Source organism: Callospermophilus lateralis, chromosome 8 (genome assembly GCF_048772815.1).
Source record: "Callospermophilus lateralis isolate mCalLat2 chromosome 8, mCalLat2.hap1, whole genome shotgun sequence".
In the NCBI taxonomy this organism is placed as follows: Eukaryota; Metazoa; Chordata; class Mammalia; order Rodentia; family Sciuridae; genus Callospermophilus; species Callospermophilus lateralis.
In genome coordinates this window covers 52340929-52410546 of record NC_135312.1, presented here as the reverse complement: position 1 = coordinate 52410546, position 69618 = coordinate 52340929, and the positions used below count along the sequence as shown (strand labels likewise).

The following is a 69618-nucleotide window of genomic DNA, read 5'->3' as shown; positions in this document are numbered from 1 at the left end:
TATCTTATTTATGGTATATGGTAAAATAGCTAGATGTAAGGTTTTGGAAAGTTCCCAATATGAAAAATCATAAATGCCTGAGGTGATACAGGCATTGTCATTACATATTATATATATGTATTGTATTATCACACCAATATATATATATATATATATATATATATATATAGTATATATTGTACTATTACACCAATCTCCTCAAATTACATAAGTGTTATGAGAAAATCAAAATTTTACAAATTGTAGTAAAGGAGAAAAAATAAAAATGCATTTTGCCATTTATTTTACAATAAAGTTGATAAATTATATAGAGACAAATAACTAAGGTGTACATAATATTTAGAGTAGTTATTGAAAAGACAAACACTGAAAGTTAATTACATACATAATATGGAAGAGTGATGTTAAAGCTTATACTTCTTTCATGTTATTACAATCATCTTATCAAAGAATACTCAACTCCATTGTCAGCCATTATGCAAATATATTTGGAAAATGAGGGCAAATGGTAAGTAAGATTATTATTTTCTAGGAGGATGAAAAACTGTATATAATAGGATTAGAGTTCTCTAAATATGTGCCTTATATATACACTTAATTGTATGAATAGGAAACAAAACAGAACAAAACACTCATATTTATATGTGTTTGTTATCTAGGACTGAACCAGGTCCTCCTACATAATAAGCAAATGTTGAGATACTGAGCTATATCTCCAGGCTTTAAAAAAATAATTAAATCAATTTAAATTTTGAACACTAAGGAGATTATTAGTAACTAATTTCTTTTTTCATAATATCTCAATATATATAATAATATGAACAATTCAAAGGATACTGAGGATCACTATAATATTGCTTGTCATAACCCATGAAGAAAGCTACTTTTTGTAGACCTTGCGTTTTACAGTGAACACCTAGAAACATAGAATTTTATAAAAGGGACAAGTGTAAGAGTCAGAGCCCGGATTTAATCTGCTTTTATTGTTTTAATCACTAATCCATCCATAAATTTCAATACATCTTCAGATCAATATGATGTCTTTATCATGTTTCAAACAGGTATCTGAAAGAAGCCATGGACTTGGTTTCTATCACTAATTGTGATTTTTCTTTGAGTACTTGTACTCATAATCCATTAATATTTGTTTACTAGATAATTCAAGCATTGCACTCTCAAATGATAGCTTTGTTGTTCTGGTTTATTTTTCCTTTGAAATTTAATAAATCCAATCTCTAGGTTGGAGTTTGAGCTCTAAACTTGATCTCTAATCTCCCATCTTTTCTCTTCATTTGTATAAATCCTATGGATTCAAGTTCTGGTCTGTGAACTAAGATCTGTGTAATGATCACTGAAGAAAATAATGTATTTCCTTTCCACATTTTGTGCTCTCATTTTCCCATATACACAAACCATTTAATCTCTATGTTTTGTAGTTAATGCAATCTATTTCTAATTGATTTTCCTTTAGCTCTAAAGAGAAGGCTATATGGTTATCAGCCATTCACAATGACCAGTCTCTGAAACACTGGGACTGATCAAGTTTTTCATGACCCACAAAAGAGTCAAATACCTGTGGCCAGCTTCTTACAACCTAACCTGGTTCCAGTACTACTCTCTGGATGTGATTGTGACTTAATGGTTTATATGGCAACTGTGAGTTTTTCTGTCATAAAATGTCTGTTATCAAAAGATTGTGAAACCTGGTGCAGTTGTGCACACCTGTAATCCCAGTGGCTTGGAAGGCTGAGACAAGAGGATTGAGAGTTTGAAGGCAGCTTTAGCAAAAAGGGAGGTACTAAGCAATCCAGTGAGAATTGTCTCTAAATAAAATACAAAACATAGGGCTTGGGATATAGTTCAGTGGTCAAGTGTCCCTGAGTTCAATCTCTGGTACCCACTTTTCCCCAAAAAAGCTTATGAACAGATAGGAAAGAAGAAAAAGAGTAGAATTCTTTGATACATATGGTGAGTATGCATGATAGGCAGACTCTCTCATTTAATGCAACCACTCTGAATCAAAGTGTAGCAAGATTAGGCTCCATGTTGTATAAGGTTTTTGTCTTCCTGAATTATTTTTTATTTCTTTTTAAGCATTAATGGGTATATGCTTCTATATAATGGTATATATACTTCTATATACTTTCAAAACTCCTCAAATAATTTTATTTTAGTACTATCTTGTATATTGTCATAACTGAAAAAAAAAGGAGAGCACTGAAACCTTATCTATTGATTTCAGAATAGCAGGAAACGTAATTATTTTTTATTGTGAATTTTCTGAAACATCCTCTGTTCATATAAATTGCAATCAAGTAAACCATTTGTGTGCTTTTCAAAGCATACCAGAGCCACATCTTTGTTAAAGGTGGATGAACCTAACTTATTCAGACCATTGACATAGGGGAAAGAGACTACAGTATAAATTCAGCTCAACTCATACTAAAACAAAGACAAGTGAGGTTTTCATAGGAATAAGAAGGAAATCTGGAGAGAGACCAGTAAAAAGTGGACACAACAAAGAGCACTATTGAGCTATGTGTAAATGAAAAATTGCGGAGGAAGAGGTAGAAAATTACTGAAAATGGCCTAGCAGGGGGATTTAGCAATGTGTACTTTGTTCCTTGAGAGAATTTGATTTTCATGAGCACAGAGGTATCATGGAGACGAGATCACCTCTTGGGAAATAATCCATGAATTACTACAGATGGAAGCCAGGCTAAGTCTCGTTAAATCTCTTCACACATTTTTAAAGAAAATCCTCTGTGCTACATGAGCGTTTACAGTATACATCCTCATGAAATACAAAACATTTCAGTTTGGAATTTTTCTTTGTTCCAAAAATTGTGGATGACCCTAAGTCGTTTCTTACCCAAAACTTAACTTGGTAAACTTTTTGGTTAGCAAGACAAAAGATCATTTCCACATGAGGTCTTGAATATTCTTGAATTGCTTTTTTTTTTTTATTTTGTTAATGATCCTATACAATTTAGTCATAAGAGAAAAAAATAAGAGGAGGGACTATTCCCTTTAGTGAGGAATGGGAGTTGGAGATTTACGAGTTTGGTTCAGTCCCACCAGATTATAATGTTATATTTCCCTCCTTCTACAATAATGTCTCCCATCTTTTGCCTTACCTCTCTAGTTATATTCTTCTAGCTACTTTAATACCTGGACTAGTTAGGATATGAAGACCAGAAATTTGTATTTTTCTTTTTATTTATTTTTCTCCCACAGTGCATAGAAAAATAAATACAAAATTAAATAGAGAACCAAGTTAAATTGAAATTTGAATAAATTAAATATTCAATAAAAACAAATAGTGTGTGCAGCAATTTTCAAATCCTGTGCTGGACTCCACAACTTGCTGTTTAATATGTGCAAATATCATTTTTAATTTCTGAGAGGAAAAAAATTAAAATAAGAACAGTTCTTTTGCCTGACAAGAGAAAAGTTTAATTAGTTGGATGGAAGATAGACATAATTTTCATTTTTGATACATACAAAAGATTTTTACAGCACTATTTTTGTTCAAAAATAAGAATAATTGTTATTGAAGCTAATTATTATAATAATGTCCAGAAAAGTAGATAAGTACTAGCTTCTTTTATTAAACTTTGAATGTACCATCATGTCAGGAGCTGCCACATTGGAATGGAGTGCCCCTTAGCCTTGAATGATGAGAATATGGAGATGTGGCAAGCCAGCCCTGGGCTGTGTGTGAATGAACTATGAGCATTGAGCGCACAGGGTGGACTGAACCAGTGTTGCCCCTCTGTTTGAGCAGGCAACGTCAGCCTCTTTTTGCTCACTCTGCCTATGATCCCCACACAGCACATGAGATGGGCGTGGCCTTTCTAGATGTCAGTGAACCTGCTGACAGCAAGACATCATGAAACTAGACTCAACCCTCTGAAACCTGACCCCTTGCCTCATTTGAATAGCTTCTCCCCAATAAAAGCATTCAGCATGTGCTCCTCACTGGCTTTCTTGCCTGCCTTGCCCCTCTTGTGGGAGCTGCAGTTGAGAAGTGGTCACTGAACCCAAAGAAAAGGTACTTTCTGTGTCTATGTCTTTATTTATTCCCCAAAGTCCCTTGGAGTGACCTGAATGGTTTAGTTGTGTGATGCAACACCATCATATCAATAAAAAGCAAAATCCAAATAAATGATAATGTACAAAAAAATCATTAAAATAAAAAAATCAACAGAATCCATAAATTGATCAACAAATATTTGAAAAAATTGTTCACCATATCTAGCAGTTAGAAGAATGCAAATCAAAACTATTCTACGATTTCATTTCACTCCAGTCAGAATGGCAATTATCCAGAATACAAGCAACAATAAGTGTATAAGTGTTGGGAGGATGTAGGAAAAAGTTTCACTCATTCATTGCTGGTGGGATTGCAAATTAAAGAACCACTCTGGAAAGCACTTGAAATGGAACCACCATTTAACCCAGCTATCCCACCCCTCAATTTATACCCACAGGACTTAAAATCAGCATACTGTAGTGATGCAGTCACATCAATGTCTATAGGAGCTCAATTCACAGTAACTATACTGTGGAACCAACCTAAATACCCCCCCAGTAGATGAATGTAGAAAAAAACTGTGGTATATATACATAGTGCAATATTACTGAGCCTTAAAGAATGAAATTCTGACATTGCTGATAAATGGATGGAGCTGGAGAATATCATGCTAAGCAAAGTAAGCCAATACCAAAAAAACAAAGGTCAAATGTCTTGTTTGATAAGTGGAATCTGATCCATATGGGGGCGGGGAGCAAGTGAAGAATGTATGAATCTTGGATTGAGTGGAGTTGAGTGAGGGGAGAAAGGAGGGTGTGGGGGTAGAAAAGATGGTGGAAAGAGAGATCTATTTGTATCCTATGTACATGTATGATTGCATGAATATTGTGACTATGCATCATGTACAACCAGAAAAATGAAAAGTTGTATTTCAGTTGTGTAAAAAAGATTAATTAATTAATTTAAAAATAAAAAGGGGAAAAGCAATGCATTATATTAATATATTATTATATTACATTAATGTATTTTTTAAAAATAAAAAATTTTGTGTATATATTATTACAAGGCAAATGAGGCTCTATAAGTTCTACATATATTAAAGTATTTTTTATTTCATAATGAAGAAATTCTGCAAAATCTCTAATGACTTTGTCAAAATCAGTCTTTTCAATTCTTAAATTGTAAAGCCAGATACATAAGTCCTTTGCTACTCACATGCAGTCATCAAAATTTTTTCACTTGTTTTAAGTTCAAAGTTTTTTCACATAGAGCAATATTTACACATTAGGGAAATATGCAAACATGAAGTCAGACTTAACAGAGTCATATAAATACCTTTTTATATTAAATGCCCCAAATTTAAATGTTATCCATGTGTTTGTTTCTTCAATATTGAATGTGGTAGATTCCAAACCTCTCCTTTAATATAAGAAAGTAAGAAAGTGAAACTCGTAAAACTGTTGAAATCCTGAATCATGATGACAAGGGTCATGTTTGTGGCTGAATTTGAGATCAATATAGATTTTACAAGCTGGGTAAAAAATTAACCAGAAATTATAAGTCAGAGAAGGTGAGATTTGGAAACATTTACTCAATTATAATGAGTACATGCATGATGCAAGAGTTAACCTAGAAAAAAATCAAAATAGAGAAGAACATATTTAATAAGTTCATAAGTACTTCAATGATGTATAAGATAGATAGGGCAAAGAAATCCAGGAATGCAATGGGCACTAATATAGGTGTTTAAAAAAAAGAAAAAAAAAACCCACACTTTCAATCAGTTAACTGGCAATTCTTAAAGTACGCATGTGATTCCTATTGGGGGCTCTAATATATAAGTTTAATGCCAAAACCCAGAAAACTCACTAATGCTCTCCACAGCTGATCTTACTCATTCTTTTGTTCATTCATTCTGTTCCATTTTATTTCATATGTTCAATTTTGTTTCAAGTATATGAATGTGTGTTCTATTTTAGAGAACAACCCTTCAGAACAGTTGATTGCTTTTGCTGTAGCCTACAGAGATCTTCAGTTCCAAAATTTGTGCTTATTTTTTAAGCAGAAAGTCACTGCACTCTATAGAATAAAAATTTTTTCCCTACAGTTAAGGCCTATGTTTCATTTGGATTCCAAGAACACACTAATCATTGGTGAATATCTTTCTCAGACACATATCTGGATGGGATTGCTGTTGTGCACAGCTCCTTCTTTAGGATGTGTTTATATTGGGAGTAAAAATAGTGGGAAAGTGTTGAGTCATATATGAACACTTCAGTCTGATGCAATAAATGGAACTCCAAATGTACGTATTTGACTGTAGATGGGGTACATTCCCTTTTTCTCCCAGTGATTTTTTAGTTTTATTTCACTATAGTCAGATTTATCTCATTTTAAAAACTTAAATTTGCTGAGATTTCATCTATGACCATGCCTGAGATCTCCTTTATGGTTCATTTGCACTTGAAAAATAATATATGTATTCTCACAATGTTCTCTTCAACTTTGGAAGACAAATTATGTTGCTTGACTTTAATATGCATCCAAGTGCTCTTCTACATTTTTCTTCTAAAGGACATGGCAAAGTTACCATCTCACTTAATTTCTCAGTGGCAATGCACATGGAATTAGAAATACTATCACCTCAGTCAACTTCCTATACCTTTGAGCTGTCTGGAAAAGTCTTGGTTCCACTAAGTAGTTTTTTTTTTTTTTTTTTTTCACTGTGGGACTTTACAAAAATTTACATGGATGATTTCATTCTCATTTTTAAAAATTGACAGTAGATATAAGGTAAGGGCTGACTTATAGGTTGTGATAACATAAAACCTGTACTCTAACAGGACATAGTCAATTTTCATTCTCTCCCAGTGACAAGTAAATATATATATTCATTTCTTTCAGAAGGAGACACAGTGCCATGTAGCTACCTTACAGATATTCTGTGATGTTAAATGTGTTTGGAGAAGAGTGTTTAAAAATTCCAGTTATTCTATATGGCCATACTCTAGTGAATATTCCTCCTCTTCTTACTCCTTCTTTTTTCTCAGGAGACTCTTGCTGCATCTTTCCATAAACCCAATACAAAAACATTAAATAATTTGCATGACTTAAAGTAAGATAATGGCCATTTCATTTTGAACCTGGACATATTCTGTCTTACCATAATCAGTAACAATGCAAAGAAGAAAAAAGAAAGAAAGAAAGAAAGACAGAAAGAAAGAAAGAAAGAAAGAAAGAAAGAAAGAAAAACTCTAAAATATTTTATGAGAACTTGGCAAATAAAATCAAAGAGATTCTCAAGGCCTTCCTGAATACTTCACACCACTTTAAAATCAAAGTGATCCAGGTTTAGTAAAACCTATTCATCTTTACAGGCAAGAAGACCAGTATCTAAGACAAAAAAAAATTTCTCCAGCCTCAGGCATGATTTGTTTTTAAAATAAAACATCAATGTTAGGGAAAGTATAGGAATAGTTGGTGGTTTCAGGCATTCAGTAAATCTTAGTTTTCTGAAGGCTAACAGAATACTGAACCATTAAAAATAGCTGTCAAAGAGTGTTCTGCTACCAGGTCTGCCATCACAAGATTTATGAACATGAAAAATCTACACGTGTGAGAGAAAATTCAAAGACTAACCACTGTAGTAGGAGAAAGATTTCATTAACATAGTTCATCTTAAAACAAAAATGAATTATAATCCACAGAAGGAGATCTAATATCCAGAATTTCTATATTCTATTATCAAAAAGTTTTGGGGTGGGAATTTAGTCTAATAATACAGTACTGGCCCAGCATGTGTGAGGCCTTTGTTTTGATCTGCAGCATTGCAAAAAAGTTTTTAACAGAAATTGAAAAGTCATGCCAATAATCAGGAAAGTGTGATCTTTACATCTGAAACAAACAGGCAGTGGAATCTGCTAATAGAGGGATGAGTTGTATTTAACAGGCAAAACCTTCAAGACAGCCTGCTGTGGTCCCATCTCTCAGCCATGGCTGTTAATTCAGAGGGGTAAAACAAACAAACAAACAAACAGCAACAAAAGGAGGAGGGACAAAGGGGGATTGAGAAAAGACAGACACACAAGGAGAAAAAGGTGAGGCCAAATGGAATATCACCCTCTGAAAGAGGATGAGTGGCCCAGAATTAGTACAGCACATTTATTATATAGGTTTCTTCAAAAGATTATTTTTGGTAAAGTTTCAGCAAAGCAGGTCATATGAAGAATGCAGGACTGGTGAAATATTAGGGTCATCTTGTTATGCTCAGAATACTCCATCCCTGTGAGTTAATGCCTGAACTCAAGGTCCCAATGAATACAGCTCAGTGCCTTTGTATATAGCCTCCTTGCACTAGTGTTAGCAAAACTTCTGGGCCATCTTTACCTGTAAATTTCTACATGTAGTTCCAGGTGAAAATACAGCCATAAGCAATCAGAAACCATGGTTCAAGTCACTGCTCTTCACAATAGCCACTATAAATATGTTCAGAGACCTAAAGAAAACAATGTTGAAGAATAAAAGAAGTTGTAATAAGAATCTAATATCTAATATTGAAGACACAAATAGTGATAGTAATTATATTCTTTAAAAAGAATCAAAAGAAAATATTGGAATTGAAAATTACTGTATTGAAATTACAAAGTTCATCATAGGGGACCCAAATGTAGATCTGAAACAGCAGCTGAAAAGTCAGTCAACATGGCAGGTTGGTAAACAGTGATTATATGACCCAAAGAACAGAGAGATTTAAAAATGAAGAAAAATGAGTGAGCCCTACAGAATTATGGAACACATTTAAGCACACCAACATGTGTGAACTGGGGGTACAAGAAGAAAAGAGAATGATCAGAAAAAAAAAAACCTTTAAAAATACCTGAAAACTTTTAATATATGATGAAAGACATTGATTTATAAAATCCAGAAGTTCAATGAATTCCAAGTAAGGTACACACAGAGGTCCAATCACAGATACATCAAAGTAAAAGGTAATGACTAAAGAGAGAAAATTTTGAAGGAGCAAGAGAAAAACAATTCATGACACTCGAGGCACTCCAAAAATATTAACTATTGACTTCTTATCATAAACTGTGAGACCCACATGGGGCTAATATGTCATATTCAAAACAATGATTAAATTCTGTTGAAGATAAATCCTATGTACCATTATGATGTGGTTAGTTAGTCGCTTGGCTACCTCAGTCTCGGTGGGTAGAGACATGGAATCAACACACAGACTCCGGGAGCTGGTGAGAGAACTAGCTGGAGACCCACCTCAAGTCGTCGTCCAGTAGCTCAGTTTATTTTTGGAATGCATACAATTGTTATAGGGTTCGAGTCGGGCGGGCCATCAAGATAGTATCCATAAGCCAATCATCTTACGCCTAATGTAACCACACTACAAGGATGTTCTAAATATTGCTATCATCAGGAAGGGTCTTTGTCCCTAGGGGAGGGGGTTTCTAAGTTAGGAGTTCCATGCCTAAAGCTCCTGTCTATCAGTTTCCTGGCCTGGCAGCTTGGCAATGCTAACCACAAATGCTAAGGATGTGGCTTAACTAATGGCTGGCTAGAGCAGAGCATCCCATCCTGCAGGTGTTCCTATCAGGTCTGAATGAGTGTAGATTCTTCAAGCATTCTGAGCTGCTCATAGCTGCTAGCTGCTAGCTGTAAACTGAAAGTTATCCAACACCATTAAACTATTTTTTTCCAAAATAAGAAAGAAATAAAGACATTTTCAAACAAACAAAACCATATAATTTGTTTCTAGGAAATCTGCCTAAAAAAATACTAAATAAATTCTTCAGCTTCAATGTGAGTAAACCCAGGTTTCAATTCTTTTTTATTTTACTTTTTTTTTCCTTTTTCTCTTTGGTTCTAGGGATTGGTCTCTGAGATGCTTTATTACTAAGCTACATAATCACCTGTTTATATATATATTTTTTTTTGTTTTCAGGCCATTATGTTGCTGAAAGTCTCACTAAGTTGCCCAGGCTGATGCCAAACTTGCAATCCTCTTGCTTAATCCTCTGAGTTAATAGAATTACAGGCATTCAACACTGTACCTTACCCAAACTCTAATTCTAATCCACATGACAATGAACAATAAATATAATTTTCAATTATAAGATAGAGTAAAAATGTATATTTCTTCTAATTCTCTTAACAAATCAAAAGAAAGTAATATGAAGCATATATTTTATACAGATGACATATATGAACTTAATAAAAATATGGTTAAATCTTTTTTATTTCTAATTTGCTCTTTGAAATGACACTAAAAGTAAAAATGACCAAATAAAATTGATAAGTTGGACTTCATTAAATTAAAATGTTTTATTCATAAAAAGATATCAACAAGAAAATAAAAAGACAAATAACAAGAATGCACTGTATATTTGCAAATCATATATTGAAAAATGTTGAGTTTATAAATACGTGAAGAAATATTTTTAAAAATCCCTTAAAACTCAAACATAAGAAAGCAACACAATCAAAATGTTTTGAACTATGACTCCAACTCTGGGAGTGGTATAAAAGAGCTTGTGTGGCAAGGTCATTTATAAGGAAGTACTGAATGAACTTGGCCTTACAGGCCGTAAGGTGCTTTTCTTAGACTTTCATCTTCTATTTTCTTTGCTCTCAACAAACAATCTACTATTCAAATTTTTCTATACCTCATGCTAGGGGAAAACTGAAGATATTTTTCCAAAAATGCATGAAAATGTAAATAAATTGTCCATATATATATATATATATATATATATATATATATATATATTTTAAAGTGTCTTAATAAGCATGTGTTCTAGAATAGAAGAAATAAAGTTAAGGAAGATGCTAGAAAATACGAAGAACTCAAATGTTCATGTTCACAGAAGTAGAAAAAATATCTAAAATTCATATGAAAATATAAATGATCCTCAATAGCCCAAGAAATCCTGAGCAAAAAGAGCAAGACAGGGGGCATCGTAATACCCAAGTTCAAAATGTTACTACAAAACATAGTAATAAAAGCAGCATGTTACTGACATAAAAATAGACACCTGGACCAATGGAGTAGAACAGAAACCAAGAAATAAACCCATGAGGCTATGTTATCTAATTTCTGTGAAAATTGACAAAAACATACATGGGAGAAAATATAGCATCTTTAATAAATTTTACTGGGAAAGTCATATATCCATACATAGAAGACTGAAAGTTGATCCCTCTATCTCATCTTATTAAAACATCAACTCAAAATAGAGGAATGACCCAGGCATGAGATCATTTATGAAATGAATGATTCACGATTTCATGAATCTTGAATCATGAATCTTCTACTAGAAGAAAACTAAGAAAGACACAGGCAATAGTTTTCTGAATAAGACCTGTATAGGAAAAATTGAGAACTGGAACTGCATCATATTAAAAACAATAAATGGGCAAATAGCTGAACAGACACTTCTCAAAGGAAGTAAAAATAGCCAATAAATATATGAAAAATATATTCAGCATCTTTAGCCATCAAGAAAATGCAAATCAAAACTTCACTGTCCTTTCTTTCCCCTCACTTCCTCTTGTATGTAATTTTGTATACCCCTGAGGGTCTCCTTCCATTTACATGAAGTACAGTAGAGGGGGTAGAGAGAGAAGAGGGGAGGGGAGGGGGGAGGGGGGATAGCGGAGGATGGGAAAGGCAGCAGAATACAACAGACTCCAGAATGGCAATATGTAAATCAATGTGCAACTGATGTGATTCTGCAATCTGTATATGGGGTAAAAATGGGAGTTCATATCCCACTTGAATCAAAGTGTGAATTATGATATATCAAAAACTATGTAATGTTTTGAACAACCTACAATAAAAATTAATTAAAAAAAAAAAAAAAAAAAAAAAAACAAAACTTCACTGTCCTTCCATCATCTGCCACATGAGCACAAAGCATTCCTCCTCTTTGGAGGACTGCTGTGTTCTTAGTGAAAGCACAGACCTCTGAACAAAAATTTCGCAAGTGCCTGGCTCAAGGACTTTCCAGCCTCTGAAGTCTGAGAAATAAATTTTCATTCTTTAAATATACCAAAGTAGTTAATTATAGCAACAAAAACCAACTATGAATATTCTGCTTTCAGGTGCCATTGATTGCTGTGATGAACAGCTGGCTAAAATACTTGAAACACACTTTGTGTACAATGTCAGCTTCTTTCCTGGGTGTAAACTGAAGTAGTAGAACAGAGGAATTTTATCTTTTCCTTTTGATGTAGTTGCTTTTTATCTAAGAATTAAGTGGCAAAATGGTATTTATGGAGAAGAAAAGAATATGATGCATGTACATTATTTTGTGTTTGGGTCCACACATTTAGGAAGAAGTAGAATCATTTTTCTTGTGAAATACTAAATGAATTATAATTTCAGTTGGTAGCATGAAGTCATAACTTTCCTCATTTGAAGGTGAATGTGAAGGAATATTTGAAATCAGAGAAATTTGTACAGGTAATATTATAAAAGGGAAATATAAAATCAGTGATAAATCTCACAAAGATTTAAGACTTACTTGCAGGGTTATTTAGAGCATTATTTGAGAAATGATGAAATCCAAAATGCATTTCACTCAAATCTATCACAATTTGGTAATTTCCTCAAACCCCCTCCCCCACCACCACTTTTTGATTTAATTTTAAGACTTCAATGGAAACCAGTTAAACCCTTGTCTAAGGTCAACACATTCCCGTGTTTTGTTCTATTTGATTTGAAATTTCAGTAGGGATGAATTTTCACCATTCTCTCCAGAGTTTTAACTCAGACGGAGAAATATGCAAAGTAAGATAAAGGGGTCTTTCTATTAGAAAGCCATGTGTTTCTACACTATCACAAATGACTGCATTTCATTACTATTGTAGAATAAAGAGAAATACATGAGATAATTTGAGAATAATGTCAGTTAAATTAAGTTCTTCCTTATTCAACACATAAGTATTAATTATTCAATCAAAGAATATTTATAAAGTGAAGAGTATGCAGCACAGGTCAGTTCTGGATATGCAGAGGAACAAATCAGACATTTTCTTCCCCCATATACCTTACATAATACTTGGAAAGATAGCATGTAAATAAGTAATAAAAAGAGTGTCAAAAAGGTTATAATAAAGGAGGAACACAATGCTGATATAAGATGTCTGGTACTTAGCAGTCCAGAAGTAACACTATGCATTGTCATTATTGCTACTTTTGTTATTATTAATACTACTAAGTGCCTAATTTACATGAGCCACATTAGATATAACTCCTCACTTTATAGGAAATGGTTTTCCAATAGATCAACCCTGTATTCTCTAACACAGTGCTAGAGAACAGATACTTTATACATTTGATTAAAAAGAAATGTGTTCACAGTCAAATGTACAAATAGAAATGTTAAAATACTGTAGTAAGTATTAAGGGTTTTCACCAATATCCTAGCTTATATAGAAGATGTTTTTCAGTTATTTAACTAAATATCTATTCCCCCACGATATTGCAGCCAAACTCAACATTCATTTTCTTCTCATTCATGCATTTTAACTATTTTTTTCATTTCAGATTCCAGGCTTTTACGTCTCTGAGTATTAAAGTATTATTAATCTTATCAAAATGAATTTGTTTAGTGCCTTCCACCAAGTCTCTAGCCCATTTCTGTAAAGCTTTCTTGAGGAACATGAATCTCACAAACAAAATGAATTCTCAGGAAATGTACATTGCATATAAAATAAATTTCTAATAATTCCTACCACCTGTACCTGAAAAATTACTCTTAGATTATAATTAAGAAGTAATTCTGTCAATATAAAGCAATATATTCCTTAAAAAAGAACATAGATCCTAATGTATTTTAATTCAATATCACACTTAAGACATATGTAGAAAACAAGTGTTCTGTGTGTATTATTATTTAATCTTCAGAAGATTATCTTTGTCTCCATTCTTGATAAAAAGCAACATAAATAATGAGATATTGTTTAAAGAATAAACCCAATATTATCTGGAATGGAACTAATTTAAACTATTGTCACCTTTCACTAGGTACAAGACCTGAACTAAGACTTGTGGAAGTTTTGTATAATCTAATTCTATTTTTTTTTTTTTTTTGGTGGTGAGGCAGGGGTACCAGGGATTGAAATCAGGAGCACTAAAACACTGAGCCACATCCCCAGGCCTATTTTTTGTATTTTATTTAGAGACAAGTTCTCACTAAGTTGCTTAGACTCACCAGTACCAAGGCTGGCTTTGAACTTGAGACCCTCCAGGCATGGATCAATGTGCCCAGCTTTTAATTCTATTTTTGAAGGATTTTGTTGTTCACTGTAAGAGAAAATGGCAGTGGCAGTTTGCGTATGTGGGGGGTGGGGTGGGTAGAGAGTAGGAAGAAATGAATAAGATCAAGAATAATGCAACATCAATAATTTGTATTACCAGCTATTGTCATTAATTCATAGAAACATTTGAATTGGCATCAATAGTTTGTGAATATTTCTTCTAAATTTTGTAGAAAGAAATTATTCCCCCACATATCTGTTTTTCTGTTAGATTCATAGATAGCTTCAGAATATATTAAAGAAGAGACATCTGTCAAAATTCATCAAGAACCTTAAAAATTAATATAGTCATTGTTTTAATAAGATATTCATAATAATATAGTGAAAAAATGATCAAGGTGTACAGAATACTATCTTTAGCAGTTATCTATAAAATGAACACTGGATATAATGTGATTATCTTACCTTGCTGAATTACTTAAAACCTTTATCTGCATAATGCATCATTACAAAATATTTTATTTAAGAAGGTATAGTTTGCCTAAGTCAGCCTCATTATGAGTTTAGCTGGAAACTGATGAAATGAAGAAATATAATAGATTAGTTGAAAAAGTAGAAAGTCAATCTTATTTCATTTTTTATACTTTTCCACAATTTTCTCAAATTGAGCTTGTACTATTTTCATAAGGATATCACAGAATGAGAAAAATCCATGTTTGTAATTAGTTCACCAACTGAGGTTGTATTACTCTACCTTTTTTGTATAAATCATCTACTGAATGAATAGCTTTGGACCACAAATCTGTGAGACAAAGATTGAACATATAAGTTAATGGTGCTATAGTTTACTGGAATCACACAGAGTAGCTTGATGCCCCATGCAAGTCACAGAAATAACACAATGGTCTCCCTACAAGAAAATAATTATAATTTTGAATAATGCTCTGGATAATGTACAGTCTGCATGGTCAATATTTAGAAAAGTTTTAGCTTGTTTATTTCTTCTCTAAAATTTTTTTTTAAATATAAGCTTTCCATATTAGAAAATATACATTTTATGTTCAAAAGTTGGTCATTATTACACAGTGACAAAAGAACAAATCATGCATATAAAATGCAATGAAGAAAAGAAAAGAAAGAATATCGTTTTGGTTTTGAAAACACAAGTAGTTAAACTTTTGTCTCCTCCACATTTTTCTTCCTTTTGTGGGGAGAAGGGTTTATATTTTGAATCTTGAATGTGTCCCAAAGGATTGGTCCCTGGCTCAAGGCAACACTGGGAGGTGGTAGAATTTTTAGATTGTTAGACCCAGTGGAAGAAAGTTAGGTCATTTGGTATATGCCCTTGAAAGGAATATTGGGATCAAAGCCCCTTCTCTTACTCTTTCTATGTCTCTTTTTTAATTCCTAGCCATTTTCTCTGCCATACTCTCCTACCGTGATGTACCCTCTCAAAATCAGCCCAAATCAATGGTGCCAACAGACTGTGAAATGTCCCAAACTGTGAGCCAAAATAATATTTACTTATCAGTTCATTATCTCAGGAATTTTATTAGACTAACAATGCAAATTAGACTAGCTCACAACAGAGTTTAAATTGAATGATATGGGATTGCTGTTATTTTAGATAATAATTTAGCAGTTGGTATGTATTATTGATCTGAAATAAGAATAATTTTCAAAGAATCCCAAGCAAACATGCCTTTATCAGGAGCTTTCTAAAAGGTAAGGTGATTTGATCAAAAGTTTGCGCAGATCTACACTGGAGAAATGCTGGCTGAACCTCTTTGATTGTGGTATAAGTGTTCCCTGTGGAACACAGAAAAGTGAAAAGAAAGACTACTCAAACCCAGTTACTTAATAGCACATTCTACCAAAGTATTAACTGGATATCAGGGCAAAAGTTGCCCTATGGAAACAATAACCTAAGAAATATGATAATTTAAACATGTAGTTATACATGTATACTCCTAGATTCTAAACAGGACTCTTGGAACAGTTTCATTGAAATTCTAAACCATAACACCATGATTGTAAAAATCTTAACCTTATTGAAGGAGTAATTTAAGGGGTGGTGATTGGAAAAATTCACCAAACTTTAAGATAAGCTATACAGATCTGAGAGATAATAGAGATCTGAGAGAAAGTGAAATAAAATAATTTCATCTGTAACTTCCTTTTAGTATTCTTAAATTGAAAAACATAATAACTAAACTAAAATGTTTCTTCAGATAAGTTGAGTGCAACACAATTCAAGTAAAACAATAATTATAAATATCTAAATGTGAGTTAAGTTCCTAAGTATTTTATTTTTTAAATTTTTTTAGTTGTATATGGACATGATGACTTTATTTTATTTATTTATTATTATGTGGTGCTGAAGATTGAACCCAGTGCCTCACACGTGTCAGGGAAGTGTTCTACAACTGAGCCACAATCCAGCCCCAGTTCCTATGTATTGTCTGCTTCTAAGAATATATTAAAAAAAAAACCAGTAACATTAGATTAGATTAGAATGTTTTACACTACTGTTAAAAAGCATCAACAATAACTCTTAAAAATAGTAAGGTAGACTTCATTCAAGTATCTGCAAAACTGAAATCATATTTTCAGTAGGGGAGTCTTCTGGTTTGAACATAGCTTGTCACCACCCATGTTTGTGTTGAGGTTTGGTTGTACAATATTGAGAGGTGTAATTACTTTGTCAACTTTTTATTCACTGTGACCAAAATACCTATGAAAACTTAGAGGAGAAATAGTTTATTTGGGGCTTAAGTTTTCAGAGGTCTCAGTCCACTGAGGGCTAACTCCATTGCTCTGGGCCTAAGGTGAAGTAGCACATCGTGAGGGAAGTCCCAGCAAAGAAAAACCACTCAGCTCATGTCAGCATCTGGAAGGAGAGAGGGAGAGAGAGAAAGAAAGAGAGAGGGGCACCACAGGACAGATGAACCTTTCTAGGGCATACAAACTTTTATAACCTTGAGGTACTCTACCTTGTGTTTGTCCTTCTATCATCCACATGATAAGCCTGTACAATTGTACTTTGAAGTGCAGGAGTTATACTTTAACTTTGGATTGATTTATCATGAGACATATAAGCCTGAGAAATTGAAGAAAAGAAGAGCTGCTAATGTAAAAGAAGCATTACATTGCACCAAGATGTCTGTGAAAAGGAACTTAGTCCTTCTGCTGATACAACTGATGTGTTACTTTAGCTCTGGAAGCTGTGGAAAAGTGCTGGTGTGGCCCACAGAATACAGCCATTGGATCAACATAAAGACAATCCTGGATGAACTTCTCCAGAGAGGTCATGAGGTGACTGTTCTGACATCAACAGCTTCCATTCTTATTAATCCCAACACAACATCTGCTATTAATTTTGAGATTTACCCCACATCTGTAAGTAAACAACAAATGGAAGAACATTTCTCCCAATGGATCCATGAATGGATTTATGAAACTCCAAAAGATGACTTCTGGAAATTTTATTCATTAGTGCAAAAAGATTTCAAGAAATATTCTGATACAATTGAACAACTCTGCAGAAATGTAGTTTTAAACAAGAAACTTATGGTGAAACTACATGAATCAAAATTTGATGTTGTTCTTTCAGATGCTATTGGCCCATGTGGTGAGCTGCTGGCTGAGCTACTTAAAGTACCATTTGTATACACTCTCCGCTTTACTCCTGGCTATACATATGAAAAGTACAGTGGTGGACTTACATTCCCTCCTTCCTATGTGCCCATTGTTATGTCTGAATTAAGTGATCAAATGACATTCATGGATCGGATTAAAAACATAATGTATATGCTTTATTTTGATTTTTGGTTCCAGTCATTTGATGTGAAGAAATGGAATCAGTTTTACAGTGAAGTTCTAGGTAAGCTAGTTCTTTAATTAGTACTGTGAAAGCTAAATTTCCTGTGACTTTGAAGCTGAGCTTGCATGAATATAAAATCAGAAGAACTTTCTTTTCTGTAAGTAAAAGGATGGAATGAAAATATAAGATGAACAAGTAGTCTCACCAATAAAAAAGGGCCCTTATATTATAGGGCCAGTTAGAAATCAGTGGCAATTACTTATTCAAAATGCTTCAGGAAATAATAACCTAAAAATGGAATCACTGAACATTTCTCTGAGCAATTACGTATTCATTTTAGTATTCTTTTCATCTTTAAGGACACTCATTATTAACCTCACTAAATGTTTTAATGATGATAGACATGAACATTAATGACATACACATGTATTACTAGCACAACCATATATAGGTACCATGGAGGAAATTGTTTACTTTTGAATAGAATTGTTTACTCAGTTAGAAATTAAAATAATATTTATTTGCATTGCTGTGAAGATTCCTTCACAGTTAACAGTGTCTCTATCTCAGGCACAGAAAATTATAAATTATAGTAACTTATATTTCATATTCCTTTGATAAAAACAAACAAATCATGTATTAAGGCCTAAAACCTTGGTGTAGAGTGGAACCAAACCTTATAAGTCTATATTTCTTAAACTACATTTACCATTTAAGACAATAGGAACTAAATTAAGCATCAGAACCAATCTCTATTTTAATATTTGTGTAAACTTTCTGGCTGTTACTTTCAAAAATATATATTTTACCAAGTTAATAATATTAATCTTTTAATATGAGGCAAATACAGTAGTGGTGATAAGGAATTCAGGCGTACTCACTAAATCATTACAGTTCACTTGAAGAATCAAGGTCAAGGGAATTCTTTGCTCAATGGTAAGAATTAGACTGACTACTCCTAGAAAAGATATCTGTACAGTTATGGGAGCACTGATTGTTAATGGATCTCACAAAGATTCTAAAAACTTAGGTTACTTTTGCAGTTTTAGAGAGAAAATAAAATTCGTGTTTATTTCTATGGAGGTGTAGGTTAATAATTTAATTATTTGTGATTGTAAATATACTAATGGAACACTAGAAAGTACCCACACAACTAGTTTATGTACATATTAACATATGTAACATGTATAAAATATAGTATGCAAAAGTGTGCACTAAAAAACATATTATTGTAGTATGCAAACATACAAACACACACATACACACGTGCATTTGAACACCTTGCCTACACAAATCCAACACATTTCAAGGCAAATATATGAAGCATTCAAGGTACATGTCTCTCATTTTCTTTTCTTCTCTTTTCTACAATCAGGGAGACCCACTACAATATATGAGACAATGGGGAAAGCTGATTTTTGGCTCATTCGAACCTATTGGGACTTAGAATTTCCTCGTCCACTCTTACCAAATTTTGACTTTGTTGGAGGACTCCACTGTAAACCTGCCAAACCCCTCCCTAAGGTAAATCTTTTCCTGTTTGTTTTGTTCTATTTGATTAACATTTTTGGTAGAAATGACTCTGCATACTTAATTCAGAGTGTTTAATTCAGAAATATGAAAAGCAAGATAAAGAGTTCTGCCAATTATAGACCCAGGCATTTCTATGCCATCACATTTAATGGTATTTCATTATTGTCACAGAAGTAGGATATCGGGCATCCTTGAGAATAATCAGGAAAATTGAGGCCTTCATTGTGTAATACATAATAAAGAATCAATAATTTATTCTATATAAATACAAAGAATATTTATTAAGTGACTGTCATATACCAGAGATAAGTGCTGGATACAGAGAGTTATAAAGTTGACACAGTTTCTGCATCAACCAGACCTTATATTCCATCTGGGTACAGAGACTGTAACAAGTAATACATTTGTGTGTGTTATCATAAGGAAATCATACAATACTAATGAAACCTCCAGCAAAGATCATTTAAAAAAAATCCTAAAAGCCTTGATAACTAAGGTGAATTCTAAAGAATCCACAGGATAGGAAAAGGGGTTGAGGGAGAGAGGAAGACACAAAAGGAAAAGCACATACAATTGTAAGGGAAACTCCCAAGAACTTCAAGAGTAGTTCAGCAGGAGAAGGCTCAGCAAATTGCAGGTGATGCTAGAGAGATAAGTGAAAGCCAGATAATTAGTAGTTGTTTAAAATATCTGTGAAGCACATTGGGTAGCCAATGAAAAGAGTTAAGCACAAGAGAAATGTGAATAAAGTTTCCATTTTGAAAAATTTCAAAATGCAGTCACCAAGTTGGATTTTAGAGGGAAAGACAATGCAGAGGAACCACTCAGGAAGTTGTTGCAAGACTGCAGATAACAAATGATGTAAACATGGATGAGGTTGTTCTTACATGTGACTATGCTTATTTATCTATTAATAGTCAATCTTCATATTGTGTTACCTGGAAAAAGTAGACAATACTGATACACAATGTCCGTGGTACAAACATAGGATCCATAGCAATATTCGCTGTTGTAATTATTCCTTTTTTGTTTCTATAAAACTATTTTTCCTTCTGACAAGCTGAACTTGTTATCTACTTTTAAAGACCCCAACTATACCAAAAAGGTAGGATTAACACTTAGAAATAGTAGTATTTGGGTATTTTTACATTTAATTCATTTTAGCATACCCTAAACACTGCAGTGTACATTAATTTGGATTATATTCAAATTGAGAGATAGAAACTCACAATATGGCTGAAACAAACTACCATAGATGTTCTCTTGTAAATGTAGACTGCCCGGGTACAGTATGTTAGTTCTATTACCAATAATATTAATTAGGTAATATGTGCCAGGCACAGTGGATACAATTTCATATATAACAGAAACTACATTTCTGAAAAATCAACACTGTATTTGCAGCCAAAGACCTAGAGAACAGATATTCCATCAATTTGCTTAAAAGTAAATGCATGAGTTTTGGCAATCAAATGAGAAAGTGGAATTGCTGAAATGATGTTGTAAGTGTTCAAGCTCTTCACAACCTTTTAGCTTTAAAGTAATTGCTTTTCTCAGTGATATGAATGTGTGGCCTTTACTTGTCTTCATTCCAGATTTGAACAAACTCACCTGAAAACTCAGACTACTACATCTTAGACCATGATAGGGATGTTTAGCTTGAGAGAGCTTTCTGCTATATGTCAATATTAGAGGACACCTCAGGAAAACTCCCTTGGAAAACTTACGCCTCAACTTCACAGCTTCCAGACAGAATGAACATAGGAAATATATACTGCAAACATAATGATGACCTAAGTTTTTTTTTCATTTATTTCTGAGCACAGCCCTTTAGTTTACAATTAAAATATCATTCTGTCAACAAATAGGATAATATTTCATAGGAGGAAACAGAAGAATCTAAAACATTTTAAATAAATAGCATGCTTAGAAGAAAACTTTACTTGCCATACTGTTATGTGATCTCTTAAGAGTTTCTTTTTTTCTACCTCTTTAAGGCACCAACATATTGAGATCTCATTCAAGCCTCATATTCAATGGAATTATTTTGTTGTTTTTGATAAGTTCCATACAATACAAACAGAAAATGAGTTAGTGAAAGTTCTGACTAAAAACTGAGAGTTATTTTAAGTTTTAAACCATTAACCTCTGATCTTGAGAGATTTCCCCATTCATAGTAGGAGAAAGTGACCAGGTCAATAAAAGGGAAAGACAGCAGAGAGAGGAGGAGGAGGAGGAGAAGGTAGATAGCAGTGTGATCATGATAAGGAATAATAGTAGCAGGTGTTATTTAATAGAATAAACAAGGTTAGAATACAAGCCAATATTACAAACACTGTCTTCTTGATCTTTATTATATAAAGTAATGCTCCCCCAAATTACTTGCCTTTCCATTAATAATTAGATACTCAGACAATTTCTGTATTGTTTAAATACAGAAATTTGTCAAAATTTTAAAGATCCAAATGTATTAATACTCTTAACAATGCAAATAGCCTTGGGTTTAACAGTATACCAATTGTAATTATACAAACAAAAAATCAAATGAATGTAATCTGTGTTCATGGCAGTTACTTATAGAATACATATTGGAATAATGTCTTACATTAATTAATTAATACATTAAGTGATGTCATACATTAAGTAATGATCTTAAAAGTTATTCTGGTACATACCACATCATCACAATCACTTTATTTACTTATATATTTATTTTTATCTCTCTTTTGGTACTATGGATTCAACTCATGTGCACTCAACTACTGAGACATATTCCCAGCCCTATTTTAGATTTTATTGAGAGACAGGGTCTCACTGAGTTGATTAATGCTTTGCTGTTGCTGAGGCTGGCTTTAAACTTGAGATCCTCCTTTCTTATTCTCCTGAGCTGCTGGGATTACAGGCTTGTACCACCTTGCCCAGTACAATTACTTTACAAATAAATGCTTAACTACATTAAGTCATAACACAAGTTTAGTTGGAGATAAAAAGACAAAATACTGATTATAATAATATCATTCTTTGTGAGAAGAAAAGAATTTTATATATACAAAAGAATTTTAGTCTTCCATTTACATTATATATGTGCATGTATCTATTCATGTACTTACATGAACAGAAAAAAAGACCACAATGAAAAAATTCAAATTTTGAACAGACAGTATCTCTAAATGAACCAAAGATCATTTTGGCAAATCTTCTTAAACATTACATACTTTTTTCATGCTCTTCCAAATTTTCATATAATTAAATTATTTTTCCTTTAAAAATAATGTTACAGAAAGACTGGGACCTTTCTATGTCAGGGATTAATTGGTTTTAAAAAAGGGTATATTTATAAGACAGTAGTAGTGAGAAAACCTTTGTACAATACAAGATTAAGAACATTTTGAGCAGGGATAAAATATATTTAATATATTGCTGTACACGTTGCTCTAGGTTACTGGAATCACAAAATAACTGGATGTGTCACATTTTCCCAGGATTAATGCAATGTCCACTATATGTGAATGAGCTACTCAACAAGTTGACCTGTTCTATAAAAGGGCCAGAGGAAGTCCCACTGTAGTGCAAGAGCTCCCATGGTTCATAATGAGGTGAAAAATAAGGGTTCTTTACAGCCACTGATACACAGTTCATTCTCAAAGAACTTCATTATCATTAAAAAATTTCAGGGAAAAAGATGAGACATATGAATAACCCAAAGATATGATTACTCAAGTATATGTATCATTCAAATGCACTGAAAATGCTGATTATGGATCAGTATAGTTCTGGACATGTACAGGATTGTTAGGATCCTTAGAATTATGTAAAAGAAAATCCAAACCATAATATTAATCTTCTGAATGCTAGTGTTTGTTCATCTCCAGTTTTTATGAGCTATTATAGAGGAAAACTTGGGAAACTCACAAATTATAAAGTAAGGAATGAAATACTATAGAGATAGGAAACATAAAAATGTACAAAAATCCTATGCACAGGTAACTTTACTTCTGGGCTCACAAGGACCAAAATAAGTACTATTAATTCCAAAGTAAAAAATCATCCAGATTAAAATCCTGGAATAAAATCAAGTGAAGTACTATAACAATAAGAATTATAACCAAGTGCTAGCTATAGTGTTTAACACAAAAAAATTTATATTAGTAATGAATAGATTTATAGATTAAGAGTCTACATATAATAATTTCTAACATCATCTCTTGAATTACTATTTAATGGCTCTATGTCATTTCTTACACACACACACACACACACACACACACACACTTATTTCTACAAGTAAGCCTAATGGAGCCTTCTATGTCATTACACACATCTCTTTCCAAAAAAAGTGAGTGATTGGGTCATTTTAAAAATATCCATAACTCCCAAATTCTAATAATACATGCTTTTCTCTTCTTAGTTTATATACCAATAATTTCTCTGCTTTTCCTACATTTTTATTGGTTCATTTGAGTGTACATAATGATGAGATCTGATGTTACATAATCATACATGTACACAATATAACAGAATAATTTGGCCAATAAAACTTCCCAGGAATTTCCCTTCCCTTCCCACCTCCCTCCCATTCATCCCTTTCTCCACTGATCTCCCTTTGATTTCCATGTGATCCACCCTCATTTTTTCCATTTTTCCTCGCTAGGTTGCAAATATGAGAGAAAATATACAACCCATGACTTTCTGAGTTTGACTTATTTCATGTAAAAGACTCTAATTCCATTCATATTTTTTTTGTAAAATGACATAATTTTATTTGTTATTTTGGCTGAATAAAACTCCATTGTGTATATATACCACATTTTCTTTTTTTTTTTTAATTAATTTTTATTGTAGGTTGTTCAAAACATTACATAGTTCTTGATATATCATATTTCACACTTTGATTCAAGTGGGATATGAGCTCCCATTTTTACCCCATATACAGATTGCAGAATCACATCAGTTGCAGAACCATTGATTTACATATTGCCATTCTGGTGTCTGTTGTATTCTGCTGCCTTTCCTATCCTCTACTATCCCCCCTCCCCCCTCCCCTCCCCTCTTCTTTCTCTACCCCCTCTACTGTAGTTCATTTCTCCCCCTTATATTTTTCCTCCTTTCCCCTCACTTCCTCTTGTATGTAATTTTGTATACCCCTGAGGGTCTCCTTCCATTTACATGCAATTTCCCTTCTCTCTCCCTTTCCCTCCCACCTCTCATCCCTGTTTAATGTTAATCTTCTTCTCATGCTCTTCGTCCCTACTCTGTTCTTAGTTACTCTCCTTATATCAAAGAAGACATTTGGCATTTGTTTTTAAGGGATTGGCTAGCTTCACTTAGCATAATCTGCTCTAATGCCATCCATTTCCCTCCAAATTCTATGATTTTGTCATTTCTTAATGCAGAGTAATACTCCATTGTGTATAAATGCCACATTTTTTTTTATCCATTCGTCTATTGAAGGGCATCTAGGTTGGTTCCACAGTCTTGCTATTGTGAATTGTGCTGCTATGAACATGGATGTAGCAGTGTCCCTATAGTGTGCTCTTTTTAGGTCTTTAGGGAATAAACTGAGTAGGGGAATAGCTGGATCAAATGGTGGTTCCATTCCGAGCTTTCCAAGAAATCTCCATACTGCTTTCCAAATTGGCCGCACCAATTTGCAGTCCCACCAGCAATGTACAAGAGTACCCTTTTCCCCACATCCTCTCCAGCACTTGTTGCTGTTTGACTTCCTAATGGCTGCCAATCTTACTGGAGTGAGATGGTATCTTAGGGTGGTTTTGATTTGCATTTCTCTGACTGCTAGAGATGGTGAGCATTTTTTCATATACTTGTTGATTGATTGTATGTCCTCCTCTGAGAAATTTCTGTTCAGGTCCTTGGCCCATTTGTTGATTGGGTTATTCGTTATCTCATTGTCTAATTTTTTTAGTTCTTTGTATATTCTAGATATTAGGGCTCTGTCTGAAGTGTGAGGAGTAAAGATTTGTTCCCAGGACGTAGGCTCCCTATTTACCTCTCTTATTGTTTCATTTGCTGAGAAAAAACTTTTTAGTTTGAGTAAGTCCCATTTGTTGATTCTAGTTATTAACTGTTGTGCTATGGGTGTCCTATTGAGGAATTTGGAGCCCGACCCCACAGTATGTAGATCATAGCCAACTTTTTCTTCTATCAGACGCCATGTCTCTGATTTGATATCAAGTTCCTTGATCCACTTTGAGTTAACTTTTGTGCATGGCGAGAGAAAGGGATTCAGTTTCATTTTGTTGCAAATGGATTTCCAGTTTTCCCAACACCATTTGTTGAAGATGCTATCCTTCTTCCATTGCATGCTTTTAGCCCCTTTATCGAATATAAGATAGCTGTAGTTTTGTGGATTGGTTTCTGTGTCCTCTGTTCTGTACCATTGGTACACCCGCCTGTTTTGGTAGCAGTATCATGCTGTTTTTGTTACTATTGCTCTGTAGTATAGTTTGAAGTCTGGTATAGCTATACCGCCTATTCACACTTCCTGCTTAGCATTGTTTTTGCTATTCTGGGTCTTTTATTTTTCCATATGAATTTCATGATTGCTTTCTCTATTTCTACAAGAAATGCCGTTGGGATTTTGATTGGCATTGCATTAAACCTATAGAGAACTTTTGGTAATATCGCCATTTTGATGATGTTACTTCTACCTATCCATGAACAGGGTATATTTTTCCATCTTCTAAGATCTTCTTCAATTTCTTTCTTTAGGGTTCTGTAGTTTTCATTGTATAAGTCTTTCACCTCTTTTGTTAGGTTGATTCCCAAGTATTTTTTTTTTTTGAGGATATTGTGAATGGGGTGGTTGTCCTCATTTCCATTTCAGAGGATTTGTCGCTGATATACAGGAATGCCTTTGACTTATGCGTGTTGATTTTATAGCCTGCCACTTTGCTGAATTCATTTATTAGCTCTAATAGTTTCTTTGTAGACCCTTTTGGGTCTGCTAGGTATAGAATCATGTCATCTGCAAATAGTGATAATTTGAGTTCTTCTTTTCCTATTTTTATGCCTTTAATTTCTTTTGTCTGTCTAATTGCTCTGGCCAGTGATTCGAGAACTATGTTGAACAGAAGTGGTGAGAGAGGGCATCCCTGTCTTGTTCCAGATTTTAGGGGGAATGCCTTCAGTTTTTCTCCATTCAGAATGATGCTAGCCTGAGGCTTAGCATAGATTGCTTTTACAATATTGAGGTATGTTCCTGTTATCCCTAGTTTTTCTAGAGTTTTGAACATAAAGGGATGCTGTACTTTGTCGAATGCTTTTTCCGCATCTATCGAGATGATCATATGGTTCTTATTTTTAAGCCTATTGATGTGGTGAATAACATTTATTGATTTCTGTATATTGAACCAACCTTGCATCCCAGGGATAAATCCTACCTGATCATGGTGCACAATTTTTTTGATATGTTTTTGTATCCGGTTCGCCAGAAGTTTATTGAGGATTTTTGCATCTAGGTTCATTAGAGATATTGGTCTGTAGTTTTCTTTCTTTGAAGTGTCTTTGTCTGGTTTAGGAATCAGGGTGATGTTGGCCTCATTGAATGAATTTGGAAGTTCTCCCTCTTTTCCTATTTCCTGAAATAGCTTGAAAAGTATTGGTATTAGTTCCTCTTTAAAGGTTTTGTAAAACTCTGCTGTATACCCATCCGGTCCTGGGCTTTTCTTAGTTGGTAGTCTTTTGATGGTATCTTCTATTTCCTCAATTGATATTGGTCTGTTTAGGTTGTCAATATCCTCCTGACTCAATCTGGGCAAATCATATGACTTAAGAAATTTATCCATGCCTTCACTATCTTCTATTTTGTTGGAGTATAAGGATTCAAAATAGTTTCTGATAATCTTCTGTATTTTTGAAGTGTCTGTTGTGATATTGCCTTTTTCATCCCGTATGCTGGTGATTTGAGTTCTCTCTCTTCTTCTCTTCGTTAGCGTGGCTAAGGGTCTGTCGATTTTATTTATTTTTTCAAAGAACCAACTTTTAGTTTTGTCAATTTTTTCTATTGTTTCTTTTGTTTCGATTTCATTAATTTCAGCTCTGATTTTAATTATTTCTTGTCTTCTACTTCTTTTGCTGTTGTTTTGCTCTTCTTTTTCTAGGATTTTGAGTTGAAGTATTAGATCATTTATTTGTTGGTTTTTTCTTTTTTTAAGGAATGAACTCCAAGCAATAAATTTTCCTCTTAGAACTGCTTTCAATGTGTCCCATAGATTCCGATATGTTGTGTCTGTGTTTTCATTTATCTCTAAGAATTTTTTAATTTCCTCCTTGATGTCTTCTATAACCCATTGATCATTCAGTAACCTATTGTTCATTCTCCAAGTGATGCATGATTTTTCCTTACTTCTTTTATCGTTAATTTTCAATTTCATTCCATTATGATCAGATAAGATGCATGGTATTATCTCTACTCCTTTATATTGTCTAAGAGTTGCCCTGTGACATAATATATGGTCTATTTTTGAGAAGAATCCATGTGCTGCTGAGAAAAAAGTGTAACTGCTTGATGTTGGGTGGTATATTCTATATATGTCAATTAAGTCTAGGTTATTAATTGTGTTATTGAGCTCTACTATAGTTTCCTTATTCAACTTTTGTTTGGAAGATCTGTCCAGTGGTGAGAGAGGTGTGTTGAAGTCTCCCATGATTATTGTATGGTGGTCTATTAGACTCTTGAACTTGAGAAGAGTTTGTTTGATGAACATAGCTGCACCATTGTTTGGGGCATATATATTTATGATTGTTATGTCTTGTTGGTGTATGGTTCCCTTGAGAGGTATGTAGTGTCCCTCTTCATCCCTTTTGATTAATTTTGGCTTGAAATCTATTTTATTTGATATGAGTATGGACACTCCTGCTTGTTTCCGAAGTCCATATGAGTGATATGATTTTTCCCAACCTTTCACCTTCAGTCTATGTATGTCTTTTCCTATCAAATGCGTCTCCTGAAGGCAGCATATTGTTGGGTCTTGTTTTGTGATCCATTCTACTAGCCTGTGTCTCTTAATTGGTGAGTTTAAGCCATTAACATTTAGGGTTATTATTGAGATATGGGTTGTTCTTCCAGCCATATTTGTTTATTTATGTTACTAAACATGGTTTGTTTTCCTCTTTGATTATTCCCCCCCGCCCTTTACTGTACTACCTCCCGCTGTTGGTTTTCATTGATATTTTCCATTTCCTCTTCCTGTAATATTTTGCCGAGGATGTTTTGAAGAGATGGTTTTCTAGCTGCAAATTCTTTTAACTTTTGTTTATCATGGAAGGTTTTAATTTCATCTTCCATCCTGAAGCTTAATTTCGCGGGATACACAATTCTTGGTTGGAACCCATTTTCTTTCAGTGTATGAAATATGTTATTCCAGGATCTTCTAGCTTTCAGAGTCTGTGTTGATAGATCAGCTGTTATCCTGATTGGTTTACCCCTAAATGTAATCTGCTTCCTTTCTCTTGTAGCTTTTAAAATTCTCTCCTTATTCTGTATGTTGGGCATCTTCATTATAATGTGTCTAGGTGTGGATCTCTTATGATTTTGCACATTCGGCGTCCTGTAGGCTTCTAGGATTTGAGATTCTGTCTCATTCTTCAAGTCTGGGAAGTTTTCTCGTATTATTTCGTTGAATAGATTGCTCATTCCTTTGGTTTGGACCTCAATACCTTCCTGTATCCCAATGACTCTTAAGTTTGGTCTCTTTATGTTATCCCATATTTCTTGAATGTTCTGCTCATGGTTTCTTAACAGCTTTGCTGAGCTGTCTATGTTCTTCTCCAGTTGAAATACTTTGTCTTCATTGTCTGATGTTCTATCTTCTAAGTGTTCTACTCTGCTGGTAGTATTCTCAATTGAGTTTTTAAGTTGGTTTATTGTTTCCTGCATTTCCAGGATTTCTGTTTGTTTGTTTTTTATAACCTCTATCTCCCTGTATAATTGATCTTTTGCTTCTTGGATTTGTTAATGTAATTCATTGTCGAAGTGGTCGAAGTGGTCTTTCATTGTCTGATTTTGCTGTCTAATGTCTTCCTTGAGACTCCAGATCATCTGAAGCATGTATATCCTGAATTCTTTATCTGACATTCCATCTGCTGCAGATATTACCTCTTCTAAAGTTGAATTGACCTGCATTGCTTGTGGTCCTTTCTTTCCTTGTCTTTTCATACTGATCGCGTTTCTTTCTGCTTGGTGAAACTGTTGTGTTATTGATTTTTCCCCCTATATATTTATATTGCTCTTGTATAGCTGCAATGTCTCCCTTCCAGGCTTTGGCGGTGGTTCTGACCCTCCTTCAATTGAGGCAATGTGCCTACCACGCCGGGAGGCCGCTGTGCCTGTACTTTCGATGGGCCTGTTCTTTCGGTGGTCACAGGTCCGCCTACCTTGCAGGCGTGAGCAGTGGCTTTGCCCCTCCGCTGGCCACTAGGCCTGTTCTGTTTGTTGGTTGCAGGTCTGTCTACCTAAAAGGCGCTGGTGGCGGCTCTGCCCCTCCCCCAACCGGGGTGATGTATCTGGCGGGCCACTGGGCCTGTTTTGTCAGTGGTCACAGTTCCGCCTACCTTGCACGCGCGTGGAGCAGCTGTGTTCCTCCGAGAGTTTCTGGGCCTGACCTGCCGGTGGGTGGCAAGTGCCCCTACCTTGCAGGCGCAGGGGTGGCTCTGCCACTCCGCGGGTCACTGGGCCTGATCTGCTGGTGAGTCGCAGGTCTGCCTAACTTGCAGGGGCCCGGCGGCTCTGCCCCTCCCCCAACCAGGGCGGGGCGATGTGTCTGGCCGGCCTCTGAGCCTGTTCTGTTGGTGGTCAGGGTTCAGCCTACCTAGCAGGCACGTGGGGCAGCTGTGCCCCTCCGCAGGTTTTTGGGCCTGACCTGCCGGTAGGTCGCAGGTCTGCCTACCTTGTAGGCTCGTGGGGTGGCTCTGCCGCTCTGTGGATTTCTGTGCCTGTTCTGCTGGTGGGTAGTGGGTCCGCCTACCTTGCAGGCGCCTGGCGGCTCTGCCCCTCCCCCAACCGGAGCGATGTGTCTGGCGGTCCACTGGGCCTGTTTTGTCGGTGTTCACAGTTCCGCCTACCTTGCACACGCGTGGAGCAGCTCTTTCATTAGTGCCTGGGCACACTCTCCTTGTTTGCCTCCCTCAGGCCCTAAGTTTGTAGAGCTTGGGGCTGAGAACCCCCAGCCAATTTGCTTACCTTCTGGTAGCCACGCCCCCGTATCTGGTGCAAGAGACCTCAGTTGTCAGCACTGGTTGGAGTGGTAGCCGTGAGTCCCACGCCGAGGCGAGTCGGTGCAAGAGACCTCAGTTGTCAGCACTGGTGGGAGCGGTAGCTGGGAGTCCCGAGCCGCGCGGCTCCCGCCGGCTCCTGCGCCAGCGCTGCCTCCGGGGTTTCTTGACTACCACGCCGGCAGGTCGCTGGACCTGTTCCGGGCGCGGGCGGCGGCTCTGTTCAGCCCCCGCTCTAGCCGGGGCGACGCAACACCACGCCGGCGGGTCGCTGGGCCTGTTCCGGGCTCCGGCGGCGGCTCTGCTCCGCCCCTCTGGCCTCCACAGTATTCAGCAGGACCCGGACCGAGAAACAGTTTCTGCGGGTTCTTTATTCCTGGGCCAGAGCAGTTCTGGGAGCCAGAATTCGGCCTCTCTGGACTTGCTGCATGCTCCGACAGGAGCAGGCTCCAAGAAGCAGTTTCCGCGGGTTCTATAACCCTGGGCCAGAGCAGCTCCGGGAGCCGGAACTCCGCCACTCCGGGCTCGGTGTGTGTTCTGATAAGAGCAGGCTCCAAGAAGCAGTTTTCGCGGGTTATTTAGCACTAAGTCTGAGCAATTTGTCTGCGAGATGCAGACAATTGTCAGCCTGAAATTACCTGTTCTATAGCTGAAAGAGCTGCAATCAGTCGAAAACAAGGATGGTGACGTCAGCTCTCCAAGATGGTGGCCGCTGGCTTCCTCCGTGGTCTGACCAGTGTGGAGAACTGAACTGGACCGTTTCCTTCCCCCGTCTCCAACCCAGAATTCAGCTCCGAGCTCAGCAAATGCCTAGCTGGCAGGAGCCCGCAGAATCAGCATCGCTGTATCTCTGTGCCACCAGCCTGTCGTTTCCCAGCGCGCGCCGCAGACTCCAGCCGTGGGGTGATCTGCCGAACAAGCAGCGCTCCATACGGACAGATCGCTCGCGTTTGAGACCCTGAAGCTGATCCTCGTGCGATGAAAATCCTTCCACTAGGTTTTGGAGCACCCCAATTTTGCTGGAAATTCCTAACAAGATAGCTTTTAGCCGTTCTAACTCGTCATTTTCCCTCACAGTGACGCAGTACACGGAGTTACTGCACTCCCTTTTCGGCCATCTTCCCACATTTTCTTTATTCAGTCATCCATTGGCAGACACCTAGGATGGTTCCATAGTTTGTGTATTATGAGTTGTACTGTTATAAAATGGGTATGCATGTATCACTGTTATAAGATGACTTTAATTCTTTAGGGTAAATACTGAGAAATGGTATACTGGGTGATATGATATTTACATGCTTACTCTTTGAAAACTACCCATACTGATTTCCAGAGTGGTTGTACTCACTTACAATTCCTCCAATAGTGTAAATTTTTTTTTTTCTGCATATACCCTCCAGCACTTATTTTTGTTTTTATTCTCAATGATTACTATTCTGACTGGTGAAAGATAAAATCTCAGTGTAGTTTTCATTTCCCTTGTTTCTAATGATGTTAATCATTTTTTGTTTCTATATTTTTGTTGCCTATATATATTTATTCTTCTGAGAAGCATCTTTTTAGTTCATTTTCTCTTTGATTATTTGGGTTGTTTGATTTTTTTTGGTGTAAAGTTTTGGGAATTCTTTATATATTCTAAATATTAATCATTTGTCAGAATGTGTTATGCAAAGATTTTCTTCCATTTCATAAGTTATCTCTTCACAATTCTAATTGTTTCCTTTGCTGTTCAGAAGCTTTTTAATTTGATGCCTTCCAATTTATCTACTCTTGGAATTATTTCCTGACCTTTAGGTATTCTATTTGAGAAAGCCATTGCCTGTGCCTATATGCTGGAGTGTTAACCCTACATTTTCTCCTAGGAGTTGTATAGTATTGTTTCTAATTTCTAGGTTTTTGATCCATTTTGAGTTGTTTTTTTTTTGTGCAGGGTAAGAGAAAAGAGTATAGTTTCATTTTTCTGCAATATCCCAGCATCATTTATTTAAAAGACAATCTTTTCTCCAACGTATGTTTTTGGCATGTGTGTGGTTTTCTCTGTGTTTTCTATTCTATATTACCAGTCAATATGTCTTATTCATGTCAGTACCATGTAGTTTTTGTTACTATAGCTCTGTAGTATAATTTGACATCAGACATTGTGATGCCTCCAGCATTGTTTTAGGCTTATAATTGCTTTGACTATTATGGGTCTTTTATTCTTCCAGATGAAAATTCGCATTATCTTTTCTAATTCTGTGAAGAAGTTCATTGATATTTCATGAGGATTATATATATATATATATATATATATATATATATATATATATATATATATTGCCTTGTATAGTTGGTGATTTTAATAATATTAATTCTACATATCCATGAACATGGGAGGTCTTTTCATCTTATTTTATGTCTTATATAATTTCAATCTTCAATTTTAGAGGTCTTTAAACTCTTTTTTTTAGTTTTATTCCTAGGTATTTGTTATTGTTGTTGTTGTTGTTGTTGTTTTGTTATTTTGTTTTGAGGCTATTGTGAATGAAATAATTCTCTTGATTTTTTTTTCTCTGCAGATTCATTGTTGGTATATAAGAAAGCTATTTATTTTTGTATGCTGATTTTGTACTCAGCTACTTTGCCAAGTTTGTTTATCAGCAATATCAGTCTTTTGTTGGAGTCATTTGGTTATTCTAGATATAGGATCATATCATCTACAAACTAATAATTTGACTTCTTTCTTTCCTGTTTTTTCTCTCTTATTTATTTATCTTCCCTTGTTGCTATTTTACTGGTTTTGGAATTGATTTTTTCTTCTTTTTCAAGGGCCTTGAAATGAAAAAAAATAGGTTTTATGTGGGATCTTCATGATTTTATTATACTGGAACTCATAGCTATAAACTTTTCTTTTAGAAATTCCTTCAATCTGTGCCAGAGGTTGTATTACTATTCTCAGTTGAGTCTAAGAATTTTTAAATTTCTCCCTTATTTTCTTCTATAATCCAATTTTACACAATAGAGATTGTCCAATCTCCATATGTTCATATAGTTTTTGTATGGTTCTGTCATGTTGACTTCTAATTTCATCCAATTATGATCTGGTAGAATATAATAAGTAATACCACTTGTTTTGTATTTGATGAGAGTTGCTTTGTTGCCTTTAATATTGTCTGTTTTGGATAAGGTTTTCTTGAGCTGATGAGAATAAAGTATATTCAGATGCTGTTGAATGAAATGTTCTATAGATATCCATAAGTTCATTTGACTTATAATATTTTTCAGGTCCAAAGATTTCTTACTGATTCTATGTCTGGATGACCTATCAAAAGATGAGAGAATTGTGTTGAAATTCCCAAGAATTATTTTATTCAGGTCTAACTGAGGCTTCAATTTGACTAGTGTCTCTTATGTAATTAGTTGGATCTATGTTTATGACTTAAATATTTATAATGTTATATATTCTTGTTGGATTATTTATTTTACCAGTATGAAGTGACCAGCTTTGTCTCTTCTGATTAATTTTGGCTTGAAGTCTGTTTGTCAGATAAGAGTAGATAATCCTGCTTACTTTCTGATTCCATTTGCATTATGTATCAGTTTTTATCTTGTTACTTTCTGCCTATGGCTGTCTTTACCTGTAAGGTGTGTCATTTATGAACAACATATCATTGGGTCTTGTTTTATAATCCATTCTTCCAGAGTATATATTTTAATTAAAGTATTGACATGATTTATATTCAATGTCATTACAAAGAGATGTTTATTAATTCCTGTCCTTTTGATTCATTTATGTTTAATGTGGTCCTATTTCTCATTTGCTTAGCTACTCTTCCCATCAGATTTGTTCATTTGTGAACTTCAAGGTTTTTTTTTTATTATTTCTTCTATATGGACTCTTTCATTAAATAATTATTATCATCATGGTTGCTTATTTTCTTTACTTTAGTACTGTCTGAATATTCAAAGCTGACCACTTTTTCTTTTATATCTGATGTTCTGTTTTCAGTATTGTCTACTGGAGTATAAAGATTTTCAACTGAACTTTTATTTGATTTATTTTATCTTTGACTTTCAAGATTTATGTTTGGTGGTTTTTCAATATTTCTATCTTGTTGAATTTTTCATTTATATTCTGTAATGATTTTTTTAATTCACTCAATTATTTTTCTGTGTTCTCTTGGAATTCATTGATAATTTTTATAATTCATTGATCATTTAAAAATATGATAATTTCATTGATTATAGTTTATAATAATTTACTTTTTAAACTGTATATCTGATGTTTTAAAAATTTCAATATCTTTGGCATCAATTGTTGCTAAATTAGAAACTTTTAAGTGATTTCATGTTATCTTATTTTTACATAATTCTTACAGACTTGTTTTGGGTTTTGTGCATATTTTCTTCCATACTTTTTTAAAAAAAATTAACTAATTTTTTTTAGATGGACACAATTCTTTTATTTAGTTAGTTTTTTTATCTGATACTAGGGTTCAAACCCAGTGCCTCATGTGTGCTAGGCAAGCACTCTACAACTGAGTCACAACCCCAGGCCTCTTCCAATTTTAAGGCATAACATTTACCTGCTTTAAAAAAAAATTCCAAAGTACCCTGGAGTGATCTGGATTAACATTCTTTTATAAGTATGGTGTTCACAGCCTTTGAATTAATTCTATTTTTTTCTGTGCAGTGGATTTCCATAGGTGGAAACCATGAACCCCACCCCAGCTGTTTCTATTTGAGGCCTAATAAGTTAGTTTGAGTTTTTATCTCTATTATTCTCTGTATTAAAGTATAGTGGTTGAATGCCATTAATTTTCTGTGGAGCAAGATGAAGTATATTTTGGTTGAATTTATTTCAGCAATGAACTTCTCTACCCTGTAAACCTGTAGAGTCACTGTAGATATCTAGCTACTCACAGAATAAGGGGAAATAAACAATAACAACATTGGATACAAATAATATACAGCATTAAAATAAATACCTGGATTCTATTATGACTTCTAAAATGTTAATTGCTACAAAAAATAGAAAAAGTGGGTCAACAATTGCCAACAATGAAGAAGTGCATAAATGTAAACTAAATATGACATTAAGACAAGAAACAGGTGTCAACTATGTAATCCACAGAAGTAATAATTGCAACAACATTAATGGTGGGATCAAGAGTTATATAAACCAATTAGTTTAAAGATGGCAAAATTACAGTCAGTAAGAGGAACTAATGTGAGACCGGAAGATAGGGAAAAAAGTTTGAAGTTTTAAAAAGTGAAGAGAGGGAATGAAGAAGAGAGAGCAGATGAGAATTATAAGGATGGAGGAGAAAATAAGAGAAATAAATAAATGGAGAGAAAAATAGAGAATAGATTTTTGCTATAACCAGGAGAATAAAAGAGAGATACAGAAACAAACAATTAAAAAAATACAAAACAAAAAAATATATACAGAACAAAAAACCCTAACTCTCAAAAGACAATGCAAAGAAAAATAGCTACATTTTAAAAATGCTGAATAAAAGAAAGAAATGTATATATGTCCATAAACCAATCAGTAATGGAAGAATACACAAACACACAGAAAGAATAAGAAAAAGTAAAAATATTCTTAATGATAAATGAAGGAATCATTTCCACTGAGCTGGCCAAAATTGTCAGAATGGATGGTTACTGACTATACTCAACTATGTATCATTCCATTTCTTTTTTAGCTATGTACTGAGAGTAAAAGCAAATATTGGATTTTGTTATCACCTTCCTCTTTTTGTGTTTCTCTCTGAGCTACCACTTGGAATGACCTAAGACTGAAGGTGTTTGAAATAATTCTCAGCTTCCCTTCTTACTAGTATGATGTAGGTTAGAATGGGAAGAAGTGTCAGTTGGAGCTTTGTGTGCACAGACCACATCTATGTACTCCTGAGGTGGGGTTGCTGCAGAGTTCTATGAGATGAGTTCTGATGGAGGAAACTTAGGTCTAATCAGACCTCAGGGGTTTTGTTTGGTGTATACTCTGAAGAAATTGGATGGACACACACCTAGGGCCTGGCAGTTGCTTATCTCTGTAGGGAGTCTGAATCTCAGAAGCCTCCTAAGAAGTATACTCATTTCACAGGGGAGCTGATCTTCCACACATTCTGCTGTTCACCTGCACATCTTTCCTGGGCTCAGTCCCTGGACATTTTGATAAGTTCCTTGTTCAGATTCTCACTCACTTCAGCTGGTCACGAGAGCCACCAGTTCAAAGGAAAAGCAAGTTGTGCTCCCCCTTTGCTTTTCTGACTTGAATCCCCTGGGGTAAAATCTTATCTATGCCTGTTTCACTCCCAGGTACACTCTAGGCCACACAGTAGGCATTCTAGCAGTGTTTGCTCAGATCTCCTCTTTCTGGCAACAGAGACTGGAGAAAGGCCACCTCAAGATGAATCCACCTCATCTCTCCCCAGGCAGTAAATAAACACAGTAAATCACAAGTGCTCAGTGGTGCCTCTGGATCAGCTAAGTTCATGTTGCTTCTCTGATCTCAGGTTTTTTTCATATCAAATATCCACTGTGTTTCTCCCTTAATTTTTCATTTCTCTGTGGTAGACAGCACCATTACTACTGATGTGGCTGCTTCCACAGTTTGGTTTCAACGTAATCTTCTTTGTTTAATGAACCCAAACTTCTTAGTCTCTGAGACACACTCACTGTCCAGTATTGAATTTTAGTGAAATTAAATTTAGTGGTGAAACTAAATTTACCCACCTCACTAAGAAGCAGTATTCTCACTGCTTGTATTTTGATCCTTGGAGCAACTAGAAAGGCAGCCTTCCGCTAATCTGACATCTTGTATCCCCTCGCTCTTCATCTATTTTGATGGAGCAAATGTTTTATTCACAGGAAATGGAAGAATTTGTACAGAGTTCTGGAGAAAATGGTATTGTGGTGTTTTCTCTGGGGTCGATGGTTTATCACATGCCAGAAGAGAAAGCCAATATAATTGCATTTGCTCTTGCACAGATTCCACAAAAGGTAAGAAAAAATGCCCTCTTAGTGGCCAAATATGTAAAAAGTCTGTTAAACTTTATAAAAAGTTTGCTTTTTGAAGCATCCTTTGTGAAACATAACCTATTGTGATCTCTCTAGTTCATCTCAGAAATCATGTTTTAAACAAAAAATGTGTGGTAATTCTAAACAGTAGAGAGTGTTTAATTCATGTTAATATTAACATTGTGATCATAAAAAATATATTTTACAGGTCCATTGTGAAATTTAATTGTAAGGGTATCACAGGCATTTATTTTCACAGATACCACATTCTTTCTGGGTACTTCTTCCTTTTCCTTGCAGGATCCCTGAGGGCACCATATACACTGCCAATGTTATCAGAAAGCTATAAAAAGTTAACTCATAACTTGACCACCACAATAATGCAAAGCAGGTATTGAAGAAGACTGAATTTTATCATGATTTTAGATACCCCAGGCAATCCCTTATTCCTTGCTTACCCTCATTTAAGAATAGTATTCTTGCCATGATATTCTAGTTCATCTTTGGCTCAGAACAATGGAGTCTGCCAATATGGATTGAACTTCTGAAACTGTAAGCCCAAATACATCCCCTCCCCATTAAAAAACTATAAATTTATTTAACAAACTGTTCCTGGAGTTTTGAGGAGAAAGGGTACCCAAATCATCGGGCCAAATTCCCACTCAGTCACATGTATTTGTAGAAAAAGAAAAAACAGTTTGCACTAGTGGATGGGATCCTGACAATGTCTGACAATTAGAGAAAGTGTAGAGATTATTTCTGCTTTGAAATGGACCCTGTGCATTATGAAATGTACGCCAAAGGACTTTGCTTCTAAAACATCAGACTAATACCTTTTAAGAAGAAAGAAGAGTATAAGGAAGAGTCAAGCAGAAGCAAGCCTGGCATGTGGTGAAATTCAAAAGTTCCCACCTCCACAAAATGCTTTAATACCAAAATTTCTAACATAACCACTCTTGCGGTCTTTGAGTGTTTTCCATCTGCTCTGTAATTTCCTATCTGATATAGGCTTCTCCTAATCACCCAATTATTTTTACTTCTGTAGACCTAAATTTACTTTGCTGCTCCCATTGCATATAAAAGATATGAAATTATACTTAGAAATTATACTCTAGTTCATAAAGATTGCTTTTAATTTCCAGAGTCAGCTCCTTATTTTGTGCCTGGACATAAAAACATTTTGGAGATATATAATACTACTAAGAAGATTTGTACTGCATCATTAAATGATTACACACAGTTTTAAAACATTTAGCAACCTTACAATTTTGAACTTTATTTCAATATCCATGTAATTATTTGTAAGTAGCAAATGGGTTCTCCCTTTTAAAACTTAAAGAATTTCCAAATTCACCAATATTGATAGAAGTGTGGGTTAAGGTCCATAAGTACAAGTAAAAGGTTTCTTATAGGTAGTATTTAATAAATTGATGTCAAATACAAGTTACATGTAATTCCTAGTTAGTATTAATTTATTTCTAACAGTAGCTGATTGCATTGGTTTGCTTTTATGTATAAAAAACAATGCAAACTGAAATAAGCATCTTAAACAATACATGTCCTGTCTAATCTATGTCACTCACAAGAAATAAACATAATGATATTAATTTGGCAAATGAAATCTAGGATTAAAATGCATAAAACAATATAATTATGGAGTTTTAGTTTGTATTTTCATAATTCTCATTACTTAAAATTGTACTTATTTCCTTATGTGTTAAATGTTGAACTAGATGATAACTTAAATTTTTAGAATGCAAACATGATATAACATTAATCTTTGAATGATAGAATAAAGTACATTCTTTACCAAACAGGTCATCTGGAGATATCAAGGCAAGAAGCCAGATAAATTAGGACCCAACACTCGAATATACAACTGGATCCCCCAGAATGACCTTCTTGGTAAGATTCTGAGATAAGTCCTAAAAGCATGAGTACCATCAATCTGGATGCTAAAAATTCAGCAGGAAACATTTTATTCAATACTTGTTACTTAAAAGAAATCAAACACAATGTTCAACTTCTTTTTAATTATTTTCCAGGCCCAGGGATGGTTTGAAAAAACAAAACAAAAAGCTGCAATTTTAATATACACCATCATTATATACAGAATCCAAGTTATCTTTATTTCTGGTGCAATTACCTCTGAAAGATTTTTTCACTCAGTTCCTGGGTTGTCTCTCTGTGTTGTTGTATGTCTTTCACTTATTCTTTCCTCTCCTGCAGGTGTATTTCAAATACCTTTCAAAATGGCAGCCAGGATTTTTTTTTTTATGGACAGTGACTCTTTATTTTCTCCAGAAATTGATGCACAATCTTTATTATGAAGTGCAAACACATTTTATAATGAAGTGTAGTCTCTCTTTTCTCTGAGTTCAGTACCATCACCATCCTATTCCCTGCTGCTTTGGACATGCTACATAGCAAACTTAGCCACTTCAGTTTTTTAATGAGATAATATGTTAACATGTCCTTCATGACCTTATTTTCCATAAGTGCATGTTGATTCTTTTACTAAAAAATATTCTATTTTTTCTACTTATTAATGTTGTATTCAATATTCAAGTCTCAAGTAATGTACTCTCTCTTTCATGTAGTTTTCCATTAGCACTCTAGTGGACTAAGGTGCTTGTTCCTCTGAGATATGAATAAAATAATTAATGCAGGGTCATGTTTACAATAATTTGTCATCTAAAATACACACTGATCCCTTTAATGTCTTCTAATACACATTTCTCATGTTCTTTCTAAGGTTTAAATTAATAATTTTTCTGACATTAAATCAATCCTAGGTCATCCAAAAACCAAAGCTTTTATAACTCATGGTGGAACCAATGGCATCTATGAGGGGATTTACCATGGGATCCCTATGGTGGGCATTCCTTTGTTTGCGGATCAAGCTCACAACCTTGCTCATGTGAAGGCCAAGGGAGCAGCTGTTAGATTGGAATACAAAACATTGACAAGTGCAGATCTTCTCAAGGCCTTGAGGATGGTCATTAATGACCCTATGTGAGTACAACAAGTTTTACATTGAGTAGTATTCATAGAAGGATTGTCTTTTCATCAATGAGTATAAATTTTAGCCCATTTTGAGGAGGGTAATTTTTTAATTAATTAATTAATTTATATATGACCGTGGAATTCATTACAATTCTTATTACACATATAGAGCACAACTTTTTATATCTCTGGTTGTGTACATAGTGTATTCACACCAATTCATGTCTTCATACCTGTACTTTGGATAATAATGATCATCACATTCCACCATCATGAATAACCCCATGCTCCTCCAACCTCTGCCCTATCTAGAGTTCGTCTATTCCTCCCATGCTTCCTCTCCCTATCACACTGTGAATCAGCCAAGAATGCATTCGGCATTTGGTTTTTTGGGATTAGCAAACTTCCCTTAGCATTATCATCTCTAACTCCATCAATTTACCTGCAAATGTCATGATTTTATTCTCTTTTATTGCACAGTAATATTCCATTGTGTATATATGACACATTGTTTTTATCCTTTCATCTATTGAAGGGCATCTAGGTTGGTTCCACAGTTTAGCTATTGGGAATTGTGCTGTTGTAAACATTGATGTGGCTGTGGAGGAGGGTAATTTTGAAAGAATCTAAAGACTCAACCCATATTAAATCTATTTTCAACCAGTTTAACCATTACTATTTCATAGTTATATAAAACTTCAAATATCATAAGTATTTCAAAGTTGCATTGATCTCATAAATTACATAGGTAAATGATTACGCACCATTTCTACACATACACAAAATGTTTACCATATAGAGCCATTTGCAATGAGGATTTAATTTTTAAATATGACAGGATCGACACAAGAAAAGAATGATAAACTTACAGAGATATGACACTATCTTAAATCCATATTTAAAATTTCTGCAACCATAAATTATTTTACTCAAAAATTATTTCATCAGTATTAATATTTTCACTTATTTTAATGATATATAACACACAATATACCATTTATATCTGAATTAAAAAGTGTGAATTCAAATTCAAATACATTTGATGTTTCCCTAGTTATAAAACTCTTAAATACTATAATTTTTGGAAATTTTATCACAACAAAGAAATGTGACAATGCATTGAAGTCATTTCTTATTGCCTCCTAGACTAGGCAAACTCCATTTATTTTTTATCTCTATAGATCATCCTATTCTAAATATTTCAGATAAAAAGATAATAAAAATTATTGTCTTTTTCAATGGTTTCTTTCACTAGTGCTGTTAGTTTCATCATGCTTTGCCAAGGGTCAGCCTTTATTGTTTTTTATTGTTGAATAACATTGTGTGGTTAGAAATATTCAAAGTAATTTATCAATTCATCAGTTTATAAAGGTTTCTGTTTTCAATTTTGGTTATTATGAACAATGTGTATAATTTGTATGAACATAAGTATTCACGTCTTCTGGTAATTTCTAGTTTTAGAACTGTTAGTTCATATGATAATTTTATATGTATTAAGATCTGCCAAACTATTTTTCAAAGTAGTTGCAAAAATTTTTGCAGCATACAAGCAATATAAGAGGATTCCAATTTTCCCATATTATTTTTAGCATTTATTATCACCTGTTTCTTTTATTGTAGCCATCTTAGTAAAAAGGATTGTAGCTCACTGTGGTCTTGACTTGCATTACAGGATAGCTAAGATCATCATTTTATGTGCTTTTTGATCATTCACTTATCTTCATGCAAGAAATGTTAGTTCCAATCTTTTGCTCACTTTTAATCAGGTTATTTATATTTTAATTATTGATTTTAATATTTCTCCATCTTTTATGGATATAAGTCTCATCAGGTATATGGTTTGCAAATATTTTCCTAACATTCCATATGGTTGATTTTTTTTAACTTTGTGGTAATCTTAGAAGCACAATAAAATTTTTTTTTCATGATATTTGATAAAACAAAACTTCAATAATTAAACTTTTCCATACTGCAAAAGGAAATTATATGGAGTACATATAGTTTCAATGTAGAATGACTGTCTTCAACTCAACTCTCATTTCACCTAATGCTAGTATTATTGTTTAAGGAAGGTATCACTTAAAGGACAAGTTCAAAACTACATTTCCAATAAAAAGATCGTAACACAATGAATAATAAAAATACTCTGAGAGAAATTAAGAAAGATTGGGAAAAGAGACATAAAACAATGTATAAGTGAAAAGAGAATACAGATTAAAACATCAGACTTAAATATGAATATATCAGTTTTACATTATGTCCTAAAAGACTTTTATTTCCCTAACAATCTCTCCTCCTTCTCCCCTGATCCCTTTCCTCTTGTATAATAGTCTTCCTGTTACTTTTATATCACCTACCCTGCCAGATTCCAAGAGAGGGGAAACATGAAATATTTGTATTTCTGATTTTTTTGCTTATTTCACTTACTACTGAAATGTACACTTCCATCTATTTTCCTACAAATGACATATTTCCTTCTTTATGGTTCAAAAATACTCTCTCTCTCTCTCTCTCTCTCTCTCTCTGTGTGTGTCTCTCTCTCTCGTGTGTGTGTGTGTGTGTGTGTGTGTGTGTGTGTGTGTGATATCACATTTTCTTTATCCATTCATCTGTTGATTGAAACCTGGGCTGGTTCTATAATTTGGCCACTGTAGATTGTACCATGAAGAGTGAAATATGCAGGTATCTCTATAGTATGATAACTTTCATTCCTTTTAGTATATACCCAGCAGTGGTATATCTTCATTATTTGGTAGTTCTATGTTTAATTTTTTTCCGGGAATTTCACCCTAATTTCTATGTTAGCTGCACTACTACTGATTTTTCTTTGAAGGTATTGTTGAAAAATGATTTTCTGATTTGTTTCTCACTGAGTTTTTTATTTGTATAAGAAAAAAGCTATTGTGTTTTGTGTGGTGATTTGTATACTGTTACTTTTCTGAGTTTGTATTTCATTATCAGATTTAAGTCTGCTAGTTGATCCTTAAGGATCTTCTAAGTGGCATTACATATGACCTGCAAATCCTATAATATGATCCAATAGTGGGCACATTGGTGTCCTTACTTCACCATCCCTGCAACTTAATTGTGATATTTCCAGGTGATCACTTAGGATATGGTGTGTTTTTCTTGTACTATTGGGGGCTTATTTTAGAAAATGTAATGTATTTTATGTTATTAAGAAATACATTTAAAACAACATAAAATAATAGAAAAAAATGCCTATGGCTGCTATGCTAATATGGCCAAGAAAAGTACCTCTGAGGAATGACATAATTGGCCAAGACCTTAGCCATGAGAAAGAAGCAAGAGTGGGGGTATTGTATGAAAGGATGCTCAAGGAAAAGCAAGATGAGATTATAAAGTATGAAGGTGTCAAGGGAGAACACATTGGTGACACTGGGGAACAGGAAAAACACACATGTGCCTAAAACACTAAAAACTAGGAATGGACCCACAATATGATTCACTTATCCCACTTCTCAGTATATATTCAAAAGATCTAAAATCAGTATACTATAGGAATTCAACTACATTGATATTTATAGTAGCACAGTTCACTGTAGCCAAGCTATGAAACCAATGTAGGTGCCCTTCAACAGATGAATGGATAAAGAAATTGTAGTGTATACACATGATTGGAGTATTGGTCCTAAAAGATGAAATTATAGCACTTGCCAGTAGAACTGGAGACTATCATGCCAAGTGAAACAAGCCTGGCTCAAAAATCCAAAGGTCAAAATTTTCTCTCATATGAGCAAGTTAATCCAAAATAATGAGGTGCATCTGGGAGAAAGGGAAAAAAGAAGAGAGAATTTTATCAAAAGAGAGGAAAGATCAATAGAGTGAACAAAGGATATTGAGGAGGAATAAGCAGGAACAGGAAAAGGGAAGAAGAGTGGAAAAAATTTGGCTAAAGTTTATGTGTACATTTGTGGATATATCACAGTGAATCCCAATATCAATTATACGCAAAAAAAACACTCATTAAAAAAAGTATAAATAAATTTCAGAAAGATCAGTAGAGTAGAGAGAGTGAAGCAAGGGGAGGTTATGGGAAGAGAGGAGTGCTAGGGGCTGAGTTAGAGCAAGTTATATTTCTTGCTTTTCCTGCTAAGCATAAAACAACCTGTTTACCAGATGATCCCTGCTACACTGAAATCTTACACCTACTGAACCCCTTTTCTGTACTGCTATAACTAAAGCAAACGCAGGCTATTTCTAATGTTACATACAACTAAGAAAAGTCAATAAAAATAAAACTAAAAGGACACATATGCCTAAATAGAATGAGTGAGAAAAAATGATATCAGAAATCATGGCCAGTGTCTAACCCATCAGAATCTACTAGTACTAGAATAGACTTCAATTTTATTCTTCTTATGATGAGAAGTTATATGAAGATTTTGAGCAGGATAGCTTCATAATTAGATGTGTATATTTTAATAATCCCAAACTGGTCACTGAGTGGAAAATACAGTAGAGGGTAAAAAAGAAGAGGAAAAACAGAGAGAATAGTTAGGAAGCACTGCACACCATGATATGATTCCTCTTTAAAAGCTTCAAGTTGATCTTTTACAAATTATGTGCTTTCTCTCTCACTTATTGGACTCAGAATGGTTCATAACTATTTCCTCTGATGGAATGAATTTGACTCACCTTCTTGAAACTCCATGGGCACATTTGAAATATTTATACATCAGAACATAAGTTAAAATCAGACATTAGATGGTGACATAAGAAAAAAAACAAATCATATGCAGGGCAAGTCTTTGATAATTATTTTAAATCATCCATATGGCACTTGTGAAAAACTTTCACTGACTTCATGTGCTTAGATAGATTAACTTACTTTCAATGTTGATCTTTTTATGTTTCACCTTTAGATATAAAGAGAATGCTATGAAGTTATCAAGAATTCAGCATGATCAGCCAGTGAAGCCTCTGGACCGAGCTGTCTTCTGGATTGAGTTTGTCATGCGCCACAAAGGAGCTAAACACCTCCGGGTGGCTGCCCATGACCTCTCCTGGTTCCAGTACTACTCTGTGGATGTGATTGGGTTCCTGCTGGTCTGTGTGGCAACTGTGATATTCATCATCACTAAATGCTGTCTGTTTTGTTTCCAAATGTTTTTTAAAACTGAAAAGAAGAAAAAAAGGGAGTAATTTTTTCTAGGCCTTGTTCCTCCCGTTGCTCACATTAGAGGAGGTTATATGGCCAGGTTCCTACCTATCCTAACAACTTTTCACAAATCACTTTGTCAAGTCAAATTTTATCTTCATGATATTCACTCCCTGTATAAGAGACAGAAATATTTCAGTTCAAGGAAAAGTTATTTGAGAAAATAAAATTAAACCATATGCGTTTATATTGCCATTTGTTTCTGTTTTGTAGTTTTCACCTCTTTGAAGATAGAGTTCACTAATTAGAGTGTTGTGATTTGCCTTTCCATTGGTTTTCCAGGAAACTGGAAGTGATGCTTACCTTTCATTGTACATTCAGCCCCAGCATCCCTCTTTCCTGAAAGATGAAGAAAACAAAGTCATTTGTCAGTGGCTTTAGAAATGTAGTGATGCCTACCTGCTTTCTCTTATCAAATGGGAGTATGTGGGAAATATTTGGTTTTATGAGCTCATTCGCTTTTGCTCTTAGCCCTTTAAAAATGTTCACCTAGATGTCCTCATTTTCATTCCTTCTTTCAGTGAATATATAAAATATCAATTTTTTGATTTTTGATTGAACAGAGCAGAATGATCTGACTCTATAAAAGAAATAACATGCATTTGCTTTAGTTATAGCATTACAGACAAAAGGGGTTCAGTAGGTGTAAGATTTCGGTGTAGCAGGTTGTTTTATGCTTAGCAGGTCATGGCCATCTCTGCCCACTTCTGGGGAGCTGTTGTTTGATTAAGACTCTGAGCTAAGGCAGAGAACCAATATGATCAGGGGTTTGGGAATTTCACACAGGATTTCCCAGAAAAGCAGCTTCTCAGCCTTAGGTTGGCTCAAACACACCCATAATTCATATATGGCTTCCAAAAATCTTATAAAATTATGAAGTCATAGTGTTAACAGAGCTGGGAACTTCTGAGACACTGAGGCAATGTGAAGACCCCCTTCAAACCCCGAGTCTTGTGATCAGTTCAGAATAATTTCAGACATGTCACTCAGAGTAACAGGAATGAGTTTACTGAAGGGATATAGCAAAAGGGAAAGGGGACACTCTCAAACTAGAGAATTGTTCCTCTCAGAGAGGAGAAGGAAGACATGCCTCTCCTGCACTTGGGTTTCATTGGGAATCCCAGAGAAGTTTCCACTAAGTTCTGCCCAGGTCCACCTTTGGATTTTGACTGAGCGCAGGGTGACATCAGACTTTGAAGTACTGACTGTCATGGCAACTCTAGGTCATCTTGGCCCATGTCGAGTAGTTCCAATTGGATTTTGTTGTTATTTTAGAACCTGGGACTGAACTCAGTGCACTTGACCAGTGAGCCCATATCCTTAGCCCTATTTTGTATTTTATTTACAGTCAGGGTCTCACTGAGTTACTTAGGTCCTTACTAAACTGCAAAGCCTGGTTTTTAACTCATGAGCCTTCTGTCTCTGCCTGCTGAGTCCCTGGGATTATGGGTGTGCAGCATTGTGCCCAGCTTCTAATTGGATTCTTAACCACACATTCTTACATATTTTACATTTAGGAAGAACTATTGTTATCTTCCAGAGTTTCAGGATCTTAAGACAAGTGTCTCTTGGGTTCCTCCCATTAATGTTATCTTGAGTCTGCATTTTCCTCAGTTAACAGGTAATTTGCCGAGGAATGTGACATATCCTGTCCACTTAGGCCAGGCAGGGCTGCAGGTCAATTGCTTCTTGAAAAATAAAACATGTTGGGTGTCACCACAGTGTGCCCATTTTAGAGAATTATTCTCTTCACTGTGTGTTCCCATCATTTCCAAATGTCTGTTTCCTGAGAAGAATTATTTTTAAAACTCTCATTTAATACACTCAAAGTACTGAAGAAAAATGTACATTGAAGTGTCAGAAAGCTTTGGGCATCAGTTGTATAAGACACACCAGGAAAGCATATCCCCAACCCATGGAACTCTGAGGAGTTCCTTAGGCAACTGAATACAGTTTACTATTGCAATATCCATTTTCTTTATTTTTGAAAACTAATATTAAACTTCAGGAAATGTCTTGATGAATATAAGCACAAAGATTGAGGACTTATGCACATATTTCTCTAGTACAACTGTCTACGTAGCACCCAGAAAATTGTTTCCCATTAGTTCAATTAGATTCTTAATTTAGAAACAATTTTGTCATTTTGCCTAATGAATTCCTTCTCAGTTGGGTGAAAATGTTTTAGTCCCAGATTAGGAAGCTTATAATTGTGGTTCTAGCACGTCCATATTTCTTTACTAAGGGTGTGTAATTCATTCTCTTTAAGGCATATAATGTTAAAGCATAGAAATGCAAATTATTAGTCTTGTGTTTTAAATTGTAAAGTAAAAAAATGAGTGAAAGGATTTCTATTATATATTCTTAACTACTTCCATCTCTTCCTTTAAATTATTTTTATATAATAAATATTTGCAAGCTCCTAACATGAACTCAAAGCAGTAGAAGATATAAAGAGCAAAAATCATATTCAAACTCCTTTCAGTTCACTTGCAGAAACAAGGATCAGAGTTCTTCCTCTGAATTGTACAAAAGAGATGGAAGAATGCTGGAAACTACTTTCCATTAATCTCATACATTGAATGAATATATAACTCAAAATATTTCTTTACATTTGTGTCTATTATCATTCCAGATTTAGAGGATTAAACACATACATGTTTACCTCTATACCAGCTGGATTACTATGATGATATTTAAGATTTGGAATAAAGGAATGATTACACATCGTCTGTTCCCCACATTTTCTCACATTGTGTTATATATATTTTTATATGACACAATTTAAAGATATGTAAATATAAGCAACATATATGTAATAAACAGACTTATATACATATTTTCCATGCACACATAGTAGGTTTATTAAACTACGTGAACTTTTAAACATTTTCACCTTCATTATTGAAAGTACTTTCAGACACCAGGCATATGTGTATTTACATGACAACTTCCCAATAGTTGTAGGACTACAGCTTTAATCTTCCTTTTTCTTTCCACTACATTATCAGAGACAGTGGCCAAAGCAGATATCTGGCTCATTCACACCTACTGGATTCAAAGTTTTCTTGCCCAACCCTACCAAATGTTCATTTTGTTGGAGGACTCCACTGCAGACCAGCCAAACCTCTGCCCAAAGTAAACCTGTTCCCATTTAGCTGTTTCTATCTTTCTAACATCTTCATCAGGTATGATTCTCTCTTTCTTGCTCAAAATGACTCACTCACACTGTCAGAATTACCTGAAATGGATCAAAGATACCTATAAATTGGAATTCTTGCATGTCTATACCACAACAAGTATGTGAATTTCATTTTTCCTACAGAAGAATAGGGACTTTTGATGGGACTTTTGAGGATAGGGTCAATTAAATGAAGACTTTCTTTACTTAACACATAAGAAAATACCAGTCATTCTCTGAAAGAATATTGAAAAGGGACTAACATGTATCACAGGAAAGTGCTGAATATGCAGAAAAACAATGTAGCACAGACTCTGCCCCAAATACCCTTTCATTCTGCATTGAAAGTTAGATTGTGAGCAAGAAAAAGAAATTGTGTGAAAATTGTTATAACAAGGAAAGGCCGGAAGTGTTTCCTGTCTACCCCAATGGTACTGGTGTTCTCAGGAAAACTCCCTAGAGGACAGGAGTCTCCATATCACAGCTGCCTGACAGAACAGTAAAAAAATGCATGTTGCACACATATCAAGGAATACAAATTGTGCGTTTTTAATGAGTACCTATTAATTTGTACCTCTTGTATTAGTAGGCTGTCCTGATTTATAATTATAAACAGATCTAAAAGCATATTCTTTTAAAAAATCAAAGAATTAATGTATATTTAATGAATATCATATCTTCATGACATAATTTGAAAGCAAGCATTTTCTGCTACATCATTACTTGATCTGTCAAAGGATGCTTTTTGTTACTTTCCTCTTGGTAGACAGAAAATCTGATTTTATTCAAAGTTTAGAACCAAACATACTAATTCTCCATTCCACAAGCAGAGAAATGAATATTCTGCAAAGTCCAACCCTTGGCTAAATGATAAGGGATAATGACAGTGTCAATAGAAAAGTTAAGAGAACAGGTAAGAGAAGAAAAGAAAAAGGATGATTAGCAGACTAATCATGACCAATAAGAAAGGCTATTATGGTAGTGAAGTTTTGGAAACAAGATTCACATCCACATTGGTGATTGTCAGATCTATGTGAATTCTAATTGCTCCAAAGAGCTTCCTTACCATTTGCTATTAGATTCCAAGAAATTTCTGTAATTTACAGGGATCAGATATTTGGAAAATATATCAAAAATCTGAAAAATACACATTATCTTATTTATGGAATATTTTAAAATAGCTAGATGTAAGGTTTTGGAAAGTTCCCAATATGAAGAATTCATAAATGCCTGAGGTGATACAGGCATTGTCATTACATATTATATATATGTATTGTACTATCACACCAATATATATATATATATATATATATATATATATATATATATATATATATATATAATACTATCACACCAATCTCCTCAAATTACATAACTGTTATGAGAAAATCACAATTTTACAAATGGTAGTAAAGGAGAAAAAATAAAAATGCATTTTGCCATTTACTTTACAATAAAGTTGATAAATTATATAGAGACAAATAACTAAGGTGTACATAATGTTTAGAGTAGTTATTGATAAGACAAACACTGAAAGTTAATTACATACATTATATGGAAGAGTGATGTTAAAGCTTATACTTCTTTCATGTTATTACAATCATTTTATCAAAGTATACTCAACTCCACTGTCAGCCATTATGCAAATATATTTGAAAAATGAGGGCAAATGGTAAGTAAGATTATTATTTTCTAGGAGGATGAAAAACTGTATATAATAGGATTAGAGTTCTCTAAATATGTGCCTTATATATACACTTAATTGTATGAATAGGAAACAAAACAGAACAAAAACACTCATATTTATATGTGTTTGTTATCTAGGACAGAACCAGGTCCTCCTACATATTAAGCAAATGTTGAGATACTGAGCTACATCTCCAGCCTTTAAAAAAAATAATTAAATCAATTTAAATTTTGAACACTAAGGAGATTATTAGTAATTAATTTCCTTTTTCATAATATCTCAATATATATAATAATATGAACAATTCAAAGGATACTGAGGATCACTATAATATTGCTTGTCATAACCCATGAAGAAAGCTACTTTTTGTAGACCTTGCGTTTTACAGTGAACACCTAGAAACATAGAATTTTATAAAAGGGACAAGTGTAAGAGTCAGAGCCAGGATTTAATCTGTTTTTATTGTTTCAATCACTAATCCATCCATAAAATTTCAATACATCTTCAGATCAATATGATGTCTTTATCATGTTTCAAACAGGTATCTGAAAGAAGCCATGGACTTGGTTTCTATCACTAAATTGTGATTTTTATTTGAGTACTTGTACTCATAATCCATTAATATTTATTTACTAGATAATTCAAGCCTTGCATTCTCAAATGATAGATTTGTTGTTCTGGTTTATTTTTCCTTTGACATTTAATAAATCCAATCTCTAGGTTGGAGTTTGAGCTCTAAACTTGAGCTCTGCTGTCCCATCTTTTCTCTTCATTTGTTTAAATCCTATGGATTCAAGTTCTGGTCTGTGAACTAAGATCTGTGTAATGATCACTGAAGAAAATAATGTATTTCCTTTCCACATTTTGTGCACTCATTTTCCCATATACACAAAACATTTCATCTCTATGTTTTGTAGTTCATGCAATCTATTTTTAATTGATTTTCCTTTAGCTCTAAAGAGAAGGCTATATGGTTATCAGCCATTCACAATGTCCAGTCTATGAAACACCAGGACTGATCAAGTTTTTCATGACCCACAGAAGAGTCAAATACCTGTGGCCAGCTTCTTACAACCTAACCTGGTTCTAGTACTACTCTCTGGATGTGATTGTGACTTAATGGCTTGTATGGCAACTGTGAGTTTTTCTGTCATAAAATGTCTGTTATCAAAAGATTGTGAAGCCTGGTGCAATTGTGCACACCTATAATCTCAGTGGCTTGGGAAGCTGAGACAGGAAATTGAGAGTTTGAAGGCAGCTTTAGCAAAAAGTGAGGTACTAAGCAATCCAGTGAGATCTGTCTCTAAATAAAATACAAAACATAGGGCTGGGGATATGGTTCAGTGGTCAAGTGTCCCTGAGTTCAATCTCTAGTACCCACTTTTCCCCAAAAAAGCTTATGAACAGATAGGAAAGAAGACAAAGAGTAGAATTCTTTGATACATATGGTGAGTATGCATGATAGGCAGACTCTCTCATTTAATTCAACCACTCTGAATCAAAGTGTAGCAAGATTAGGCTCCATGTTGTATAAGGTTTTTGTCTTCCTGAATTATTTTTTATTTCTTGTTAAACATTAATGGGTATATGCTTCTATATAATGGTATATATACTTCTATATAGTTTCAAAACTCCTCAAATAATTTTATTTTAGTACTATCTTTTATATTGTCATAACTGAAAAAAAATGAGACCACTGAAACCTTAGCTGTTGATTTCAGAATAGCAGGAAATCTAATTATTTTTTATTGTGAATTTTCTGAAACATCCTCTGTTGATATAAATTGCAATCAAATGAACCATTTGTGTACTTTTCTAAGCATACCAGAGCCACATCTTTGTTAAAGGTGGATGAACCTAACTTATTCAGAACATTGACATAGGGGAAAGAGACTTCAGTATAAATTCAGCTCATCTTATACTAAAACAAAGACGAGTGAGGTTTTCATAGGAATAAGAAGGAAATCTGGAGAGGGACCAGTAAAAAGTGGACACAACAAAGAGGACTATTGAACTATGTGTAAATGAAAAATTGCAGAGGAAGAGGTAGAAAATTACTGAAAATGGCCTAGCAGGGGGATTTAGCAATGTGTACTTTGTTCCTTGAGAGAATTTGATTTTCATGAGCACAGAGGTATCATGGATGATGAGATCACCTCTTTGGAAATAATCAATGAATTACTGCAGATGGAAGCCAGACTAAGTCTCGTTAAATCTCTTCACACATTTTTAAAGAAAATCCTCTGTGCTACATGAGCGTTTACAGTATACATCCTCATGAAATACAAAATATTTAAGTGTGGAATTTTTCTTTGTTTCAAAAATTGTGGATGATCCTAAGTCGCATCTTACCCCAAACTATGCAACTTGGTAAACTTTTTGGTTAGCAAGACAAAAGATTATTTCCACATGAGGTCTTGAATATTCTTGAATTGCTTTTTTTTTTTTTTTTTTTACTTTGTTAATGATCCTATACAAGTTAGTCATAAGAGAAAAAATAAGAGGAGGGACTATTCCCTTTAGTTAGGAATGGGAGTTGGAGATTTGCGAGTTTGGTTCAGTCCCACCAGATTATAATGTTATATTTCCCTCCTTCTACAATAATGTCTCCCATCTTTTGCCTTACCTCTCTAGTTAAATTCTTCTAGCTACTGTAATACCTGGACTAGTTAGGATATGAAAACCAGAAATTTGTATTTTTCTTTTTATTTATTTTTCTCCCACAGTGCATAGAAAACTAAATAGAAAATTAAATAGAGAACCAACATAAATTGAAATTTGAATAAATTAAAAATTCAATAATAACAAATAGTGTGTGCAGCAATTTTCAAAGCCTGTACTGGAATCCACAACTTGCTGTTTCATATGTACAAATATCATTTTTAAATTCTGAGAGGAAAGAAATTAAATTAAGAACAGTTCTTTTGCCTAACAAGAGAAAAGTTTAATTAGTTGGATGGAAGAGAGACATAATTTTCAATTTTGTTACATACAAAAGATTTTTACAGCACTATTTTTGTTCAAAAATAAGAATAATTGTTATTGAAGCTAATTATTATAATAATGTCCAGAAAAGTAGATAAGTACTAGCTTCTTTTATTAAACTTTGAATGTACCATCATGTCAGGAGCTGCCACATTGGAATGGAGTGCCCCTTAACCTTGAATGATGAGAATATGGAGACGTGGCAAGCCAGCCATGGGCTGTGTGTGAATGAACTATGAGCATTGAGCGCACAGGGTGGACTGAACCAATGTTGCCCCTCTGTTTGAGCAGGCAACATCAGCCTCTTTTTGCTCACTCTGCCTGTGATCCCCACACAGCACATGAGATGGGCGTGGCCTTTCTAGATGTCAGTGAACCTGCTGACAGCAAGACATCATGAAACTAGACTCAACCCTCTGAAACCTGACCACTTGCCTCATTTGAATAGCTTCTCCCCAATAAAAGCATTCAGCATGTGCTCCTCACTGGCTTTCTTGCCTGCCTTGCCCCTCTTGTGGGAGCTGCAGTTGAGAAGTGGTCACTGAACCCAAAGAAAAGGTACTTTCTGTGTCTATGTCTTTATTTATTCCCCAAAGTTCCTTGGAGTGACCTGACTGGTTTAGTTGTGTGATGCAACACCATCATATCAATAAAAAGCAAAATCCAAATAAATGATAAAGTACAAAAAAATCAATAAAATAAAAAAGTCAACAAAATCAATAAATTGATCAATAAATATTTGAAAAAGTGTTCACCATCTCTAGCAGTTAGAAGAATGTAAATCAAAACTATTCTACGATTTCATTTCACTCCAGTCAGAATGGCAATTATCCAGAATACAAGCAACAATAAGTGTATAAATGTTGGGAGGATGTAGGAAAAAGTTTCACTCATTCATTGCTGGTGGGATTGCAAATTAAAGAACCACTCTGGAAAGCACTTGAAATGGAACCACCATTTAACACAGCTATCCCACTCCTCAATTTATACCCACAGGACTTAAAATCAGCATACTTTAGTGATGCAGTCACATCAATGTTTATAGCAGCTCAATTCACAGTAACTATACTGTGGAAGCAACCTTAATACCCCCCAGTAGATGAATGTAGAAAGAAACTGTTGTATATATACATAGTGCAATATTACTGAGCCTTAAAGAATGAAATTATGACATTTTTGATAAATGGATGGAGCTGGAGAATATCATGCTAAGCAAAGTAAGCCAATACCAAAAAAACAAAGGCCAAATGTCTTGTTTGATAAGTGGAATCTGATCCATATGGGGGCGGGGAGCAAGTGAAGAATGTATGAATCTTGGATTGAGTGGAGTTGAGTGAGGGGAGAAAGGAGGGTGTGGGGGTAGAAAAGATGGTGGAAAGAGAGATCTATTTTTATCCTATGTACATGTATGATTGCATGAATGTTGTGACTATGCATCATGTACAACCAGAGAAATGAAAAGTTGTATTTCAGTTGTGTCAAAAAGATTAATAATTAATTTAAAAATAAAAAGGGGAAAAGCAATGCATTATATTAATATATTATTATATTACATTAATGTATTTTTTAAAAATGGAAAATTTTGTGTATATATTATTACAAGGCAAATGAGGCTCTATAAGTTCTACATATATCAAAGTATTTTTTATTTCATAATGAAGAAATTCTGCAAAATCTCTAATGACTTTGTCAAAATCAGTCTTTTCAATTCTTAAATTATAAAGCCAGATACATAAGTCCTTTGCTACTCACATGCAGTCATCAAAATTTTTTCACTTGTTTTAAGTTCAAAGTTTTTTCACATAGAGCAATATTCACACATTAGGGAAATATGCAAACATGAAGTCAGACTTAACAGAGTCATATAAATCCCTTTTTATATTAAATGCCCCAAATTTAAGTGTTATCCATGTGTTTGTTTCTTCAATATTGAATGTGGTAGATTCCAAACCTCTCCTTTAATATAGGAAAGTAAGAAAGTGAAACTCGTAAAACTGTTGAAATCCTGAATCATGATGACAAGGGTCATGTTTGTGGCTGAATTTGAGATCAATATAGATTTTACAAGCTGGGTAAAAAATTAACCAGAAATTATAAGTCAGAGAAGGTGAGATTTGGAAACATCTAATCAATTATAATGAGTACATGCATGATGTAAGAGTTAACCTAGAAAAAAATCAAAATAGATAAGAACATATTTAATAAGTTCATAAGTACTTCAATGATGTATAAGATAGATAGTCAGGGCAAAGAAATCCGGGAATGCAATGGGCACTAACATAAGGTGTTTAAAAAAAAGAAAAAAAATCCCACACTTTCAATCAGTTAACTGGCAATTTTTAAAGTACACATGTGATTCCTGTTGGGGGCTCTAATAGGTAAGTTTAATGCCAAAATCCAGAAAACTCACTAATGCTCTCCACTGCTGATCTTACTTTTCTTTTGTTCATCCATTCTGTTCCATTTTATTTCATATGTTCAATTTTGTTTCAAGTATATGAATGTGTATTCTGTTTTAGAGAACAACCCTTCAGAATAGTTGATTGCTTTTGCTGTAGCCTACAGAGATCTTCAGTTCCAAAATTTTGTGCTTATTTTTTAAGCAGAAAGTCACTGCACTCTATAGAATAAAAATTTATTCCCTACAGTTAAGGCCTATGTTTCATTTGGATTCCAAGAACACACTAATCATTGGTGAATATCTTTCTCAGACACATATCTGGATGGGATTGCTGTTGTGCACAGCTCCTTCTTTAGGATGTGTTTATATTGGGAGTAAAAATAGTGGGAAAGTGTTGAGTCCTATATGAACACTTCAGTCTGATGCAATAAATGGAACTCCAAATGTATGTATTTGACAGTAGATGGGGTACATTCCCTTTTTCTCCCAGTGATTTTTTAGTTTTATTTCACTATAGTCAGATTTATCTCATTTTAAAAACTTAAATTTGCTGAGATTTCATTTATGACCATGCCTGAGATCTCCTTTATGGTTCATTTGCACTTGAAAAATAATATATGTATTCTCACAATGTTCTCTTCAACTTTGGAAGACAAATTATGTTGCTTGACTTTAATATGCATCCAAGTGCTCTTCTACATTTTTCTTCTAAAGGACATGGCAAAATTACCATCTCACTTCATTTCTCAGTGGCAATGCACATGGAATTAGAAATACTATCACCTCAGTCAACTTCCTATACCTTTGAGCTGTCTGGGAACGTCTTGGTTCCACTAAGTAGTTTTTTTTTTTTTTTCACTGTGGGACATAACAAAATTTACATGGATGATTTCATTCTCATTTTTAAAAATTGACAGTAGATATAAGGTAAGTCTGACTTACAGGTTGTGATAACATAAAACCTGTACTCTAACAGGACATAGTCAATTTTCATTCTCTCCCAGTGACAAGCATATTTCTTTCAGAAGGAGACACAGTGCCATGTAGCTACCTGTGATGTTAAATGTGTTTGGAGAGGAGTGTTTATAAAATTCCAGTTATTCTATATGGCCATACTCTAGTGAATATTCCTCCTCTTCTTATTCCTTCTTTTTTCTCAGGAGACTCTTGCTGCATCTTTCCATAAACCCAATACAAAAACATTAAATAATTTGCATGACTTAAAGTAAGATAATGGCCATTTCATTTTGAACCTAGACATATTCTGTCTTACCATATTCAGTAACAATGGAAATAAGAAGAAAAAAAGAAAGGAAGGAAGGAAGGAAGGAAGAAAGAAAGATAGAAAGAAAGAAAGAAAGAAAGAAAGAAAGAAAGATTCTAAAATATTTTATGAAAACTTGGCAAATAAAATCAAAGAGATTCTCAAGGCCTTCCTGAATACTTCACACCATTTAAAAATCAAAGTTATCCAGGTTTAGTAAAACCTATTAATCTTTATGGCCAAGAAGACCAGTATCTAATACAAAAAAAAAAAAAAAAAATTCTCCGGCCTCAGGCATGATTTGTTTTTAAAATAAAACATCAATGTTAGGGAAAGTATAGGAATAGTTGGTGGTTTCAGGCATTCAGTAAATCTTAGTTTTGGGAAGGCTAACAGAATACTGAACCGTTAAAAGTAGCTGTCAAAGAGTGTTCTGCTACCAGCTCTGCCACCACAAGATCTATGAGCATGAAAAATCTACACACGAGAGAGAAAATTCAAAGACTAACCACTGTAGTAGGAGTAAGATTTCATTAAAATAGTTCATCTTAAAATGAAAACGAATTATAATCCACAGAAGGAGATCTAATATCCAGAATTTCTATATTCTATTATCTAAAAAGTTTTGGGGTGGGAATTTAGTCTAATAGTACAGTACTTGCCCAGCATGTGTGAGGCCTTTGTTTTGATCTGTAGCATTGCAAAAAAGTTTTTAACAGAAATTGAAAAGACATGCCAATAATCAGGAAAGTGTGATCTTTACATCTGAAACAAACAGGCAGTGGAATCTGCTAATAGAGGGATGAGTTGTATTTAACAGGCAAAACCTTCAAGATAGCCTGCTGTGGTCCCATCTCTCAGCCATGGCTGCTAATTCAGAGGGGTAAAACAAACAAACAAACAAACAAACAAACAACAACAACAACAAAAGGAGGAGGGACAAAGGGGGATTGAGAAAAGACAGACACACAAGGAGAAAAAGGTGAGGCTAAATGGAATATCACCCTTTGAAAGAGGATGAGTGGCCCAGAATTAGTACAGCACATTTATTATATAGGTTTCTTCAAAAGATTATTTTTTGTAAAGTTTCAGCAAAGCAAGTAATATGAAGAATGCAGGACTGGTGAGATATTAGGGTCATCTTGTTATGCTCAGAATTCTTTATCCCTGTGAGCTGGTGCCTGAACTCAAGGTCCCTATTAATACAGCTCAGTGCCTTTGTATATAGCCTCTTTGCACTAGTGTCAGCATAACAACTGGGCCATCTTGACCTGTTCATTTCTACAGGTAGTTCCAGGTGAAAATACAGCCATAAGCCATCGGAAACCATGGTTCAAGTCACTGCTCTTCACAATAGCCACTATAAATATGTTCAGAGACCTAAAGAAAACAATGTTGAAGAATAAAAGAAGTTGTAATAAGAATCTAATACTGAAGACACAAATAGTGATAGTAATTATATTCTTTAAAAAGAATCAAAAGAAAATATTGGAATTGAAAATTACTGTATTGAAATTACAAAGTTCATCATAGGGGACCCAAATGTAGATCTGAAACAGCAGCTGATAAGTCAGTCAACATGACAGGTTAGTAAACAGTAATTATATGACCCAAAGAACAGAGAGATTTAAAAATGAAGAAAAATGAGTGAGCCCTACAGAATTATGGAACACATTTAAGCACACCAACGTGTGTGAAGTGGGGGTACAAGAAGAAAAGAGAATGATCAGAAAAAAAAACCTTTAATAATACCTGAAAACTTTTAATATATGATGAAAGACATTGATTTATAAAATCCAGAAGTTCAATGAATTCCAAGTAAGGTACACACAGAGGTCCAATCACAGACACATCAAAGTAAAAGGTAATGACTAAAGAAAGAAAATTTTGAAGGAGCAAGAGAAAAACAATTCATGACACTCGAGGCACTCCACAAATAGTAACTATTTACTTCTTATCATAAACTGTGAGACCGACATGGGGCTAATATGTCATATTCAAAACAATGATAAAATTCTGTTGAAGATAAATCCTATGTACCATTATGATGTGGTTAGTTAGTCGCTTGGCTACCTCAGTCTCGGTGGGTAGAGACATGGAATCAACACACAGACTCCGGGAGCTGGTGAGAGAACTGGCTGGAGACCCACCTCAAGTCGTCGTCTAGTAGCTCAGTTTATTTTTGGAATGCATACAATTGTTATAGTGTTCGAGTGGGGCAGGCCATCAAGATAGTATCCATAAGCCAATCATCTTACGCCTAATGTAACCACACTACAAGGATGCTCTAAATATTGCTATCATCAGGAAGGGTCTTTGTCCCTAGGGGAGGGGGTTTCTAAGTTAGGAGTTCCATGCCTGAAGCTCCTGTCTATCAGTTTCCTGGCCTGGCAGCTTGGCAATGCTAACCACAAATGCTAAGGATGTGGCTTAACTAATGGCTGGCTAGAGCAGAGCATCCCATCCTGCAGGGGTTCCTATCAGGTCTGAATGAATGTAGATTCTTCAAGCATTCTGAGCTGCTCATAGCTGCTAGCTGCTAGCTGCTAGCTGTAAACTGAAAGTTATCCCAACACCATTAAACTATTTTTTTTCCAAAATAAGAAAGAAATAAAAGACATTTTCAAACAAACAAAACCAGATAATTTGTTTCTAGGAAATCTGCCTTACAAAAAATACTAAATAAATTCTTCAGCTTCAATGTGAGTAAACCCAGGCTTCAATTCTTTTTTATTTTACCTTTTTTTTTTTTCTTTTTCTCTTTGGTTCTAGGGATTGGTCTCTGAGATGCTTTATTACTAAGCTACATAATCACCTCTTTATATTTTTTTTTGTTTTCAGACCATTATGTTGCTGAAAGTCTCACTAAGTTGCCCAGGCTGGTGCCAAACTTGTAATCCTCTTGCTTATGCCTCCTGAGTTAATAGAATTACAGGCATTCACCACTGTAGCTGACCCAAACTCCAATTCTAATCCACATGATAAAGAACAATAAATATAATTTGCAATTATAAGATAGAGTAAAAATGTATATTTCTTCTAATTCTCTTAACAAATCAAAAGGAAGTAATATGAAGCATATATTTTATACATATGACATATATGAACTTAATGAAAATATGGTTAAATCTTTTTTTATTTCTAATTTGGTCGTTGAAATGACACTAAAAGCAAAACTGACCAAATAAAATTGATAAGTTGGACTTCATTAAATTAAAAGTTTTGTTCATAAAAAGATATCAACAAGAAAACAAGAAGACAAATCACAAGATTGCACGATATATTTGCAAATCATATATTGAATAATATTGAGCTTATAAATACCTGAAGAAACATTTTTAAAAATCCCTTAAAACTCAAACATAAGAAAACAACACAATCAAAATGTTTTGAACTATTACTCCAACTCTGGGAGTGGTATAAAAGAGCTTGTGTGGCAAGGTCATTTATAAGGAAGCACTGAATGAACTTGTCCTGACAGGCCATAAGGTGCTTTTCTTAGACTTTCATCTTCTATTTTCTTTGCTCTCAACAAACTATCTACTATTCAAATTTTTCCTGTATCTCATGCTAGGTGAAAACTGAAGATATTTTTTCAGAAAATGCATGAAAATGTAAATAAATTGTCCAAATATATATATATATAGTGTCTTAATAAGCATGTTTTCTAGAATAGAAGAAATAAAGTTAAGGAAGATGCTAGAAAATACAAAGAACTCAAATGTTCATGTTCACAGAACTAGAAAAAATATCTAAAATTCGTATGAAAGTATAAAAGATCCTGAATAGCCCAAGAAATCCTGAGCAAAAATAGCAAGACAGGGGGCATTGTAATACCCAATTTCAAAATGATACTACAAAAAATAGTAATAAAAGCAGCATGTTACTGACATGAAAATAGACACCTGAACCAATGGAGTAGAACAGAAACCAAGAAATAAACCCATGAGGCTATGTTATCTAATTTCTGTCAAAATTGACAAAAACTTACATGGGAGAAAAGATAGCTTCTTTAATAAATTTTACTGGGAAAGTCATATATCCATACATAGAAGACTGAAACTTGATCCCTCTATCTCATCTTATTAAAAAATCAACTCAAAATGAGGAATGACCCAGGCATGAGATCATTTATGAAATGAATGATTCACGATTTCATGAATCTTGAATCATGAATCTTCTTTTTTTTTGTGTGTGTGTAGAATGGGGTTTTAATTTTCTTTATATATTTGTATATTTTCCAGATTATGCAATAAGCACTTATATGCTTTTTTTTTATTATTGGTTGTTCAAAACCTTACAAAACTCTTGACATATCATATTTCATACATTAGCATACATTAGCTTCAAGTGAGTTATGAACTCCCATTTTTACCCCAAATACAGATTGCAGAATCACATCGGTTACACATCCACATTTTTACATAATGCCATACTAGTAACTGTTGTATTCTGCTACCTTTCCTATCCTCTACTATCCCCCCTCCCCTCCCCTCCCATCTTCTCTCTCTACCCCATCTACTGTAATTCATTTTTCACCTTGTTTATTTTCCCATTCCGCTCACAACCTCTTATATGTAATTTAGTATAACAATGAGGGTCTCCCTCCATTTCCATGCAATTCCCCTTTTCTCTCCCTTTCCCTCCCCCCTCTTGTCCCTGTTTAATGGTCATCTTCTTCTCATGCTTTTCCTCCCTATTCTGTTCTTAGTTGCTCTCCTTATATCAAAGATGACATTTGGCATTTGTTTTTTTAGGGATTGGCTAGCTTCACTAAGCATAATCTGCTGTATTGCCATCCATTTCCCTGCAAATTCCATGATTTTGTATTTTTTAGTGCTGTGTAATACTCCATGGTGTATAGATGCCACATTTTTTTTTTTCAAAGGGTGATGCAAAAATAGTTTATTATGATATAGTTTATGTAAAGTTAGGTAGTATTTACAAAATAAAAATGCTCAGCTACATCCATGGCAATCTAGCATGTCACATAAGGGAATAAATATTTTGACAAAGTAACACTTCCAATTAATTAAACATTTGATCACAAACTTTGTTAAGAAAAGTGAGTCTGACGCTAACCACCAAGTCTTGAATCGTGTGGGGAAGAGAGACAGACTCAGCTCTGTGCAGGACCAGCTCTGGTGGGGAGCAGCCACCTGGGTGCCCAGCCCAGGCCAAGCTGGCCCTGATGGATCTGGCTCATATGCCACATTTTTTTTAATCCATTCATCCATTGAAGGACATCTTGGTTGGTTCCACAGTCTAGCTATTGTGAATTGTGCTGCTATGAACATCCATGTGGCAGCATCCCTGTAGTACGCTCTTTTAAGGACTTCAGGGAATAGTTCGAGAAGGGCAATAGCTGGATCAAATGGTGGTTCCATTCCCAGCTTTCCCAGGAATCTCCATACTGCTTTCCAAATTGGCTGAACCAATTTGCAGTCCCACCAGCAACGTAGAAGAGTACCCTTTTCCCCACATTCTCGCCAGCACTTGTTGATGTTTGACTTCATAATGGCTGCCAATCTTACTGGAGTGAGATGGTATCTTAGGGTGGTTTTGATTTGCATTTCGCTGACTGCTAGGGATGGTGAGCATTTTTTCATGTACTTGTTGATTGATTGTATGTCCTCCTCTGAGAAGTTTCTGTTCAGGTCCTTGGCCCATTTGTTGATTGGGTTATTTATTATCTTATTGTCTAATTTTTTGAGTTCTTTGTATATTCTGGATATTAGGGCTCTATCTGAAGTGTGAGGAGTAAATATTTGTTCCCATGATGTAGGCTCCCTATTTACCTCTCTTATTGTTTCTCTTGCTGTGAAAAAACTTTTTAGTTTAAGTAAGTCCCATTTGTTGATTCTTGCTATTAACTCTTGTGCTATGGGTGTCCTATTAAGGAATTTGGAGCCCGACCCCACTATATGTAGATCGGAGACAACTTTTTCTTTTATCAGACGCAGAGTCTCTGATTTGATATCAAGGTCCTTGATCCATTTTGAGTTAACTTTTGTGCATGCTGAGAGGAGGGGGTTCGGTTTCATTTTGTTGCATATGGATTTCCAGTTTTCCAAACACCATTTGTTGAAGATGCTATCCTTCCTCCATTGCATGCTTTTAGCCCCTTTATCAAATATAAGATAGTTGTAACTTTGTAGATTGGTCTCTGTGTCCTCTATTCTGTACCATTGGCCCACCCACCTGTTTTGGTACCAGTACCATGCTGTTTTTGTTACTATTGCTCTGTAGTATAGTTTGAAATCTGGTATCGCTATACCGCCTGATTCACACTTCTTGCTTAGAATTGCTTTTGCTATTCTTTGTCTTTTATTTTTCCATATGAATTTCATGATTGCTTTATCTATTTCTACAAGCAATGCCTTTGGGATTTTGATTGGCATTGCATTAAACCTATAGAGAACTTTTGGTAATATTGCCATTTTGATGATGTTAGTTCTGCCTATCCAGGAACTGGGTATATTTTTCCATCTTCTAAGATCTTCTTCTACTTCTCTCTTTAGGGTTCTGTAGTTTTCATTGTATAAATCTTTCACCTCTTTTGTTAGGTTGATTCCCAAGTATTTTATTTTTTTTGAGGATATTGTGAATGGAGTGTTTTTCCTCATTTCCGTTTCAGAAGTTTTGTCGCTGATGTACAGGAATGCCTTTGATTTATGCGTGTTTATTTTATATCCTGCCACTTTGCTGAATTCATTTATTAGTTCTAGTAGTTTTTTTGTAGACCCTTTTGGGTCTTCTAGGTATAGAATCATGTCATCCGCAAATAGTGATAATTTAAGTTCTTCTTTTCCAATTTTTATGCCTTTAATTTCTTTTGTCTGTCTAATAGCTCTGGCCAGTGTTTCTAGAACTATATTGAATAGAAGTGGTGATAGAGGGCATCCCTGTCTTGTTCCAGATTTTAGAGGGAATGCTTTCAAATTTTCTCCATTCAGAATGATGCTTGCCTGAGGCTTAGCATAGATAGCTTTTACAATGTCAAGGTAATTTCCTGTTATCCCTAGTTTTTCTAATGTTTTGAACATAAAGGGATGCTGTACTTTGTCAAATGCTTTTTCTGTGTCTATCGAGATGATCATATGGTTTTTATCTTTAAGTCTATTGATGTGGTGAATAACATTTATTGATTTCCGTATATTGAACCATCCTTGCATCCCAGGGATGAATCCTACTTGATCATGGTGCACAATTTTTTTGATGTTCCTTTGTATCCGATTCGCCAGAATTTTATTGAGGATTTTTGCATCTAGGTTCATCAGGGATATTGGCCTGTAGTTTTCTTTCTTTGAGGTGTCTTTGTCTGGTTTCGGAATCAACGTGATGTTGGCCTCATAGAATGAATTTGGAAGAGCTCCCTCTTTTTCTATTTCTTGAAATAACTTGAAAAGTATTGGTATTAATTCTTTTTTAAAGGTTTTGTAAAACTCCTCTGTATACCCATCCGGTCCTGGGCTTTTCTTGGTTGGTAGTCTTTTGATTGCTTCTTCAATTTCATCTATTGATATTGGTCTGTATCCTCCTGACTCATTCTGGGCAAATCATATGTCTTAAGAAATTTGTCGATGTCTTCACTATCTTCTATTTTATTGGAATATAAGTTTTCAAAATAATTTCTAATTGTCTTTTGTATTTCTGTAGCATCTGTTGTGATATTGCCTTTTTCATCCCGTATGTTAGTAATTTGAGTTCTCTTTCTTCTTCTCTTCGTTAGCATGGTTAAGGGTCTCTCAATCTTATTTATTTTTTTGAAGAACCAACTTTTAGTTTTGTTAATTTTTTCAATAGTTTCTTTTGTTTCAATTTCGTTGATTTCTGCTCTGATTTTAATTATTTCTTGCCTTCTGCTGCATTTGCTGTTGTTTTGTTCTTCCTTTTCTAGGGCTTTGAGATGAAGTGTGAGCTCATTTATTTGTTGGTTTTTCTTTTTTTAATCACCTCCAGGCGATGAATTTCCCATTTAAAACTGCTTTCATTGTGTCCCATAGATTCCAATAAGTTGTGTCTGTATTTTTCATTTATCTCTAAGAATTTTTTGATTTCCTCCTTTATGTCTTCTGTAACCCCTTGATCATTCAGTAACATATTGTTCATTTTCCATGTGATATAGGATTTTCCCATCCTTCTTTTATCATTGATTTCCAGTTTCATTCCATTATGATCAGATAAAATGCATGGTATTATCTCCACCCCTTTATATTTACTGAGGGTTGCCCTATGGCATAATATATGGTCTATTTTTGAGAAGGATCCATGTGCTGCTGAGAAAAAAGTATATCAACTTGATGATGGTTGATATATTCTATATATGTCAGTTAAGTCTAGGTTATTGATTGTGATATTGAGATCTATAGTTTCTTTATTCAACTTTTGTTTGGAGGATCTGTCCAATGGTGAGAGAGGTGTGTTGAAGTCACCCATAATTATTGTGTTGTGGCCTATTTGATTCTTGAACTTGAGGAGAATTTGTTTTATGAACGTCGCAGCACCATTATTTGGTGCATAAATATTGATAATTGTTATATCTTGTTGGTGAATGGTTCCTTTTAACAGTATATAATGTCCTTCCTTATCCCTTTGGATTAACTTAGGCTTGAAGTCGATTTTATTAGATATGAGGATGGCCACCCCGGCTTGCTTGCGAGGACCATGTGTGTGGTATATTTTTTCCCAACCTTTCACCTTCAGCCTGTGTATGTCTTTTCCAGTCAGATGTGTCTCCTGGAGGCAGCATATTATTGGATTTGTTTTTTTAATCCGTGTTACCAGTCTATGTCGATTTATTGGAGAGTTTAAACCATTAACGTTTAGAGTTACTATTGCTATATGGTTTGTACTTCCAGCCATGTTTGATTATTTGTCTCTTGTTTTTTTTTAAATTTAGTTTGTTTCTCCATGATTAGCTTTCCCCCCTCCGCCTGTCTTTACTGAGATAATTCCCACTGTTGGCTTTGATTATTGTTTTTCATTTCTTCCTCGTGTAGTGTTTTGCTCAAGATGCTTTGCAATGCTGGTTTTCTGGCTGCAAATTCTTTTAGCTTTTGTTTATCATGAAAGATTTTTATTTCATTGTCATACCTGAAGCTTAATTTTGCTGGATACAGAATTCTTGGTTGCTATCCATTGTCTTTCAGTGTTTGAAATACATTGTTCCAGGATCTTCTCACTTTCAGCATCAGTGATGAAAAATCCTTTGTTAACCTTATTGGTTTACCCCTGAATGTAATCTGCCTCCTTTCTCTTGTAGCTTTTAATATTTTCTCTTTGTTCTGTATATTGGATATCTTCATAACAATGTGTCTTGGCATTTGTCTACTTTGATTTTGTATGCTCGGTGTCCTGTATGCATCTACAATTTGTATATCTGTTTCCTTTTTTATTTCTGGAAAATTTTCTGTAATTATTTCATGTAGCAGGTTACTCATTCCCTTGGTTTGAATCTCTGTACCTTCCTCTATCCCGATGACTCTTAAATTTGGTTTTTTAATGTTATCACATATCTCTTCGATGTTTCTCTCGTGATTTTTAACCAGCCTATCTGAGTTGGCTAGACTCTTTTCAAGATGATATATTTTGTCTTCATTATCTGACGTTCTGGCTTCTACTTGCTCCACTCTATTAGTGATGCTCTCGTTTGAGTTTTTAATTTGGTTTATAATTTCCTTCATTTCTAAGATTATTGTTTGATTCTTTTTTATAATCTCTATCTCCTGATAAAGATGCTTAACTCTTCTTTTATCTGTTTTTGTAATTCGTTCTCAATGTGTTCTTTCGCTGCTTGAATTTGCTGTCTCGTATCCTCTTTAAGGTTCCATTCCATCTGTCTAAGGTATTCCTTGTGTTCTTTATATGACCATTTTTCTGATGAATCTATATCCTCCTGAATATTTAGGCTTTCCTGCATGTTTGTACTCCTTTCTTCCTTGCTTTTTCATGTTGCTCATATTGCTTCTTGTTCTGTTTGACTGCTGAGTTACTGTTTACTCCTATAAATTTATTTGATGCTTGGGAGGAAAGGTATTATAGGGGAAGGGAAGAAGTCACCAAAGAGAATGAGAGTAAGCAGGTAGAATTCAAGGAAGGGGGAATATGAGAATTGAAAAGAAATTTAAAGACAGAAGAAAAGAAGAAAGAGAGAAAAGAAACAGAAAATTAAAAAGAATTAAAAAGAAATCATAATAGCAATATTAAAAATGAAAATTAGTATTAAAAATAAAATAAAATAAAATGAATTTTAAAAAATAATTTTTAAGAAAACAACAACAACAAAAACAAAACAAAACAAAATAAAACAAAATTTAATAAATAAAATCTTAGAGTTCTATTTACTATTCTTCCAGTAGGTGGAGCTGTGCCCACCGGGCCAAGCTTCTCCTCTCAGTAGGCGGGAGCCAGTCACTGTGCAGCAGCTCTTCTTCCTGGACTGGGCGGGTCTCCCATCCTGAGTGCACCGGTGACACTCACCACAATATTGGCTACACGCCAAGTCTGCTGCTCCTGTGAGCCCTGTTTTCATGAACACCTGGGCACATTCTCCCTGTCTGCCATTCCCTTGGACCCTAAGTTTGTAGAGCTTGGGGCTGAGAACCCCCAGCGAATTTGCTTGCCCTCTGGTAGCCACGCCCCTGGAAGCTGGTGCAAGAGACCTCAGTTGTCAGTACTGGTGGTAGCGGTAGCCAGGATTTCCACGCCGGGGGTCGTGCGCCACTCCTGATTCCCCCATGCGGGCAGGGCTGTTCGAAGAGCCAGGCGGGAGGGGACCTTTGCGGTGCCGACCAGCGGGAGCTGTCCACGCGAGCGCGGAGTAGAGGGGGTGGGGTGGTCGTTTGCAGCGCCGAATCGCCTCTGAGCCAGGCCAGCTGGGGCCCAAGCAGGCTGTGGCTGTTTGTAAGTTCGCTGCAATGTGTGGGCAGCAGGAGTTCGGCGTTGGCCAGCGGGATCCGCGTTGCTGAGATTCACTCATCTGGGACAAACTGACCCCTCCAATAGACTTACTAATTCCCGGCAGGTCTCCTTTCAGGGGAATTTTGCTAGAAGTCCCTCAGCAGGTCGCATGTAGGTGTATTAATGGGCCTCTCTGCTCCCTTTACTGCGGAGGCATTGAAAGTGCTGCCTCCTCGCCGGCCGCCATGTTGGTTCTCAGCACTTATATTCGGGTTATAGATGATGTTCTGAAGATTGTTTAAGGACAACATCATTCTTCTCAAACTTATTGTTGATTAGTCTCTCCTGTGTGTAAGATTTTAACCACGTTTCACTTAAAGGTTCCCCAGAGTGAAATTGAGGTACTCGCCCCCAGGGCTGCCAAAGCAGGAGCTACACCCGGTGTGTATCTGCCTCAGGTCGCCGTCTGGGCTTCCGAGCTGGCGTCCCATGAATCTTCTACTAGAAAAAAACAAAGAAGGACATTTCATGATGTAGACACAGGCAATAGTTTTCTGAATAAGACCATATAGGAAAAATTGACAAATGGAACTGCATCATATTAAACACAATAAATGGGCAAATGAGCCGAACAGACACTTCTCAAAAGTAATAAAAATGGCCAATAAATATATGAAAATTATATTCAGCATCTTTAGCCATCATGAAAATGCAAATCAAAACTCCATTTTCCTTCCATCATCTTCCACATGAGGACAAAGCATTCCTCCTCTCTGGAGGACTGCTGTGTTCTTAGTGAAAGCACACGCCACTGAACAAAAATTTTGCAAGTGCCTGGCTCAAGGACTTCCCAGCCTCTGAAGTCTGAGAAATAAATTTTCATTCTTTAAATATACCAAAGTAGTTAATTATAGCAACAAAAGTCAACTAAGAGTATTCTGCTTTCAGGTGCCATCGATTCCTGTGGTGAACAGCAGGCTAAAATACTTGAAACACACTTTGTGTACAATGTCAGCTTCTTTCCTGGGTGTAAACTGAAGTAGTAGTACAGAGGAATTCTATCTCTTCCTTTTGACGTAGCTGCTTTTATCTAAGAATTAAGT

The 69618-nt window shown here is 34.8% G+C and overlaps 1 protein-coding gene across 2 annotated transcripts; it reads left to right on the top strand.

Annotated features, from left to right (window-relative positions):
• Positions 1–17470: 17470 nt before the first annotated feature.
• LOC143405838 (UDP-glucuronosyltransferase 2B17-like) lies at positions 17471–46079 on the top strand. 2 transcript variants are annotated; one of them, XM_076864167.2, is made up of 6 exons: positions 17471–18194; positions 19510–19658; positions 37758–37889; positions 39725–39812; positions 40703–40922; positions 45800–46079. In XM_076864167.2, exons 1-6 carry the CDS (start codon positions 17471–17473, stop codon positions 46077–46079), a joined length of 1593 nt encoding a protein of 530 aa, XP_076720282.2. The 2 variants fall into 2 exon arrangements, with proteins under 2 accessions (XP_076720282.2, XP_076720283.2); XM_076864168.2 differs by lacking the exon at positions 40703–40922 and having other exon boundaries at positions 45800–45819.
• Positions 46080–69618: the final 23539 nt, after the last annotated feature.

Coding starts and splice junctions, on each gene's coding strand:
- LOC143405838 (XM_076864167.2), top strand. CDS start 17,471: ATGTCTGTGAAAAGGAACTTAGTCCTTCTGCTGATACAACTGATGTGT. Junction 37,890..39,724: donor TTGCACAGATTCCACAAAAG/GTAAGAAAAAAT, acceptor TTTACCAAACAG/GTCATCTGGAGATATCAAGG. Junction 39,813..40,702: donor CCCCCAGAATGACCTTCTTG/GTAAGATTCTGA, acceptor AATCAATCCTAG/GTCATCCAAAAACCAAAGCT.